A 72,089-nucleotide genomic window follows, 5' to 3' on the forward strand; every position below is an offset into this window, starting at 1 on the left:
CATGGTCAAGTTTAGATGCTCAAGTACTTATTCTCGAATTTTATAGATGAACATGTTAAACTGTGTAAAGTTTCTTCACGAAACAACATGCACCAAAGAATAGTAGACTTCAATTTGGAATAGGGATTGTGATGCATGACTGAGATATGCGCCATAAATTTAAAATGTGCAGACGCGTTGGAATTTTATTTCTAACACAGCAAAATTGGATCAAGCTAGACCATGTTGGTAAATATGGATGAGTTTATTTTTATGACATATTCTCACATTTCCACAGAGAATACTCTTCTCCTTCTGCCCACAAGGAGTTAAATAAAATAAAACAAAATAACATGTATTTCCAATTGTGGACCCATGCTTCCATCGGTGGAGAGATTATAGCATATTTGAGTTCCCAAGTATAGCTGGTAAAAAGTATCAGAGAAGGAAATATAAAGCTCAATTTTGTTAATTATCATTAGGTTTAAGAAATATGAAAGAAAACAACACTCACCTTCCCTCTTAGGTTTCGCTTTTTTGTTATGAATGAGATACCACTCCCAAGTTCTAGATCCCAAATTCATTGGAAGTTGAGAGGTTTTATATTGTGTATTAGTATCGTACACACGCAGCAGAATGTTGTTGCTTTTCTGTGTTTTATTTATTTATTTAAAAAAGATCCCCCACCCCTACCCCATCCCAAGAAAAGTGACTCATTAACACTCGTGAGTTCCTGGTAACCAAGGCTAGGGTTTTGCCATTTCCTGTTGACGCTCCTTTTTAGGATGTTTGACTCTAAATATTGCTCTCATAGATGATGTTAAGCCCAGCATTTGTTCTGGAAAATTAACTTTGAGCATGTGCTGATGGTGTACTTCAGGTATTGAAGCAAGAGGTTTTATCTTTGGTCCTCCCATTGCATTGGCTATTGGAGCAAAATTTGTCCCTATGAGGAAACCCAAGAAGTTACCTGGTAAGCTTTATCACTATTTTTCTGCTTTTCCATTTCATTGGGAGTTGTATTTTTCTTGCATGTGTTTGATTGTTGCTCGAGCATGTGGGAGCAGTGGAGGAAGAAAATGTAATCACATCTAGGAACATCGATACACGCTTATCTAGTATCAAAAGAAAAAAGAAAAAGAAACGGAGAACATTCGAGCAAGCTTAAAACAGGGTCTCATGCGATGTAGCTGAATTCCATGGAAAAAATTGAAACTTCATGGCTAAGATAAATATAAAGAGTAACAAGTGAATCCAGTATCCAGTTCAAAGTAAATCACTGTGCACTAGGTGCATTTTGTGCATGTTTATATACTCATTGTTAGTTTCCAACTGGGGAAATTCTTAGTTTACATCTTGCTTTTCCTGTCCAGTCCAGCGTTCGGTTTCTTAGGTAGTTCTATCATCATCGTCATGTTTTTAACTTAGTAATGTTAATTGTACTTGTGAGGAACAATAAGAGCACAAGATAAGCTTTGAACTGGGATGCAACTTAATAATGGTGAATACTCTGTCAGTTTCAAACTTTTAAGATCAGGCTGAGACTCTTGACTAGACTAATTGATTAGATCCATTTCCTGGTCAGTGAATAAAATCACTGGGTCTTATATGACTACTATGTGCTTGCTTGTATGAAGGTCAAAAGTGAGAACTGATCATTCCGTTGTTTATTGCCTCACCTCCATGATTCATGATGAAAATCAATGAGATAATTTGTGAATGTTAGTTCTTTTGGCATTGCACTGCACAAGGTTTCACTCTGCTGCTTTTCTGATTTTCTCAGGGGAGGTTATTTCAGAGGAGTATTCTTTGGAGTATGGAACAGACAAGATGGAGATGCATGTAGGTGCCGTGCAAGCCGGTGAACGTGCACTTGTGGTAGATGATCTTATTGCTACTGGAGGGACCCTAACTGCTGCGATGAGGCTTCTTGGTACTATACCTATATTCTGTTCTACTTATCTGAAAGATATCCTAGTTGGTTGAAAAGCCCATTTGCTGTTATCCAGTCTTCTATATTCTACTTAACCTGTCTTTCCTGACTTCAGACAAAAGATGAGTGAGATCATAAGCTATCAGTTAGATAACCACGGGAGAGAAACCTTTTATTTATTTTAGATTCTTGACCACGTCTTTTGATTCCAACTATTTGAAAACATGACTCAAATCTTTTGGAACTTTGTGGACAGGACCTTGTGTGAGTTGTAACATTGGAGTTTCAATTTCTTAAATTTGTTTATCTTGCTTGTTCTTCACAGAGCGTGTTGGAGTTGAGGTGGTCGAGTGTGCATGTGTCATTGAGTTGCCCGAATTGAAGGTATGCCAGCATTTCTATTGTTTGATGTAATCAGCTAATATTTCTTGGTTTTCACTCCATTGCTTGGTTTTCGGAGCACAATATTGTAAACAGTCTGATGGGCTTGTGAGTGTTTGTCCTCTATTAATCTTTGATCTCAGCTAAATCTTCTCTCCCAAATTATTTTCTTTCCTGTCTACTAAGAGGTGGTCGATATGGTTTTCTGCCCCAGCTTATGTTATTCCTGTTCCAATATGTTATACTATTGCCTTCTGATTCTCCCCCCATCGTTAAAAATCTTCTGTTTACGTTTGTTTTTCAGGGCCGGGACCGCTTAGGAGATAAGCCATTGTTTGTACTTGTGAACTCAACCTGATCTTCAATTAGGAAAGGATCTGGACAGAGCTTCATTAAGATTGAAATTGTATCGGAGTGACATTTTGTATTTGGTGAGGATATATCTCATTTTTATAAAAACCATTGCCAATTCTGGCGTTAGTGTGTGGATTGAAATAAGCGCTTCTTAGGTGCTTTCAGTTGAATTAGCTATTCTAACTGATATGTTCTCGATGAATTAAGACCAATATCTGTCGTTGTTATAGTTTTTGCTCCTCTTTTATTCTCTCTCTTTATCAAAATCAAACATTGTATTACTGTTCCGCGCTATCCATTTGCTGTGGCCCATATGTGTAGATATTGTGTCTGGCCGGTGGATCACCTGGTGCATTGTAGTGGGAACAATATGTCCAGATAAATGATATTTGGCCATTAGCATTACTACTTGTAGCGTGCTAAAAATCTGCATCGAAAAACAGCTAAGCCCTTGTCCTGGTGGCGGTGATTAACCTTTTTTTTATTGTACATCGAGGAGTGATAATGGTAATGGGGAAGGGGATTACAAGATGGAGATATTATCGCAATAAACATTGATCTTCCACATTCGGGCGCTGAGTCTTTTCGTTTCAGTGTGTTCAGTTATACTGAATGCTAATCGGTCTATGGCTCTTTGGCTAGGTTGGAGATTTCGTCTTCAATATTCTGCCCATACTTGTTTCTCTAATCAGTTCATATGCAATCTTTCTTCGGAAGCTTGTTAGCCTAGTAATTTGTTAATCTTTTTCTTTTTACTTAGTCTTATCAGTTCACCCTCTGTCATGGGTGTCACTGTCATATACTACTTATGCATAGTTATCAACTCATCTGAATGCCATGACTGACACGAAAGAGAGATTGCACAATTTGTATCAGAATTTTTCTGTTGTACTCTTCCAAAAGAAAAAGAAAACATGCATCCAAGTTGGAACCTTTTAATGTAGGAATTTTTCATCATGCTATTAAGCTACATTCAATTTTCGAACGTCAAACAAGTCTTCTCCTCCTTCAAAAGCATGGCTAAGCAGAGATTTCATGACACTGATTGCTATGCCGGGTACCAACATATGGAATGCATTTTTCGCTCTCAATATTTATACAATCAATGGAAGACACCCAAGACTATAGCATGTCATGAAAGTACACTGGACAGAATTGTGTTATAGACTCCTGTAGTTTTCTTTTATAATTTGGATAAAATGGATGAGGTACAAACAAAATGGATGATGTATCATGAGTGAAATGAAACGAATAAATTATTAAAGTTCAGATATATATGCCAAGCCAGACTTAAAGATAAGAATATTTCAATTCTGCTTGCCTAAGTCATATGCCAAACTTCATAACGATGCAGATTTTTCAATTTCAATCGTCTAAATCTATAGCTGATTCTAAACTGGCTAAAGTTACAAACAGATTATAAACTCGACTATGAATTAAATAGTGGTCCTCAAATTGGCCATCTGTGCAATTCTTCCTCTTTTTATTCCTATATGGGCCACTATCGTTTTATGACGCAAGTCCAGAAAAATAAGATGGGCCATGAAGAAGGGAAAAGATGAGTCCAAAACCTCTTCTTTTTTTTTTTTTGGGGGGGGGGGGGGGGGGGGGGGTGCGGGGGGGGGGTTGGCGAGGGGGAGGGGGGGCTTGCCAATATTTAGCTATATTTATTTATTTATCAATATGACCCAAATAAACAAAATCATTATACTGATTATGTATACATATGTATATTATACTTAAGTATAATATATATATATATATATATATATATATATATATATATATATATTTGTTGGCGATTTGTATACTCTATTTAAAAATAAAAAAACTATTTTGGAAACTAAATCCCCAAAGATATTGAATTGTATTTTTTTTTTCTTACGTCGTATCATTCTCTTCTGTTTTCTCGACAGCAGTATCATTACCATTAGGATTAAAAAACCTCAATAGTATAATATATATGTAGCTGCTCGAACTAATTCAAAGGAAACCTTTAATAGCTTATTATGGTGGCTTCTCTTCATCATAAATGGTTTTTTAGGTTTCTAAAATTGATAACTTCCTCATATACTATGTTGCAAGTAGGTTGATGACTTAAATGGGTTTATCCGCTATTTTTTTTTTCTCGCTCGCCAATATTCAAACATGTTTTGTACGTCTTGATTTCTTTATAATGACATCATTTATCCTTTCTACCTTCAATTGAGATTAAACAAGTGATTAGCTTATTACATCAATTTTGGCTAAAGGCGTTGAAAATATTGAATTTGTATGACCTAACTTCTGATATTTGAAGTTTGAACAAGCTACATTGCTTAGGGGTAGGGCTGTACAGGGCAAATCGATAAACCACACAAAATTGATAGTGATTTGGTTTGACTTGGTTTGGTGTTTGGAAAAAAAATCCGACCATTATAGGGTTGGTTTGGTTTTAACTAAAAAAAGTCAAACCGAACCCAAATCGACCCGATTATAGATATACTACTTTTAAATTATGTTATACATAAAAATATTTATTAAAATATAATTTAAAAATATTTTTTAAATTTTTTTCATAATTTTTGTTTTCTTTCTTACATTTAGATTTGGACTTGAGAAGCCCATCTAAATAATATTAAAAAAAGCTCATCTTATAAAGTTAAAATTTTAGTGTTTTGCCTCCATCTTATATGTTGATATTTTGTACTAGAACTTTTTTTAAGAAGCACTATTCTGTGCTTTTTATTAGATACTATGAAAAACCTGAGAAACCCGAAAAAACTCGAAAAACCCGAGAAAAATTGATATCGAAAAATCCGACTTTTATTGGTTTGGTTTGGTTTATAGATTTAATAACCCGACACAAATGATTTAGTTTGATTTGTAAAAAATTCGAACCAATCCGATCCATGTACACTTCTACTTAGATCTTTTTTTTTCTTTGTATCTGTTTATGACCATTTACATCTTTAGCTTTCCTTCTCACAACAGAAAACAAAACCCTAACTATTGTAACGACAAATCCTTTGACAAAAGTTTTTTTTTTTTTTTGAAAAAAAAAAAAGCCTTTGACATAGAAAAAGTACACCACAATAATTTTAAAAAATTATAAACTCATTGTTTTTTTATTTTTTAAAAGACCTTTGACAAAGAAAAAGTAAACCACAATAATTATAGAATAAATTGTGTCGACATAGCTAGTCTATTTGTTTAGTTATTTAATTTACTGAATAAGAATCAACACTGTGCCCTAATTAAAGAAACCTTTAATTTCATTGTCAAAATGTGCATAAGCTAGCCAAAGCATTGGACAGACACATATTAATTAAAGCTTTATAGCACATTAGTCAACTTAAAAGGACTTGTAAATTGTAATTCGAGACTAATTAGTCTGACTAATATAATAGGTCGGTTTAATTAAGATGTTGCTCCTAATTATGTAATTATATTGTCATGATTTGGTCAATAAGGTATTAAAATGAGATTTTTTAATTTTCTTTCGTAATTAAATCTTACTTTGATCATCGTCTCCGTTGTATGTACGAGATAATTTTGACTTTAGTGATGCTAATTAAAGACATAAAAACAATTTCAACATATAACACCTTTAAAATTAGGCTGTGTTTCTAGAAGAACAAAAAAAAGTTGATATTTTGATGACTTAATCTTGTGCATTAATAAAAGTGAGAATGGGGATATCAATTAACTATTTATATTTGTTTGAATTTTCTAAAGTCTCTTCAATATTGTTTAATCACTAGTTTATATTTGAGTTTTTTTTTCTAGAGGACATAAAGTTGAGGACAACATTTTAATGTCTCAGATAGACCATACTTATGTGCGATGTATTGCTTCCATAATTCTTATCAAGATTAAAACATTTTTTTCAAAATAAATTTCCATTAAAAGACAAACTTTATGTTAGTTTGATTAAAAAAAAGATAATGTTAGTTTAATATTTTGTTTCTCCCAACTTCCCCTGGGCGGCAGCCATGACAGTTGAAAGACCCCCCACCGCCACTCCAATAAAAAAGACAAGGAAAAAAGAAAAGGGGAAACCAACTAGGCGGAAAAAAAATGAAAAAAGAAAAAATTGATCCAAAACCATGTGGTTGTTTGGCTCACTGACTAAATTATTTCGAGATTATAATTTTGAGATTATATTGCTTAAACTATTTTATCTCACCTATTCCACCTAAGAGATAAGAAAAAAAAAACTCTCACATTTTAGTGGGACTGGATGCGATATTTCAAAATTAGGTTTGAGATGAATAATATTGTGTTAAATTAAGTACATCATATTAGGTAGTGGATTATTTTATTAATTATGGTAGAGAAGAAATATTCATCCATGGTAAAAATTCGAAAAATGGATTAGTTTTGATCAATAAATGCCACTTATGAAGTCATAGAATGGGGGTTATCCCGGTATAAATTAAAATTTGGGATTAAATTAGTTGAGTATTTGATTGTGGTTGGTATTAGCTAAAAAAATTTTAAAAAAACATCAAAATCATGTTAAAAGGCTTAAAAAGTCAAATAATCGTACTTATAATATCAAAATTGAAATAATCTTATTTTGAATGAAACGATCCTAGAGTTTTGCTTCATTTCACTTTCATGAGTAGATGATCAAAACTTTGCATGCACTTAACACTCACTATTTTACCATAATTTCATTGGTGTTTTTAATCATCATGTTATAACCATTTATTTTTCAATATACGTAAATTAAAAAAAAAACTTAATTAAACCGAAAATAAAGGGAAAAAAGGGTTCACAAACTTCTCTACTAATATAACGAGAATAAAAATTTCTTATGCGCGTAATGTATAAAGTCAAAAATTTAAACTATCCTAATCCATCATTAAAAATTATTTTGTGCCCTTATTTTGTCTTCTAGTTAATTATAAGCATCTATAAAAGTACGTATGTAGTACTAATATTGGAACTGTACTTCTAATTAACTCAATTTTATAACTAATAGAATTCTTGGGAGTTAAAAGGTATTTTATTAGGGTATAGTATAATTATGTAAATTATTAATTAGAAACTATGATATAGAAGCTTTGACCTCTGAGTTCAATAAGTCAGCCAGCAGAAATTACAAATTAAAATTTATACCATCCATGACCGACGTGGAATTTTAAAAATTGTTTCCATGCCACTACCAACCTTTATTGTTTTATATTATCTATCTAATTAATCATAGAACACTAATATTCCATAATTTCTATATATGGGTCTTCTAGTCAATTATGAAGGAGAAGTAATTATTTATTACAATAATCCTATCTTTACATTTTAAATAAGGCGATTAAGAATTTTTCTATTGTATTAAATGCTCCTAAGGACCACAAATGTCTCTCTTTATAATTATTAATTTACTAAATTAGAGAAGGCATAAAGAATGCCACCAAAAAATAAACATAAAAAAGATTTTTTTCTGAATATTTTTACCGCACCATAAGACACATATATGAAAAAGTTCTATTCATATTATTATTATATATATATATATATATATATATATATATATATACACACTCGAAGCGTATTTTATTCTAAAGAAATACAATATTAAACATATACTTAATTAATACTCCTAGATAGTAATTTATACTCTCTTCATCTCATATTAGTTGTCTACTTTTCTTTACACATACCTTAAGAAATCATAAATAAGGCCAATTTTACAAATTTACCCTTTTGGAAACTATTTTAGAATTTTACAAACTTATTTACACTTTCCAAAATAGTTAATGGTAAGAAACACACCTTAAATATCTCAAAATTATGAGTTTCATACATGAACTATAAGGTGTGTACGTGAGTTTCTTATCTGAACTATTACCAAATGTTTATTGAAATAAACATAAACTATCAGTTGTTCACTTTTTCTACCCATACAGTGATGATATTTCAGGTAAAAAAAAGTGAAATTCTAGTGTGTTTTTGATAAACATTTAATTTGGTGATATTTCAGGTAAGAAAGTGAAAAACTGATAGTTCTAGTATTTCAATAAATATTTGGTGATAGTTTAGTAGGAAACTTAAAAAATTGAAATGTTTTAGATGTGTTTTTGACCTTTCACTTTTTCAAAAAAATAATTAATAATAAAGATAAAATAGAATAATATAATTAATTTTATTTTGATTTTGTAAATTGACGGACGAAGTATTCGACATATAGTCAAACTCTGTATGTATACGGCCTCTTACTTGATAAGAGAAGCCAGTTAAAGATTAGAAATGTCCTTATCAAATTAATCATTGATGATCATTAGTCGTATCATTTAATTTGTTAAAAAGATAAAACCTCAATTAATAACTTAATAAGTGCAAGAAGCATGGCGCTTTTTTATTTTTTATTTTTATTTTGTCTTTTGCGTCCCACATGAACTCTATATTAAGTTCCTTGATTTATTTTTTTTCTTTCTATAGAGTAATTTTTTGGTTGTTGAATGAATTCTTTAAGAAAGTTCTGTCGATACTTTTTTTATGAGATTGTTGGCAGACTAAAATTTCAAAGTATCTGTTTTTTTTTTATTTCAGTTAATAATGATTTTTGACCAAATAATAATAATAATGTACACGTGTATTTTGTTAATTAGCAAGTGTCGCAAGTTGAACTTCCATTTTTTTGGTTATTATTAGTCATACGCATAATCATTGATATTTTGCTTGACCAAAAGGTAAAAATTCTTGTGGTGCTGAAGGTTATGGGATCAGTCAGTTATACGAAATTGTATGGACCTGATTCTGATGATAGGGGAACTAGTTGACAAAGGGAACATGTTGAATACAATTTGGTGGTTTCTAAGGGGGGGAAATGTTATTTCGTGCTTACTTTGAACTTAATTTTGATGATTTAACAAATCTTGGAATTTTATGAGAGATGTGATACGCAGGAGAGACTGAGAATTCTGTTACATGAAAAAGAACAGCCGTAAAAAGTACTTTGCAATCACTGTCACTACTACTGTAGTGGTTGATGCACGTCTATTTGTAGAGCAGCAAATGTATCATTCTCTCAAGAAATATTCTCTCGAAGAATAGCATGAGACCTGATAGATTTGTCTTCGCTCTTAGTTATTTTTAGGTTTGTGCTTATCATCTATAGATCTATTCCTAAGTAATAAAGGAACTAGATCATTCTTGAGTTTTCTGAGTTATAGCTAGAGCTTGAGTTCTTGAATTCTAGATTGACTAGTGCTAGTTGGTTTAGTGGACAATAGAGTTATTGCTTCAATTTGAGTAACAAAGTTGTTACAGTAAGGAGGAAGGGATTAAGAGTTTAATTCCTAGATTACTAGGTCGATAATCCGAATATTTTCTCCTTGATGATAATGGAGTTGGGTTGATATCATGTGTGACATGTCATGGTTTGCTCCTTCTTGAGCAAGGGAGTTTCCACATAAACACTTTGTGTTCTTTACTTTAAGTCTTTTACTTTCCGTACTGTTCTTGCTAAGCAAGGGACCTGGTCCATTGACTTGTGATGGACGCATACAAGCAATCAATTCTGAATCAATATTTTGATATATAGTTCCTTTAATTTGTTAATCGTGGCGTAGTACGAAGGAAAATGTGTTTTTTTTTAATAAAAAAATATTATATGGAAACTTTTTCTCTAAGAACATCATTATGTTTGGATTGTTATACTTTTCAATATTTAGTTGGGTATAAGATCACAAATATATTTTATATGTAATAGAAGAATATAAGATAGGACACGAAAATAACGTTTCTGTGATATTTTTGTGTAGTAGAGGCTGACCATGTCTTAAGGACTAGGTGTACTGAAAAAAGTAATGAAGAAAAGTTGGGATGTTTATAATCCAATCAATAATTTAAGAAAAAAAAGTTTTAAAATGATTGAGAGAGGTTGTGTGAGAACAGACTAATTAATCAAAATTTGGTATTGGAAAAATGTGAAAATTATATCAGCCGTTAGGATACTGACTGAGTTGGTGCAACAGATAGTATCTCGTATGGGAGTTTAGAAATTGATTCCCCTGTCAACACTTTCTCAGTCGAGCTCGTTATTCTGAACTTGTCTTAGTGCAGTTATTGTCACATGAGCTGATTTACCCCGATACACAACCGAAAACTAGAACATGTGAGAATTATTTAATCGTTAAACACGAAATTATCTTAAGTAATGGGTGATCACGTAATCTTAAAATACTAGAAAACCCTTTCTGAAACTTGCACATTACAAAAAAAATCTTACGCACTCATCTAGTTGTCGAAGATGTGAACTGACAACTTTGATAATCAACGAAATCATATTTAGAATTTAAAAGAAGTTATCTTTCAATTTATTTTTTTATTTCCATAGTTATTCAATCGGTGATTGCTCTAAGGGAATTAACAGCGGATACCAGATATTGAATGAATTGGTGGATGCATATACAATGATTCGAAAACTAGGAGAAAAGAATGTATCAATTTGTTTTAGAGAAAACGAGTGAACATGATTCTTTATTATTTGAATAGAAGAAAATTATTTTTAAAAAAATAAATTCATAAAGTAATACCCCTGTTTCAAAAAGAATGACCTATTTTGTTTTTTAGTCTATATCAAAAATAATGATATTTTTTCTTTTTTGGCAACACTTTAATTTTTACTTTCTATGACATGTTTAAGACCGCAAGATTAAATATCATTTTGGTACATTTGACATAACTTTAATTTAGGATCACAAGATTTTAAAGTCTTTTTTATTTTCTTTTATTTCGTGTCAAGGTAAACTAGGTCATTCTTTTTAAAACGGAATGAGTATTATAAAACCAATTGACCTCCAAATTTCTGATAATTATCTTATGTATATCCACTTAATTGTTGAATTAGTAATGTATGGGAATTTGTATTTAATAAAGAGATCATATCAAGACATTTACAAGTTGGCTATGAAGGCTTCGATGTCTTTTAATAATTTCTTTCAACCACGTACCAAACATTTCTACTATTATATATGACTTGTTATTGTAGAAATTTTCATCGGGATTATGCAAAATCTTTAATCTCTTTTTTTTAAAGAAATTTTGCAATTGCTATTTTTTGGATGCGCAAAAAATAAATCTTGCTCTTATCTAATAGCCGCAAACCACACATTAGAGATAAATCAGATTAGACAAGTCTCATTCAACAATCTCGACTAAAAAGGTATGCATGAGATTTCAAACCTGAGACCTCCCTTTAAAAAATTACATGCTCAACCGACTCGGCCACATTCTCGTGTTTAATCCTAATTTTGAAATAGAAAAAAAAAACAGGCAGATATATAGACGTACGCCTATTGTCTTTTCTCCACTTGATAATGTGATATACAAGTATACAAAATTAATTTTTATAGAAAGGGTTTCATTATTTTCTGCAACTGAAATACATGTTCACTTCAATGGGAAACGTGGCTTATATTAAAGGACAACAAGACCTTAAAATTTTTAAACAAGGCAAAAAAAAGATTGCTTCAATAATGCGAACGTATGATATTAGTATAGTTTTATTTTAACATAATTAAAATTTCCATAGAGGTGATCAAATTTAGATAAAACAAAATAATAATTATCTTTTAAAATTTATATTGACATAGTTATTGCATCCCTGCGTTGCTCTAAGGGGATTAACAACAGGATACCGGATGAATTGGTGGATGCATGTACAATGGTCCAGAAACTAGGACGATAGATTGTGTCAAATTTTTAGAGAAAACCAGTGAACATAACCTTTACCATTTGAATGGAAGAAAATAATCCTCCAATTTATTTATTTTTAATGTATATCTCTTATTAAATGACAAAAGATTTACAAGTTGGCTATGAAGGGCTTCGATGGCTTTTAATAATTTCTCTCAACCACGTACCAAACATTTCTACTATTATATACTCCTAAAATCTGCTGTTGCAGAAATTCCTCTTCGGGATTATGCAACATTTAATTTTCTTTTACTTATAAGAGAATTTGTAATTGGCTTTTCTTCGGATGCGCATAAAATAAATCTCACTTTAGTGTAATAGTCTGTAAATAATATAGAAAAGATAAACTGTACTAAACTAGCCCATGCAACAAACTCAATAATTGAGTATGCATGCATGGGATTTTGAACTTGAAATCCTTCATTTAAAAGAATACATGCTCAACCAACTCGACCACATTATCTTTTCTCCATTCGATAATGTGATATCCCGTGATCATTTCAATGGGAAACGTGGCTCAATATTAAAGGACAACAAGAACTTAAAATTGATGAACAAGGCAATAAAAGAGATTGCTTTAATAATGTGGTAGTTCTCATCTTCTTTCACGTACAACGGTAGCTGTATAGTTTTATTTTTGAGGTAAGTGTAAAAAACACATCTAAACTATATTTTTTTTTTGAATTTCATACCTAAACTATTGGAAGTGTGAGTTCAATACTTAAACTATGAAAGAGAGAGTGCAGTGCACACACCACGATGAAAGTGGAATAAAAGATAGATGTGTGTTTCTCAAACTAATTAGTGATAGATTAGGTATGAAACTCACACTTCTAATAGTTTAGGTATGAAACTCAAAAAGAGGAATAGTTCAGATGTGTTTTGACACTTATCTTTTATTTTTACATAATTAAAGTATGATTGAATTCAAATTTCAATCATGATACTCCCTCTGTTTCTTTTTTACTTGTCAAATATATCATTATTTATTTATGCATTTTAGCAAATCGAAAAAAAAAACTCAAATTATTTTATTATTATTAAGCAATTGTATTATTAATAGTTGAATTTAAACTTATAGACACATAAAAGTGTGTTGATGGACTAGTTCAAATAATGACTTCTTAGTTACAAATAATCTGACTCCGTAAGGATTATTCCGAGTTAGTAGGTTTGATATGATTGTGTCATCCTTAATCAAATGGTTAATACTGATTTGAGCCATAGAAATAAAGTTATATATTTCAATACAATACAAATTTAAATTTATCGACACACAGTAAATACATATTAGATAGTTATATAAAAAAATAGGGGAAAATTTAGCTTTCAACTTGAACTCTTGGTAGAGGAATAAGGATGAAATATATATATATATATATATATATATATATATATATATATATATATATATTATTATTATTAGTGAAAAAATACGTCGTGCACGGCCGGCCATCTGCCCCCATGGAAAAAACGAATTTCCACGAGAACAATATCTTAATATTTAAGAGTTGTTTGAATCTCTTAACTCTCAAACAAAAAAGTAGATTTTATTCCTCAATTTTGTGGTTGCTTTTCCTTTTCATTTGTAATATAATATTTATGTCTGTTAGTTTGTTAATTATGTCTGTTTATTTATCCTTTTTCATCCTTTGAGATCGTGCAATGGCCGGCTGCCTTCAAACTACCTTGAAAAGTTATAAGCAAAATCCTTGCGGAAACTTCCTTGAAGCAGTACTGGCCGACGTCCTAGTCGGTTCACGTGAATCCAATAGTGTTTGTTCATAGAGAAAATAACACAAGTTTCACTATTTTATGGTCTAATTACGTGCCATTATTTTAGTTTTCGAAATTAATAATGTATTACATTTATTTCGCCAGACACATGTATCTGACACACTCAAGATACAATTTACTTTGCCAAATACATGTATCTGACGCACTTAAGATACATGTATCTCGGATACATCCGGATTAAATTAGGTGTAATTATATTTATTCTAAATAAATTTTATTAAAGTGTGATTCACATTGATCTAGGATACAATGACTATCTCGTTCGTCTCTCTCCTATTTCTCTTTCTCCCTATGTATTTGTATTTCATAATATATCTAGTACCAAAAGATACATATTAACTCTCTCCTCTCCTACTCCCCTCTATCCCTATGTATCTATATTTTAGAATGTATCTAGTATCTTTGATACATGATCTAACTTGAAATCTGATATGAAATTATTAATTAGTAAGACAATATGTAATTATTTCAAATTATAGAATGGATTGATATTTATAGTAGAAATATTTGTATAATTAGATAGTTTTTTCTTGTTCAGACCCTACATTGTATTTCAAAAGTTCATAAAATAGTTAACTGTAAACTCAATTATTACAATGTATTAATTTGAAATTGTAATAGAAATTTATACTTTAAATCATGATTCCGCTTCTATTTAAGAAACATGATATTTAATTTTAATGAAAATGAAACGAAGACTATCAAATATAGTTTATAATATGTTATTTTGGTAAACATAAATAAAATATAAAGAGGGGGTCTTTTTCATGACGCGTATATGATGAAGGGCGAAAGGGACGGCGGAATCAAAGGTGTGAATTGGCAAAGGCTAAGTTCAGGTAATCTAAAATTATGAATCCTTTAACCTATATGATCTCACTCTTTTTTCTTATCTTAAAAACAAGATATCACAGCTAAGTTTTAGTTATATGATTTAGACTCTGCTTCCCCCCTATCCCAATTATTTATTATAGTTCACGTATACTTCGATTAATGTCATTATTATAAATATCGGGTAACTATTCATCAAAGTTTGAGTAGAGAGTAAGAACTATCTTATTTATTTATTTATTTTTATCTCCATGTGATTTAAACATAAAACTTCATGATTTTCAATGCACTTTATTGATCGTTAACTACATCATTAAGTGTGGGTGTAAGTATATAAATTTTATTTTTTTAAAAAAAAATTAATATTAAAATTCATATCAAAGTCCTGTCACGATTCTTAAAAAGAAATTCAATTCATTGGCGGATCAAGGAAGAGGGCAATAAGAACTAAACACATACTTATTAGAATCGGAGCTAAAATTTAAACTTTATTGTATTTAAATTCTAGCACTACAATATAATGTATTAATAATTGAATTCTGAATTTATTTTATATATATTTATTAAATTTCTTAATTAAGGAACATAAATTCAATTTTACTAAATCTATTAAATTGGGCCCAAACCCTATATGGGGCGCGAAACTAGATAGGGCAATCTCTTTGGCAGAAAATTATAATATATATATTAGGTTGAAGATTATTTTATATAGAGAGAGACTATAACAAATAAAGATTTTGCGGCAATTCTTTAGCAATAATAATAAATATAAAAATTTATAACCAACATTCTATATAAATAATGTTAAAGGCTTTAACAACTCCGAATGCAATATAATGTCATTAATTCAATTACCGCTAAAAGAAAAATTTATTGCCACTAAATATCTCTTTTGTATAGTGAAAGAGTACATGTTGAATCTCCTTAACTCCTTCGTGTATATACTTCTTCATATTTTTAAACCTCATAAATAAAAATTCTAATTTCGCAGATGAGTACCACTACACTTTAGGTTTGTTATGATTCTATGTATTTGGAACCTTGTCATATTATGGACAAATGTAAAGTACCTCTCTTTTTTTAAAAGGGAAAAAAGAGGGGAAATCAACTAATTAATTAATATTCTTAATAACAAGATATTGTATTTCAAGTACAACTAGGGGCAACAATGGTTAGGTTTGAGAACAAAAAAATCTTAAAAAAACAGAAAGACAAGAAACGAACTCTGCGGTTACTGTGTCGGATTTCGTTAGTAGTTTAAAGATTTCCAAAACTCATCTCCCACGTCCTCTTCATTCCTTGAAATTAATTAATCTCTCAACAGAACTCATTAAAATATTCAAAAAAAAAAAAAAAAACCTTACCACGTTCTCACTTGTTTTTTTTTTCAATCTAATTAATCTCTTCTCTTAAGATTAATTTTCATCAATCAGTGGAGGTTAGTAGAATAGTAGTCATACCTTAATGATTAGATTAAGACAGTTAATATTAATGACATTATAAGCTTAAGTCCAAGATTGCATTAATCTCATTGAAGGGTTAAGAGTATATTTTATTTCATTATTGCATGAACTTGGTCCCTCTTATTAGTTGTACTTTGCCTGTTGGTTGGTCCCACAATTGGAAAAACAATTTGTAAATTAATCATTTGGAATTATGGAAATCATTAAAGAAATCAAGTTAATCTTTTACTAAACATTCTTTCAATTCCTTTGTAATCTTTTCTAGTATAAATGTCCCTAACTTTTAGCTCATAATTCCCCAAGTGTTAGATCATCCTCAAAAAGCTTATTTTGTCAGTATATCATCAGTTGACAATATTTTCTACATTTTAAGTCAAAGAAATGGAGCATGTTGGAGCTTTTTTTGATGAAGAATGGGAATCATTGAGCAAATTATTCTCTAGTACTGAAACTGCAGATTTCATGCTTCAATTGCAAGGTGATAATGTCAACTTGTTCTCGATGGATGATCGCGATAATGCTGGCTCAAGCTATGGGACTGATAATCCACAATTAGCATTGTGTCAATTATCTGATGAAACTAACAATAACTTTCAATATTTTTCTCAAGAAAGTAGCATTACTAGCTGTGGAAGTGATCATCATGGCATGTTCTTTACTAACAACCCGAGCCACGAGCATCTGCAGCATTCTAACAACATTGATGATGTTAATAACCAGCTCCTTCAAGTAGCAATTAACAACAACAACAACTCTGATGAGTATCAGTCCATTGATTTCTTCGATATGGACAGTAAAAATCTTGAAAATTTGTCTATTATTAATCAAGATTTTCAAACTGACATGGCCTACAAAGAAGAGATGGTATGTGATCAATTGGACAATGCTGGAATCTCCCCTGTTTCAGACAAGGAAATGCAGTTGAAAAGGAAATTTGAGAAAGTAGCACCTGAAAATCCCAAGAAGAAATCGCGGGGTTCACAAGATGTGAGTTTAATTAGAACTTTAACAAGCGTAATTAATTGATTGAATAACATCTTCTTTTTATACATGAATTTACTAATGGGTTTCTACAATTTACTCAATGCAGGCACAGAAAAGTACTAAGAAAAAGGCGCAGCCAAAAAGGGGAAAAAAGAATCAGAAGACGACTCAAATTAACAATGAAGAAGGAGAAGAAGAGACTAATAATAATGCAGATAACCAAATTGGACAGAGCTCAAGTTGCTGCAGCTCTGAGGATGATTCTAATGCTTCTCAAGAACTAAATGGAGGCGCGATATCTTCAAACACCAAAGGAAAGTCAAGAGCCAGCAGAGGAGCTGCAACAGATCCACAAAGCCTTTATGCAAGGGTAAATAATCAACACCAGCATCGTCATTCGTTTATTGTTCAATAACTTGTTCATAGATTCAAAATGTCAAAAATATAAGATTTTCATTTGCAAAAATTGCAGAGAAGAAGAGAAAGAATCAATGAAAGATTGAGAATCTTGCAGAATCTTGTCCCTAATGGCACAAAGGTAACAATGCTTGAAATCATATTACTTCATCGTAAGGATTGGAAAAATAAATCCTCTAATTGAGTTTTTTTCCTATACATCAGGTTGACATTAGCACAATGCTTGAAGAAGCAGTTACTTATGTGAAGTTTTTGCAGCTTCAAATTAAGGTATTTAAAAATCGAAGCTTTCACATATTTCAGCCTTTTCTTTTATTAATTTGCTTTGGTTGAATATCGGAAGGAAAATAACGTAGTTTACTAAATATTTCTTCCATTTCTGCAGTTACTGAGCTCAGATGAACTTTGGATGTATGCACCACTTGCTTACCATGGAATGGACATTGGCATCTATCAAAAGATGCTGCCAAATTTGCAATGACTTTAGAAGCAACATGAATTGTTGCAATTTTTTTATCAAGTGTTTACATATAAATAACAGATCCCAACAGAAATCCCCTCCCCCAAATATGCTGACTATGTACAAAAAGAAAAAAAACATCTATCATTTCTTCTTGATCATGAGGAATAATTCTCATGTTTTATAAAGTAATATTTTAAAGTTCTCTGCTCACATTGTTCAAGGAAGAATTATGAATAGGTAAAATTTTATCCTTACCCTCTATTGACACTAGATCACAGTAATTTATCAGTGCGGCCTAGTGATCAATAATTGAAGTGAATGCAAGTCAATAGCTTCTTCGATCATTGAGTACACTGTTGACTTTTCATCACTGATCTTTTGGTCCTTATGAAAACTTTATCATACACAATGAACCTACGGAGTCTTCATAACTAGGGTGAGAACCAAGGTGAACTCAAATTAACACTGAGAAGCAGTCAAATCAAAGCTATCTACGTTTTCTTTATTTAATGGAATATAAAACTGTTAAAATAGCATTGGATGCTATAAAATAATTTCTTCCGATTAGGAAAAATTAATGTACAATTGATAACATGGAGTTCAATGTACGCGTAGCAAGAAAACCTCTTCACACAGAGACCTAGTACTTACTATTTCGAGTAATTTTCACTCCCTAAAAGTTCTTTTTTAACCAAAATATAAACTATGGTTTGGAACATACATGTATTCGAAACAAGTAAACTATTGATGGTTAATAAATGGATATTAAGGAAGCTTTTCGTAAATAAAAATCATTTATATTGATATCAGTATCCTCATAGTGAGCAATGCAAAACCAATAAAGAGGATAACAACTATTTATAACCAAAAAAAAAAAAGAGTTCCATAAGCACCTACTCCTTCAATCGTCAAGTAAACTATCTGACTTCCAACACTTACCATGACAATATCACCGAGCTTTTCGTGCTTATGGGGATCTTATCATACACAATGCACCTGTGTCTTCATATGAACTCTAGGACGAGAGTCAAGCTAAGGTAAACCCCGAGTAACTATGAGAAGCGGCTAAATCAAAACTATCTAAGTTTTTTCTTTGTTAAGTGCAATATAAAACTGATAAATTCTGTGGGATGCTAGAAAAATAATTTCGTCAACCTAGGCCAAACTAATGTCCAACGAAAACATGGAGTTGAATATAGTTTCCTACTTCTCTAGAAAGTAGGCAGAGACTAATTACTTAGTATTTTGTAACTAGTCAAATTTGAGTTGGAGATTGACGATTGATTGAACGTGCTTTGGCAGCTTATGATAGAGAATATCTTTAACATAACTATCAAATAAGTAAATTAAATACACAAAATATGTAGGTGCACATAATGCTATTCAAAATTTTCTCAAGTGGATAGCAAATCTGAAAGACTGCACTATTGCATATTAATAACCAACACTTATTTTTCAAATATGACAAGAGTTACTCAGAATAGAAGATTAAAAAGAGTTAAAAAAATAAATCATGGCTTGTTGTCTCTATAAAATTACTGAAAGACCAAAACTTTCAAGATGACAATATGAACTCTTGACTGAAGACTTGGAATTCTTGAGGTCAAAAATTATCTCTAGGAGTTGTTGTGTAGTGAATGCTCACAAAGTCACAAAAGACTTTTGTCTTCACTGCTCTCATTGAAGCTTTTGTTTCTCTTTAAACTATACAATACAACTAGGAAAAACTATACAATACAACTAGGAAAAAGTTAACTTTTTTTGCACCCAAGGTATGACTGAAGTGGTCCAGAACTATCAGGTATCACATTCAATTCTCAGCAGAGACAAAACCAATGCGATTTTCTTCCATCTGTCCCAACCTTCGTGGACAATGTGACTCGGTACATATGTGGCTAAGCTGACTCGAACAACAGGAACAATGATTAAGGTGTGCGCAAGCTGATGCGAACAACAGGAACAAAATTAACTAAGATGTGTGTAAGCTGACCCGAACAATATAACAAGAACAAAATTAACTATTGTAGTATAAAATTATACAATTGGTTCTATCAATTCGGTAATCAAATGATAATTATGAGAGATTAGCATAACAATATCATGAGGGCTCTTAAGAAGACCGACCTAATCCCAAATTTCGGACACTCATGAAGAAGATCTACTCAAAGGTTCAAATTTTAGGGCGAACTCGTACCTTTCTTGGATGCCTTAGCATTCTTCTCTACATAAGATCTCTAATGTTGATTTTTCAAGTATATACCATAAACTAATTAGGTTACAATAAATAGTCATATTTTATTTATATAAAAAATAATCAAAATCATAGAAAATATAAGTGACTATACACTAACTATACAATATAGATTATTTATACATGAGCTATATACTGAATATACATTATGATACACTCAAAAACTTAAGAGATAAAAAAAATCCCTCCAAACTTGGCAGCATAACTTACTTTAACTATACGGTCGTTTAAATACCCTCCTTAGCAATTTCAAGTGAATTAAATACCACCCTAAAGGGTGACGTGATAAAGAGAGTGACTGCACTCTCCTTAAAGCGAGTGAAGACATTTATTTTTAAAAAAAATTATAAAATCATACACATGGCATTTTTTTATAGGTCAATATATAATTAATATTTTATATATTATTTTTTTGATATATTAACTTTTATTAAAATATATACATTTTTTTATTGGCCACAATTTTTTTAAAATCTTTTTCTTTCTTTATCAATATAGCTTCTTCTCCATAGAAGCATCATTTTTTCCTCCATCTTCATCTTCAACATTACCATACCAATCATCGAAATAATCAATTACATGTTTGCTTTGAAAATTCAATTTCTCAAATTCGCCATTGATGAACATCTTGATGAGAAATTAAGATACATTAATGGTGATTTATTTTTAGAGGAAGAAAGTCTTCATTCTTATTTGCTTATCTTATTTTGAGGGAAAAGAAAGAAAGGATGAGGATAAGGAAAAAAAAAAGGGGGGGGGGGGGATGGGGGAGAAAAGAGAAAGAAAAAAGAAGAAGAACAATGAAGGACAAAAACGGTGAAGAAGAAAGAAGTGAGGGGCGGGGGCGGGGGAAATAAAGTGGTCATTTTTATATTTTGATTTTAAAAATATATATTTTTAATTAATTAGGATAAATTAATTTAAGATGTGTTAAAGAATAAATAAAATTAATGATGTGGTGCTGACATGACAGTGATGTGGTCCTTACATGGCGATAATGTAGCAGGTGAGAGTGGTTTTATGATCTCAGGATGATATTTAATTCATTTTAAAGTTATTAATGGGACATTTAATCATCCGTGTAGTTAAAGTACCAAAGTAAGTTATGTTGCCAAATTTGAGGGGGTTTTGATGTATTATCCCAAAACTTAATATAGCTTGACTATACATAAAATATACACTGATTATACATGCATATGCAACGAATGACCATTTTTTTGTTAATTAATCTGGCTGAATGGCTACTGGGTGTAATTTTCCCTTTTTCAAATTGATTTTCCACACTACTAGGGGTGTCAAATGGGCGGGTTGAGTTGAAATTAAGAATATTAAAATGGGTTGAAATAAAAATTGGATTGGGTCATGACCCGCCCAAATTTACTTTGGTTTCAATTGGGCTAAAATTCGGGTTGGGTCATGACCCGCCCAATTTGACCCGCTTAATTTCAATAATTTTAACATATTATTTTTTACCTTTTATAACCACAATTTGAAATTCAACTTAAGAAAATAAAAATAAAATTTACAACTGGATAGATTAATCTAAAAGATATAAAATAGATAATAATTCATACATTTAATATATGAACATGCATTACACCAATGCAAATAAAGAGCCTTCAAACGAGTTAAAATTTGAGATTAAGTTGAACTCAATTGAAGATTCTTTAAAAATGGGTTAAGGCTTGAATTGGTTGAGATTGAACCCAATACAAATTATTTTAAGCCCAACCCATAAAAGTTTAGACGGATTACCTATATTTTGGCTCATTTTAACACCCCTAGTCCACTGATAAATTCTTAATCTACAAAAGTATTTTTTTCGAAAAACATTTCTAATAAGAATATCCTCTCAAATAATAGATTTTAAAATTTTGTCCAAAACACATGATTAGTTTTATTATTTCAACATTTTAAACCTATATATTTTTAAGAATAATTACGCGACATACAAACATTTAATGGTTATTATGTACTTAAACTATAGTTTCGGTTAATTATCAAAAGAGGCTACAATTTAATTAATTTTGCTATTTGTATAATTCGATTTCTAATTATATAAATGCAGAATTTGTACATACTTACCCTAACTATTTGTATACGATTTGTTGATACAATTGATTTGTATAAGTTATGAAAAATTCATAATTGTATAAATTCAGAATTTGTATATAAGTATCCTATTTGTATATAATTTATTGATACATTTGATTTGTATAAGTTCTAAAAAAACCTTAAATGTATAAAGACAGAATTTGTATATACTTACCATGTTTGTACATTGGCAATTGAAATATACAAATGGAGTTCTGAAAAATTCCTAAATGTATAGATATAAAATTTGTATACTTACCTTGTTTGTATATTGGCAAGCGAAATATACAAACGAAGTTCTGAAAAATTCATAAATATATAAATATAGAATTTGTATGTACTTACCCTGTTTGTATATTGGCCAGCGAAATATACAAATAAAATTACCCATAGCAAATGAAACTATAGTTATGAAGCTTAATTAGGTAAATTGTAGTTAAAGTTCATAATTAAGATACTTATAGTAGTTATTCGTGAAATTTCCACCTATTTTTATTACTAATAGCATGTTCTTCTTTCATATTATATCCTTTGCAAAATAATATGAAAATTCTTGCATAATATATACAAATATTATTTGTAAGAAAATAATAAAAAGAAATAATTAAACATTACGTTAATTTATACAACTTTTATTAAATCTACTCAAATTTTAGCAAAATATTATACAAGCTTATAGTTTAATATGGAAATTAATTTTTCTAAAAGGCCAAATACATATACAACCCTTTCAACTTGTTCTTAAATTTCATTTTGACACTTCAATTTAATCTTGCTCCATTTTTAACCCTTTATTTCATTTCTCATGTACCATTTATATATAAAATGTTGACCGGACAGATTGGTGAGATTATTCACATTTTAAAGTGCATGAGAGATTATTTCAACAATAATATTTGGCCCTTTTACTATTAAATTAATAGCTTTCTCTCTTATCTATTTCGTCTATTTTCTCTCCATTCATATTTATTCATTCGTCTACTTTACTTGCCTATTTATCATATTTATTCATTCATCTACTTTACTTGTCCATTTATTTTCTTCATATGTTCTTCTTTCTTAATTATCTCTCTCTAAGCTAATTATATATCTTCTAAGTGAAGTAGTGTCTCAAATATATGAAAATTCTCATAATCGATTCACTTACTAGCAAGCAACAACGATTAAAGTTCCTTTCCAACGATGATAAAAAATAATCATAACTTTCAGATGTAGCACAAAATACAAAAAAAAAAAATAAGACCTCAAAATATGATTCTAGTCTTCAAATGATGAAGAATCTATTGATAATTGAGGGCTTCATCTCCTAGGGTAGGAATTTGGGAACGATTGTTGGGTTAAATTATAGGTTAGAGACTTAGGAGGTTTGTTTTGGAGAAACAATTATGGGAGTTCTTTTGGAAAAAGATAATTACAAGAGTTTCTTTTTTAGTCCTTATTAGAATTGAATTAACTCAAATGAAATGGAGAAGATAAAATACGTGGCTTTATTTAATTGACTTTTTTTTTGTCTAACATGCACGATACACTTATATTAGATAAATATATTGTGTTTAAATAGTATTCTACATCAAAAATAAAGTTAAAGAGATAAAATGAAATAAGAGTAAGTTGGAATATCAAAATTGTTGTACAAGTGGATGTCATGTCCACTTTTTCCTTCTGCTTTTCCCTCCATTTTTTTCTTCCACTCATTTTTGTCCCTCAACTTTAACCCTCTAATTGAGTTTTCTTTATTTGCAGTGGCTATAAATAGTCATTGTTATTATGCAATAAAAGATGAACACTCAACTCTTTCTTTCTCTTACCATGTTTTTCTATTTTCTTTTATTTTTAATTTGTTAAGTTAGTTTATTTCATAACACCTTATCAGCACGAGCCACCATCACTTTGAGCTGTTATAAAAAAGTAAGAAAATGGTAAGAATTTTATTTTCTTCAAATGTCGAATATCTCTAAACTTGAATTTGTTGCTCTTGATATATCTCGAAAATGCTACTCATCATGGGCACTAGATGCCGAAATACACCTAGAATTGATGGGTCTGACAAACACCATCTAAGATAACAATATGGCATCTAGTCAAGACCGTGTCCAAGCCATGATATTTCTCCGCCACCATCTTGACGAAAGGTTAAAATTACAGTACCTCACATTAAAAGACCCCCTTAAACTGTGGAAAGTCTAAAAAAAAGATATGACCACCTGAGGTTGGTCATCCTTCCACAGGCACGTCATGATTGGCTCAATCTGAGATTAATGAATTTTAAAAATATAACTGGATATAATTCTATCTTGTTTAGAATTATAGCACAATTAAATTTATGCGGAGAAGAAATCACTTAGCAAGACAATCTTGAAAAAATATACTCCACATTTTCATCCGCGAATATGCTCCTGCAACAGCAATATCATGAAAAGATTTTTAAAAAATATTCTGAATTACTTTCTCACATTTTTATTGCTGAATGCCACAATGAACTGTTAATGAAAAATCATGATGGTCGGCCCATTGGTTCTTTGTCACTCCCTGAAGTGAATCAGGCAAACTATAACCAATGAGAAAGAGGTCATGGCCCCAGTTGTGGTCGAAGAAGAAATTATAATCATGATGCTCGTTTGGCACCGAGAAATGATCAGCAATATAAAAGGAAGAGTGAAAAGCAATGAGCTACACCAAAGAAAAATTCAGAGAGTATATGTCATCAAAACGCCTGGTTCAGCTACATCATGCATCCTTGAAGAGAGCAGAAAATAATTCAGAAACAAACTTTATTTCTGAAGATAATATTGAGCCTATGCATCTGCATGTAGCTGATTTCTTCAATTTTCCATAAGAAAATATGAATATTGATAACCCTGATAATATTTAAATAATTTTATTTTTATTTGTCTGTACTAAATAATATATTTATATTTTCTAATTCATGTAAATAAATAAAATTTGTATAATGAGCCATGTTTTAATTATAATATTTATTTTATTTTATTTTGAAGAAAAAAATGAATATGCCTTAAATTTTATTTAGATTAACTATCAATCACGAGTATATTTGTGTAATTGATAGTGAAATAACTCATGTCATTTTTAAATACGAAAAATATTTTTCCTACTTTCTTAGAAGAAAAGCAAATGTTACTATAATTTCTGGTAAATCAAAAATTATTGAAGGCTCCGAAAGAGCTACTATATTTCTGACTAAGGGGACAAAGATTGTTATAGAAGATGCACTTTTCTCTTCTAAATCCAAAAAAAACTTATTAAATTTTAAAGATATTTGCAGAAATGGATATCATGTTGAGACACTAAATGAAATGAATATTGAATACCTTGGTATAACCAAGAGTGTCTCAGCCAAAAATATATTTTGGAAAAATTATCAACTTTGTCGTCTGGCCTATATTGTGCAAAAATTAGTGCAATTGAAGCACATTTGATCATAAACTAGAAGTTTACTGATCTAAATACATTTGTGTTATGATATAATCGAGTAGGTCATCCTAGATCAATAATGATAGAACGAATTTTTAAAAATTCAACTGGACATCCGTTAAAGAACCTGAAGATTCTTACGAATAATGAATTTTCATGTGCTGCTTGTTATCAAGGCAAATTAATTACCAGACCATCAACCCTGAAGGTTGACATCGAATTTCCTGATTTTTTAGAGCGTATACATGGGGATATATGTGAAACTATTCATCTACCTAGTAGATTATTTAAATATTTTATGGTCCTAATAAATGCATCATCAAGATAGTCTCATATGTGCCTCTTATCATCTCGCAACCTGGTGTTTGTGAAGTTATTAGCACAAATAATAAGATTAAGGGCACAATTTCCAGATTATCCAATTAAGGCTATTCGCCTTGATAATGCTGAAGAATTTATATCCCAAGTTTTTGATGATTATTGCTTATCAATTGGGATAAAAATTGAGCATCCTGTTGTTTTTGTTCATACTCAAAATAGCATTGCAGAGTCATTTATTAAGCGCCTATAATTGATAGCAAGACCTCTACTTATGAAAAAAATTATCGATTATTGTTTGGGGTCATGCTATCTTATATGCAGCAGCACTTATACATCTCAGATCGATAAATTATAATAAATACTCTCCATCACAATTAGTATTTGGTTATGAGATAAATATAGCCCATCTACAAATTTTTAATTGTGCGGTATATGTGTCTGTAGCACTACCACAACGTACAAAGATGGCCCCTCAACGAAGGTTGGGCATATATGTTGGGTTTAACTCACCCTCCATAATTTGCTACTTTGAACCGTTGACATGATACTTATTTACTGCTCGATTTGCAGATTGTCGGTTTGATGAAAAAACTTTTTCGCAATTACGGGGAGAGAAAAAGGAACCCGGAAGAGAAATTGCGTGAAAAGTTTCATCACTATCTCATTTTGATCCACGTACCCGCACATGTAAGCAAGAGGTCCAGAAGATTATCTACTTACAGAAAATAGCAAATCAAATGCCAGATGCATTTATTGATTTGAAACGGATAGCTAAGTCACATATCCCTACAATGAATGTGCCTATTCGGATTGATGTCCCAAAAGGATCATCTACTAGTATCATAACTTTTAAATACCAAACACGCCTGAAACGTGGTAGACCATTGGGTTCAAAGGATAAAAATCCTAAAAAGAGAAGTAGGGGTGTACATGGATCGAGTTGGTTCAGATTTTTTACAAACCAAATCAAACCATTTATGTCGGGTTATTAAATCTATAAACCAAACCAAACCAATAAAAATCGGGTTTTTCGATATCAATTTTTCTCGGGTTTTTGGATTTCTCGGATTTTTTATAGTATCTAATAAAACGCACAGAGCAGTGCTTCTTAAAATGAGTTCTAGTATAAAATATCAACATATAAGATGGAGGCAGAACACTGTTTGAAGTTTTAACTTTATAATATAACTTTATAAGATGATTTTTTTGTATATTATTTATATGGGCTTCTCAAGTCCAAATCTAAATGTAAGAAAGAAAACAAAAATTATGAAAATTTTTAAAAAAATATTTATAAATTACATTTTAATAAATATTTTTATGTATAACATAATTTAAAAGTAGTATATCTATAATCGGGTCGATTTCGATTCGGTTTGACTTTTTTTAGTTAAAACCAAACCAACCTTATAATGGTCAGATTTTTTTTGCAAACACTAAATCAAGTCAAACCAAACCACTAGTCGGTTTTTTCCGGTTTGGTTCAATTTGTCGGTTTGGTGAGGTTTATCGGTTTGCCCTATACAACCCTAAAGAGAAGCGTGATGAATAATAAAGATGATGCTACAAAAGAACCTCCTGAAAAAGATCAAGATTTGAGTAATCTTGATATTCCTGAAGAAATCAGTGAACCCGAGACTCAAGTGAATAAAGAACTTTCAATAAGTTCTACCGGTGATGAGATAAATTTAGATTGATCAAAAATCACAATTGATAATGTTTTTGTATATAATGTTGCACTTAATCTCATGTAAGATAGTGAAAGTCTTGAGCCTAAATCCGTCGAAGAATGTCGACATAAATGTGATTGGCCAAAATGGCAAAATGCAATTCAATCAGAATTTGACTCACTTGCTAAACATGAGGATTTTTGACCTGTAGTCCAAACCACTGAAGGTGTAAAATCAGTTGGCTATAAATGGATTTTTGTGCTAAAATGAAATAATAGAAATGAAATTGTAAGATACAAGGCACGCCTTGTTGCATAAGGATTTTCTCAAAGACCCGGGGTCAACTATGAAGAAACATATTCACCTGTTATGGATGAAATAATTTTTCGATATCTCATTAGCTTAGCTGTACATAAAAATTTTGAAATACATCTAATGGATGTAGTTACAGCTTACCTTTATGGTTCACTTGATAATGAAATTTACATGAAAATCCTAGAAGAATTAAAATTCCCTGAAGCATGTACTAAGTCTTGAGAAATGTACTCAATCAAATTTTAAAGATCATTATATGGTCCGAAATAATGAGGGCGTATGTGGTATAATCGCCTTAGTGAGTACTTGATAAATGAAGGTTATATAAATGATGTCATTTATCCATGTGTTTTTATTAAGAAAATGAAATCAGAGTTTGTTATACTCGCTGTTTATGTTGATGTCATAAATCTCATTGGAACCCTGAAGAGATCCAAAAGGCAATTGAATATCGAAAGAAAGAATTTAAGATGAAAGACCTTGGAAAGGCAATTTTTTCTGGGTCTGCAAATTGAACATTTAGTAGAAGGGGTCTTTATCCACTAATCTGTCTACATAGAGAAAATTTTAAAACGATTTTACATAGACAAAGCAAAATCATTAAGTAATCCAATGGTTGTTCGATCACTAGAAGTGAATAAAGATCCATTTCGACCTCCAGAAGAGAATGAAGAACTTCTTGGTCCTGAAGTACCATATATAAGTGCTATTGGTACACTTATGTATCTTGCTAATGCAATCAGGCCTGATATAACATTTTCTGTTAATTTGCTGGTAAGGTATAATTTATCCCCAATGCGAAGACATTGGAACGGTATCAAACATATTTTGCGATACCTAAAGGGTACCATTGATATGAGTTTGTTTTATACTAACAAAAGGCTATGTAGACCTTTTTAGTTATGCAGATGCAAGTTATTTATCAGACCCATATAATGCTCGATCTTAAACAGGTTATCTGTTTACATACGGAGGAACTGCTATATCATGATGATCTATAAAACAGTCCATTGTTGCTACTTCTTCAAATCATGCTGAAATAATAGCAATTTATGAAGCAAGTAGAGAATGTGTATGGTTAAGATCGATGATACAGTTCATCAAAGAAAGATGCGGCCTGAAAAATAATGTCAAAGTACCCATAATTATATTCGAAGACAATGCCGCGTGCATAACTCAACTGAAATGTGGTTTCATAAAAGGAGACAGAACGAAACATATTCACCAAAATTATTCTTCACACATGATCTCTAGAAGAACGGTGATAATGATGTGCAACAAGTCCGTTCAAGTGATAACCTAGTAGATTTATTCACAAAGGCATTACCAACATCAACTTTTGAGAAGCTAAGGTATAAGATTGGAATGCTTCGTCTCCAAAATATCAAATGAAGTTTTTCATCAGGGGAAGTAAAATACGCGCTGTACTCTTTTTCCCTTAACTAAAATTTTGTCCCACTGGGTTTTCCTAGTAAGGTTTTTAATGAGGCAGCAATCAAGACGTATTACCAGATGTGTGTACTCTTTTTCCTTCATTAGGCTTTTTCCCCACTGAATTTTTTCTAGTAAGGTTTTTACGAGGCACAACATCTATGGGTGTTCAAGATAACTATGTATATTATTTCTTGTAAAGTTTTTAATGAGACATATTACTCGTGGACATCCAAGGGGGAGTGTCGTACAAGTGGATGTCATGCCCACTTTTCCTTCCACTCATCTTTGTCCCCCAACTTTATCTTCCTAATTGCGTTTTCTTCATTTGTAGTGACTATAAATAACCATTGTAATTATGCAATAAAAGATGAACACTCAACTCTCTCTCTTTCTCTTACCATTTATTTTTTGTTTTCCTTTATTTTTAATTTGCTAAGTTAATTTATTTCATAACAAAAATAAAATTTAAAAGCAAATTAAGGGCTAGGTATTTGTTTGGCCTTTCTTAAACCCAAACCAAACGATCCCTAAGTTAAATCTCCTCAAATTTCAATCATATATTATACATGCATATGAACTGTAACTTGGTGGGTATAGACGGTAATTACTAATTACACATTTTAATTACATTTCCGAATATAAATATTCTACTTCTTTAATCACCAAGTTAAATACTGCCGAATGCCGTGACTGTGCACTTGTTCCCACCGTTTTCCCTCTTCTCCTCTTTCCCGTCACTCCGCCATGGCTACGACGGAGCACCCACTGAAGAAACGGAAGCTTTACGAACCATCTCCACCGCTGCCTCAGTCACCGCCTCCTCCTTTGCCGCCGCAACCGCCACCTCTGCCTCAACAGCAGCCGGCGCTAACTTTCCAGCAGAGCAACGCTGCTCCCGCTCTATCTCAGGATGAAATTCTCCGACGGAGAAGGAACCAAGAAGAGATTCGAAATGTTTATGAGTGTTTCAAACGCATTAAATTCTGCATCTCACAGAACGATGATCGTCTTTCTTCCGAACTCGAACAAGCATATCTTTCTCTCATTACTGCCTCAAGAGGTTTGTATAAAGCACGTTTTTTCCTTCTAAAATATCATGTGGTTCTTTTCATTCTAGATTGTGAAGTTGAGTATTTTCATCCTGAGATTTGAAAGAGTGGATTTTGAATGCTCTGTTTGTTCAGTTGCTTGTTAAAGAGTCGGAATAGGAATGAAGTTTATACAGCTCCTTTTTTCTCTTTGTTGTTATTCGAAGGATAAGAACTAGTAATTTTGTGAGATTGATCAATTACATGAATTTAAGTGTTTTTAGGCGTTTCTGTGATTTCCCCCTTGTATGTTTCATGAACCCTAGGTTCTAGAAATTGAAGCTTCCTTTGGAACTTTCTGGAATTTAAAAGATGGATTGACTCAGAGTGTTATTCAAGTGAGAAGGGCTGCTTCCACCAAATACGCAAATGTTATTCAGACGGAACTTGCTGGAATAAAAGATGGATGCCTTTTACTCTTTGAGTGGCAACACTCCTCTTTGCCGTCATCTTCTGTTTTTTTATCCCGCAAGAATCTCCTCCTCCACCTCCTTTGAGAATGGTAAAAATTTACAAAGCACAAAGATTCTCAAAGTGGTTGTGCCAAAAAGCACATACAATTGGCTTTGGGTTACCCTTTAGAGAGCGGCACTAATTTCTTTCGTTTATGAAAATCCTCTCTTGCCCCCGGAAAGCAAATAACAAATAGAGAATGAGGAGGAAAATTGCAGGATTGTGAATTCCTATACTTAGGGTAACATAGTTAATTCCTCAATTAATGAAAGATTAAATATATGAAACTAATACAGGTCGTCACTATTCGTGTTCTCTATCGTTCTTTCTAAGATTTCATATAACTGTGCCAATTGTTCTATGAGATCTATCACCTATGCTATTCTTGCTCAAATGATGTTAGTGTGCCAATTGTTCAAGGAAACCTGTTGCAGTTCCATTTTCTTTAAAGTGTCACCAATTGTTATGTGGAACCCACTCATAGTGACTGGTTGGCTTGTACGATAGATGTTGTGCTTATGCTTCTATTTCTACTAGTTTTTGGATAGGAACGTCGCAATATATTCTATACTCCCTTTATTTCCTATTAAGTGAATTTGTGAGGCAATACACACTTATTAAGGAAAGCATTCAAGGACATAATTTAAATCATATTTTTCCGCTATTGCCTTTTGTTTATTCCCAAGTAGCGCAAATTATCAACTAGAAAATATAAAACTTTATTAAAGGCAAGGGCAATTATGAAAAAAAATTGCAAACATTTATCTTGAACTTTGAACAATTCAATTATTTTAAACAATGAAAAAAGCCCTAGAAATTCACTTAATATGGAATAGGGGGAGTACTTATCAACACAATGTTTTTATACATATTCTAAAAGTATGTTGGATTATATATAAAATGGAAATTTAAGTATACAAATACTTCAAGTTCTCAAGAATACGAACATTGATCCTATTTCTTGGTGACAGTACTAATTCAAAAATATTGGATTTGAACATAGTTGAACAATCAAATTAAGGTGGTTAGATACTATCTATAATTACGTTACTTTATCTTACAAGGGACATATGTGTTATATGTCATAGAAGCACTTTTTGAGGGAATAATAGTGAGTGGTTAGAGAGGGCAATTAACATAGAGAAAGTACATGAGGCGATAGAGTGTTGTGCGGGTGACAAGGCTCTAGGTCTAGATGGTTTCACTTTGCCTTTCTTTCTGTATTGTTGGAGTATAATCAAACATGATAAATTGAATACTATTGATGAGTTTTTGGAGAGGGGTAATTTTGAAAGGAGCTTGAATGTTTTATTCATTATCATTATTCCTAAGAAGTAATGGACTTTTAGTATCGGGGACTACAAACCTATCAGTCTAGTGGGAAGCATCTACATGATCATTATCTAAGGTGTTCTCTAATGGACTTAAAGAGAGTTTTGGACGAGGTTGTTTCAGCTTCGTGAAATGCTTGTCAAAGGTAGACTGATTTTGGATGCATCTTTTGTGGCTAATGAAGTGGTAGATTTGAGGAAGAAACAAAGTGAGCTGTGTGTTTTGTGCAACTTAGGAGAAGGCTTATGATCATTTAAATTGATAGTTTCAAATTTCATTATGTTCATGTTGATGATGGGCTTTGGGGAGAAATGAAGAATGTGGGTTAGTTTGCATCTCTTCTGTGAGATACTTGATTTTGATGTATGACAATCAATGTAAATTCTTTGGTAGTTCGAGGCAAGTAGATCTTATATCACGTATGGTTTTTATTTGGAGATGGAATCTTTGAGTAGAATGATGAAAAATGTTGTATTAGGCAAACATATCAAGGGGTTGAAGGCTGTAGTTGGTGGTGTTGGCACTGTGTCGATTACCCAACTTTTATTTGCAGTTGATACTTTAGTGTTTTGTGTTGAAGATGGAATGCAATTGGACTACCTTGGACAAGTGTTAACTTGGTTTCAAGTGGTGTCATGACTTAAAATCAATCTCAAAAAATGCAATTGGACTACCTTGGACAAGTGTTAACTTGGTTTCAGGTGGTGTCATGACTTAAAATCAATCTCAGAAAATGCAAGATCTTACTGTCGATGCAGTGGATAACATTGACATGCTTGCTCAAGTTTTGCATGGCAGGGTAGGGGCTCTTCGTACTACCTACCTTGGATTACCTCTAGGTGCGTCAAACAAGCGTCGCAACATTTGGAACCCGCTCATTTAGAGGGTAAATAAAAGGTTAGCAGATTGGCAGGGAAGATACTTGTTCAAAGGAGGAAAAGAATTGCTTATTAAGAGCACTTTATCGAGTATCCCTACATACTACATGTCCTTGTTTAGTGCACCTACCATTGTTATAGGAAGTTGGAAAGGCTGCAAAGAGACTTTCTTTGGGATGCAACATATGGTGCAAAGAAGTTAAACTTAGTTTTGTGGGAGACAATGACATCTCCTAAATGGTAGGGAGAACTTGGGATTAAAGACTTGAAGGTTTTTAACAAAGTGTTTTTGGGTAGATAGTTGTGGAGATTTGGGGTGGAGGGAGAAACTATATGGAGAGAGTTGATGGCGGAATAAATATGGAGTTCTGGAGGAACATAAAAGGGGTGGGAAGCCTTTAAAGACAATATTGCTTGTAAGATTAAGAATGAAAGTAGAGTTAGATTTTGGAGACATAAGTGGTGTGGAGGTTTGGTGCTAAAGGATGGTTTTTTGGTTTTTTGGTTTTTTAATAAGGTTTCTTACCAAAGGGAATTATTTGTCCAGCAAGTTGGGGGGACACGAGGGGGTGGGACCTATTGGGATTTGAGGTTAAGGAGAAATCTCCAAGATCTGAAGGTGATTGAGCTTCAGAGATTACTCTCTTTACTTCACAACCAATGCGAGCCAGTCGACAAACCCAATGCTTTGAGGTGGGAGTTGGGAAAAACAAAGTGTTCTTCGTTAAGTCCTATAAGAATCTTCTGGCTAGGACAAATTATAGTTTTTCGAATGATTTGGTTTGCATACCTAAGGCGCCAAGGAAGGTGTGCTTTTTTCATGGTTACAAAAGGGGTGATTTTGACAACGGAGAATCTTATGAAACCAAAAGTTATTTGCATAAGTTGGTATTTACGATGTAAGGAGACAGGTGAAGATGTGGATCATATTTTACTACATTGCAAAATAACCTTGAGGTTATAGTGGGATATCTTTAGATGGTTTGACATTTCTTTGGCAGTGCCAAATTCAGTGAGGGAGTTGATGTTTAGCTAGAAGAGTGAAGCTAGAAGAAGAAGACACACGGCTTGGAATATCACTCCTCTTGCATTAATCTGGGCCATTTGGAAGGAGAGAAATAGGAGAACTTTTGAAAGGGTGGAGTTGAGCCTTGATTAATTGAGGAGGAGTTGATCCGTTATTTTCTTTTGGTGCATCCATGCAATTCCTGTTTGTATAGAAGATTGGTATCTTTTAAGGGAATTATAGTTTTATGTTTTTCCTCTTTTGATATATCTTTTTGTATACGATTTAATTGGCCTTGTTTTAGTATTAATGAAATCTTTTACTTGATGAAAAAAATATATACTTCTAGAATAATAAAAATTTCTCAAACATAGTTCGCCCAATTGCTAGCCAATCGCCACATAATGGCCTAATAGTTGAGAAAGTGAGATATTGTTATCTATTTTTTTCATCAAAATTGAACTTAAAAGTAAAAAGAGCAACCCCCTTTTAAAGAAATACCCTAATACTTGCAAAAACTCTTTTGAAGACTGTTTGCATGGGAACATCGGTACATGCATCAGTCCGTGGAAGAGTAAAACGAAAGAGGATATTCAAAAAAAGAAAACGGGATTGCAAAATGAAAACTAAACCGAAAAAAGAAAGAGCAAAAGAATCACACTAACAAAAGAAGCAAATAAAATTTGAGATATATATATTATACATTATATATATCAAGAAGGGGATGCAATCCTGACTGTCCATATAGGTAATTGATATTGCTAAATTTTGGGCAGTGAACTTGAAAGAATTGCTAAACAGTTCCTCAACTCAATACAAATACATGATCTAATTGCCCCTACACTCTACCTCATGACTCATAACTATAGTCTAACGCTTACAATTTGATTTTTTTTGGTTGATAAAATCCCTTACAATTTGAATTTTGTGTGTAAATATTCAAAGTGTCTTTTGGTATGTATTTCTAGAATTTAATATTGGATTAAATCATCACCATCATATTATTAAAAGTGGAAAGCTCCAAAGTGCAAAGTTGGATTACTATTTTATCCCTATACTGAGTTAAAATATTTTAAACATCTAATTAATTGAATATTAATAGTAATCATATCATATTATATATATAAATCAATGAAAGTGAAAAGTCACTATAGTTGGCGTGAATTCCCTGTATCTGCCAAGCATTTAGTATAATCTATTACTCCCTTTGTCCTATTTTATGTGACACCATTTGGTTTGGCACGATATTTAAGAAAAAAATAAAGACTTTCGAAATTTGTGGTCTAAAACAATTCTTAGATATGTTTGTGTCAAAATCATTTATTAAGGATAAAAAAGGAATTTTAAAGTTAAATTATTTCTAATTATAGTAAGGTGACTTTTTTTTAGGGACAGACTAAAAAAGAAAGGAGTGCCACATAAAATGGGATGGAGGGGGTACCTTTTTTGGACATCAACAATTAATGTCTATTCATTGCTTTGTAGATGAAAATTTGCTAAGAGTTATAGACTAAGGAAGAGTTATAATATCGGTGGAGGGTAAAGAAGAGTCCTATAGTATGTATAGAAGCCGCTTAATTCTATAAATGTATCTCTTTATTTTACCCAAATTCTCCATCCTAATTCCTTCTGTTGGGTTTCATCCGGTGCCTTGGTTTCTTGCAGCTTCAATTTATGTTCTTTCTTTTCCGGTGAAGAATCCATTCAATTTCCCTTAAATTCTTACATAAAGTTTTAAGATACAAATCTCCGGATTAATTAATCGTCTTTTTCCTATTTAAGATCAATCATTAATATATGTCTTCCGTTACAAAAGAGAGATTTTGGTGATTGCCTCGGAAAGAGAAGTCTAGATGGTGACGACATTAGTTTCCATTGCATCTCGCCTAATGTCTTTCAGATTTACACAAGTTTCTTGTATCTTTTTGCATTATCAATTACTATAATTTTTAATTACATCTTTGTTGATCTATTTTTATTCCGTCAGTAGACATGCAAATCAAGATGAGAGAAGTGAGACTGAGATGGTCTGGGCATGTGCAGAGGAGGGTGTCGACGCCCCAGTTAGGAGGTGTGCGCGGTTGGATTTGGGGGTTATGCGAAGGGGTAGGGGTAGACCGAAAAAGTATTGAAGAGAGGTGAGTAGACAAGATATGACACTACTCCATATCACCGAGGATATGACCTTAGATAGAAAGAAGTGGAGGTCGCGAATTAGGGTAGAAGGCTAGTAGGGCTAGAATGGTGTCTTGCCGTGTGTCCGTTTAGGGTGGTCGTAGGTCTAGGCGTGCCTTTATAGTTGTGTTGTTATTGCCTTTGATTATCACATTATTTTGCTATCGTTATTGTTCTTGTCTTGTAAAATTTGCATCGTTTTTCGTTTTTTGTGCCATTATGCTATATATATTGTTTTTCTCTCTTATTTGGGACTGTGACTTTTGAACCGAGGGTTTTTCGGAAACAACCTCTCTATCTCCATGAATTAGTAGTAAGGTCTGCGTACATCCTACCCTTCCCAGACCCCACTTGTGGGATTTCACTGGGTATATTGTTGTTGTTGTTGTAGACATGCAAATCAAAATGTAAAAAACAAATATTTATCACATATTCGTTTTTCTTTCGTATCTCCGACAGGTTGCCAGAACAAGATTGTATCTATGAGTGTGAGTCATATGGATTTTCACGGGTTGTTTCCTTTATATCTTTTTGTAAATTCTTATTAGCCACTCTTGGTAAATATTTGATATAATCGCTTGATTTTTCATTCCTTTTTCTTCTTCTATGAACATGTAGAAGTAAAATATTCTCTTCTTTTTCAGTTTTCACGTCTTTGCATTCTTCTTTTATACATTTGAGGATATTAGCATCAGATGTTTCAATTGTACCAAACCATCCAGATGTCTTTGTATTTTATTGATGAATAAGTGCATCTCTAAGCACTCTTTTCTTTAATTTCTTACTATATAATTTTGTGCAACTCATGGCACGCATATTCTAATTATATGTATTCCACTTTAAATTAAAAAGAGCAGCCCGGTGTACTAAGGCTCCCGCTATGCGCAGGGTCCGGGGAAGGGCCATGTATTCCACTTTAAATTGAGTGTACTAATTAACATGGTCCAGGAACTAGTAGTATAATAATGGGAAAAAATGCAAAAGAGTCGAGGCATCAATAAAGTAATTGTTATTCATAATAAAATATTTTTAGATTTTTGGATATTGAAGTTGAAGGAATATATGATGTTTATGGGCATAAAAGTCAGTCAACATTTTAAAGGCATTTTAGTCTTTTTACTTCTCAATTCAGGGCTTCCCACTTATAATATATAGTATGATGATATGATTTTTTGCCACTTCCTGTTAACTTTTGTTCAGTTATCTATAGTTATTCTTTTCATGCTTTCATGATCTTCTTAAATAATTGCATTATAATGAATTGTCATCAATATTCCTGGTAGAACATCATTGCACTGACGCAGCCTCTGTACTCCCAAAGGGAGTTGATTCTATTTGTTGAAAGTACCCTTGTGTGGTGCTGAAATATTGAGTGTTTTTATAAATTCTGAACTTCATTTTTCATCTATGACTCTGGGTTTGCAGGTTGCACAAGTGTACAACGTCTAGTGGCTGATTTTATTCCTCGATTTGCTTCGTATTGTCCCACTGCTCTTGAAGCTGCAGTGAAAGTTGTTATCAATATGCATAATTGGAAGTTAGCTTTGATTGGTAAAGGAGAAGATACAGACGGTGTTGCATTTGACACTGCTAAGGTGTGCATTTTTGGTCTAGCTGATATCTGTCGAAGTGCTGCTGCTGAGGCACCAACATCATCAGTTATTCGAGGAATTTGCACCACCGTTTTTCGTGATGCACTCACCTTCCTTATATCCTGTTTTGAAGGGAAGGATGTTTTCGAGATTGCTGACAAGGAATATTTTGGTATTCAGGATGCTCATTTGTTCTCTAAGTACCAACAAAAGATTTTAAACAAGGAACAACCGGTACTGCTCAAGCTATCTGAGTTCCGTGTACTTTGTTTCCTCAGAATTTTCTTTACTTGCCCCAAAAATTCAATTGCAACTTGTTTTGAGCTCATCGGCTCTACTGGATCGGAGGAATCTAAGCGGGAAGGATATTACTTACTTCATCAGTTAACTAACAGGCTTGATGATGCTGTTGGTTATCTTAGGAATGGAGGAAATAGTGCTGTGATATCATCAGCGAAGACCACAGAAACAAGTAGCAAAAGTAAGGATGTGGATGATGGCCTTGCAACATGTGGCAAACAAGGCTCGGACAATCGCTCTCTTGTTTCGAAGAACTGCTTATTAGGACTGGTATACTTCTCTATTTACAATTTTCCTTTGCACGGATTAACTAGTCAATTATTGTTCCTTTTCCCCCTTCATCTAAAAGCAATTTTCTGAGCTTCTGATTGCGGCAGCTTTATAGCACAAGTGTTCCCAATTGTTTCTTGAGCAAGACAGTGACATAATGTTTGATGCTTTGATCCATATTGAGATACCATCTGGGCTTAAATATTATTGTTTCCATTTCCATCAGTTGCATCATCACAGATAAGTCCACAATGGTGCTGTATGAGTTGATCGGGGAAACAAGAATACAGCTAGAGCTGTTATTCAGTTCCCTATACAATTATGCACTCCTTCCATCCCTAAACGTTATCAGTTCCACAACATTCCCTTTGCACATAATTGAAAGTTTGCAGTTTCTTCCTCTCTTACTGTTTGAATATGAAATGACTGAGCTCATTATTTGCCTATCTTACCTCTGTCCTCCTCCATTTTCATCTTTCTTTCCATATCCTCAAGCCTTTAAACTATTAAGCTACCTGCTTTACCTTTTTATGTTAAAGTGTAAACCATTATATTTTGCTCATATATGATGAGATTAATCTTTTTCTCCTTTATCCAATACTTCTGAACTTGCAATTACAGTGACCACTGACCAGCAAACTGGTGTCCTGAGTTTGTGGTTTTAAAATCTTCAATTTTTCCATCCAAATTAACCTTAAAAGAAGCTTAATTCTTTAGATTGTGCTTGTCTGGTTCAGTTTGAACCTAATCCTTTTCTTATGTATTAGTTGATACACGTCCTGTTTTCCTTTCTGATAGTATTTCAGTGCATCTGCTTGTCTGTTTCATGTTATTTTCTTTTCTTTTTCCTCTTAAAAGTATTTTCATTGCATGTTAATTGGTTGTTAGCAAGTGGTTTACTTGTGGAAAATCATACTATCAGAAACAGTGTAGATTCAGTATATTGTGTATATTCTCTTGTAGCAATTACCTTGTTTCCTAGTATGGCAGAGCTGATGATAGAAACCTCAACTCATGGCTTAGGTCTGAGACTTTCCATATGGTTTTGTAGATCATGGTTACCTTAAGTAATTTGTGTTCTTCCACATGAGGTTGTTCAATTCGAATTCGTTATGAGCTCCTCCTTTTCTTTGCTCAAGTCCATCAGAAATTTGGTTTAATCATACATTTCAAACATATAATCTGAATATTGGTTTTCTGTTCTCAAAAAAATTTATAGGCTTTGCCTAAATACAGTACAACCACAACATAGAGATCAACAACAACAACATACCTGTGTAGTATGTACTCTCACAAGTGGGGTCTGGGGAAGGTGGTCTGTATGCAACCTTACCCCTACCTTGTGAAGGTAGAGAGGTTGTTTCCAATAGACCCTCGGCTCAAGTAAACCACAATTTAGAGATCATTCCTTCATTTTCATCGAGTGCTCAACGTTAATTTATATAATTTTTTCCTTTTTAATTTTTGCATAAAGCATACAATAACATCGGAGCATTGTTTTAAGGTGAGCTCTACATTCAATATTTCTCATGAATTGTTGAGAAAACTTTGTTATAGTACAACAGAAATGGAGGAGGAGGATAAACCTCGAGGGCAGTTTTTTGTAATTTAATTGTTTAGCTAGTGGTGTAGCTTTCTTGTTTAAGTTATGTATCCCATATTTAAATCCTTGATTGCTACCCACTAGTAAAAAATAATGTGTGATGATCATATTAGATATTCGATCCTTCACTTTTGATGTCATCTTGAGGAAAATGTTTCTTTTTATGTTTGAACTGTCCCTAGAAATTCAATTTTGTTATGGAGATCACTCTGGAATTTCCCAGCGAGTTAAACACTTAGTTTCAATAAAGGATTTTCTTCTTCCAGCGGGGGAAATGCTACTCAGTATGATTAATTTATTTGGTTTTCAAGGCCTTTGATCAAGATGCGCCGTCTATTATGATTCATATCTTTGGTCTCTAAAGCTTCTGCTCAAGATGCACTATCTTTGGATTTCTTTATACAGGCTGTAGAGAAAGATCATTCTCTGAAGAGTTGGATTTGCTCAAGGTTTAAGAAATTAAGTGAATCAGCTTCCTCTCAAGTTGTTTCAGATATTTCTGCAGTTCTTGAAGGAATATTGCAGTCTTTCTTGGATGAAATGAAGGCAGAAAAACTTCATGATGATGGTGATGAGGATGGTTTGGATACTGCAAAGTATGCTAGTGAGTACTTGGGTCATGAGCTATCTGCTCAAAAAGTAACTCAAGTTTCTGTAAGCCCAGCAGTTCCTCTGGGATCAATTCACCGTTCCAGTATGAGTTCAAATACTAATAGTGGTGAGCGTAGGTCTGTAGTTTTCGATTCTAAAGAGTCTGGAGATTTAACGAATACTAGGCCTTCTGTGCATATGGAGGTCTATAACCAGCAGATTCTTTCACCTATTGCTAGAACACCATCGAACTTGAGAAGTAGTTCATCTGATGGAGGACACCATGTCATGATGGAGAATCACCGAATTGTTAATGTGGACCGTCCTCTACCAGCCTCAAGATCATCAACAGGAGGCATGAGTTGTTCCATGGAGTCACCTATGCAGCGTTTGCCACTGTCTCATTCTTCCACAAATCAAGTGATTTGGTACACTGATGGAGACTCAGCTGCAGCAGACATCTTTCCCGCTTCAAAACAGCTATGGTTGGGGTCTTTAGGCCCTGATGCATCTGAAGTTCTTGTCAGACATAAGTTTGAGATGTTTGGTCCAGTAAATCAATTTGCATTCTTTGCATTCAAAGGTTTTGCTTTGGTTGAGTACCAAAACATTATGGATGCGGTGAGAGCCAGGGAAATCATGCAGGGAAATTCTCTTTGGGGTGCTGGTCTTCGAATAAAATTCTTGGATAGAGGATTTGGTACTAAGGGGGCTATAAATGGTGTTGCTGTTGGTTCTAGTTGCTATATTTACATTGGAAGTGTTCAGAGCCACTGGATGAAGGATGATGTCGTGCATGAGCTGAGAAAATCACTTCAAAAAGGTCCTCGGATGGTTACTGATCTAGGCAGCGAAGGAGCATTGCTGATGGAGTTCAACACACCTGAGGACGCCACAATTGCGATGAATCATCTGAGGCACTGGCGTAAGGTAAGGAGTGACTGCGTTCAGCCCTTAGGTCCAACTAATGCTTCCATGCGTACTGAAGGTATAAGACCTAGCTCTACATCTGTTTATGTTGGTACGGGAAGCAATTTTTGTGCCAATAGTACTGTTGGGCCATCTCACTTCCAGAACGTGCTTGAGAACCATTCTGACAGTCATGTTCCAAGAATATCACATCTATCTTCGTTGCTTTCACAGTTGAGCACCAAATATAATGTCAAATATGATCCTGGCTATAATAGTCATCATGTACCAGGGAATTGTGAAACTGGATTCTTGGGAGGAGATTCAATGCAGACAAATACACTACGGATTAGCATTCCAAATGGTAGCTCCTTGTTTATCACAGAAGATGAGCTTTTGGCTATTTGTAATCTTGCCATTGACAACAAAGGTTCTATCATCAGGTTAATGAGAGAAAATATGCCTATGGGTTCTTGTTGGCTAGTTGAATGCAGCAGCATGGATTCTGCAAATACTCTCCTGAAGAACCTTCGTGATTGTCCTGGGTTATTCTTCCAGATAGAATTCAGGTATGTGATCGTATCCTCCCCCCCACCCCACACGCACACCAAAAAAAAAGGAAAGAATTCCGTATGTAATTTATTCAAGCTACTTGTCAGGTTTTAATTCACCCGGCACTGATATCCTTAAATTACTTATTTTTCTAGTCAGATGCTATTTGATAGTTTGTTATAGTTTTAAAGTGAATTTAATTTCTGTACTCCTCCTGTCTTTCCCACTCAGACAGGGAACAAGTTTCTTGTTTCTGGATGATCTTGTCCTGTTGAGTATTTAGTTATCAAAATCTGCCTTGTTAATTTTCCTTATATTTAAGATATGATTCACCACAGCTATCCTTCAAGAGTGTAGAATTTAAATAGGAAAATCATGTTTTGTAGGCCTAACTGTCTGTATCCTTTATACACCTGTGGTGAAAAGTGATACACTCTTATTTGGACAACCTAATACAGAAATCAAGTTTTTTGAATACTCAATTGGGACAATCCCTTGCTGATCAATAGTTTGAGTGTGACATTACTACATTAACCATTTCTGCTTGAAGATAACACTGTAAGATTTGGAGCATAACCTGGATATCATTGGTTATATATCTCGTTGATTCTATAGCTTTTGAAACCGTAGCATAAATTATATCTGCGCTGAAGCTTGTAGTGTTTAATTTTCCTCATGATGATGAATAGTAGCTATTAATTTGTAAAGTGGTAGCAAATTTTAAAAAAAGATTGTGAAGTGCTAACAAAATCAAAGTACATAAGAGAATTCTTACAATGTCGAACTAGTCTTTGGCTTCATCTTTATCTTTTTCATGTTGTATAGATTAGTCATTGGTGAGCTGATGGTTTAGACGACTGTGGTTGAGCCCCATGCATATCTTGTATGCATATTTTGATACAACTTCTTGTGCTATCAGTGAGATACTAATGATATATGCACATATACATACAGCATAATTAAATGAATAAAAGTACTGAAAAGTATGCTCTATCTAACAATTTAAGCTTTTAGATGAGATGGTCCACTCTTTATCGAAAGAATTTTCATGTGTTTGGCACGTAAAAAAAGAATTAGGCCCGCACTTGAGGGGCTGTTACGAAGCCTTAATTAAGTGAATAAAAGTTTGCTCTCTCTAACCTTGCCTCCCTTATCTTGTCCACCACGGAGGTTACTTCCACCTTGCCCCGAATATCCGTACTGTTAATCCTATCTTTCCTAGTATGTCCACACATCCATCTCAATATCCTCATTTCGCTACCATCATCTTCTGGATGTGCGCGTTCTTAACTGATCAACATTCTGTCTCATACAATATAGTTGATCTGACAACTTCTCTATAAAAGTTACCTTTAGGTCTTGGAGGCACATTCTTATCACACATGACATTGGATGTGAGCCTCCATTTCATTCACCCCACTCCAGTACTATGTGTAACATCATTGCCAATCTCCCCATTTCCTTGGATTTCCTATCTTGGGGATGACCTGTGTATCAATACTCACTTCCACATCTGCCTTGTGAGTTACCTCATTGAACTTGCACTCCAAGTACTCTAGTGCAAGTACTCTGTCATAGTCTTTCTCAACTTAAATCCTTTAGATTCCAGGGTTTGTTTCCAAACCTCCAGCCTATCATTAACTCCGCCGCTAGTCTCACCAATCAAAATGGGAAACAACTACAATATAATGTCTTATTCAATACTAAAGTGTTATTAAGATAAACCAAGGGTATTGATTTTTAACTGATGATTTTTGGAATCAATCCAACGATAGAACTCCTTTTGGCCTTTGCAGCAACCCTCCATTTAATTTATCTGAAGGAGCATCTACTTGTCACGACAACTGCTTACATACTTCTTCCATTTCGTGTGATAGCCCTTCTTGCTTCTTGCCTTAGCCACCTTTTTGCATTCGCTACCTCCTCAAATCTTTTTTCCTATCACTTGAATGTGATCAGCTACTCAGAGCTCTTTTTGGCTCTACAAGGGAAAAAATGGATGCTATGTTACAAGTTCAAATTTACCTCCTTACCTCTTCGCACTCTACCCTTTACAATCTCTCCCCTTACTCTGAATTGGGAATGGGTGGTGGAATGTCACTTTTATGGAGTAAATGGGAGATGCCATGACAGGAGAAGAGGGGTCGGACATTGGAGGATGATGTAAGAGATGAAGGCAATATTAAGCATCACATTTCGATTGAGGTTCATGTACATGAGAGATGTCAGCAGCAATTTCACATATTGAATATTGCACGAATAAAATGACGGAATTACTTTAAAATGTGGAAGAGTGCAACACCACTTCTCAAATTGTTTTTCTACATTCGAGGTTTGATTCATAAGTTCAATAGTCAGTGCAGACTTTATCTATACCTAATTTTTTTTAAAAAATAATAGTAACTTTTCAATTCGTAACACTCGCTTGTTCTCTCTCTTTTGGTTCCTGTATACCTAGAAAGCTTCACGCTATATTAATAGCTTTTAAATGTCTTACTCCATGAATCATGATCTGAGCTTAACTATTGAGCTTCTCCTCCACTTGTTCTAACAGTCACTCTGGCCAGCATCATATTCATGTTCCTGTAAAAAATGAAGGTAGTATTCTGGAGCTGACATCACCCAGACTAAATCCAGAGCAAGGCAGCATGTCTCATGCTGGATATGCATTTCAGTCAAACTGGACACATGTAGCAAGCAGAGGGATGCCCGAAGTTGGTTCTAGAAAAAATGATATGATGATTCCAGTTCCATCCCCGAGAGGTACTTCTCCGTTACTCTGTTGTGTTCTTTCCTATAGTAGTTTGATGCTCATTATCATTTGTTCTCCTGGTGATTTGTGCAGGTAATCATATATTCTCTGGTGCTGCTAATGACATGTGGATGCACAGGAAATCCGAAGCAGAGATACATTCTAGACCGGGAATCGTTGCCTGCAATCCTGCACCTCCTCAAGCGCCGCCTCTTAGACCACTACAGCCTCTTCAAGGACCTCCTACTGTGCCACCGCCTGTTCAAGCACTTCCTCCTGCTGCCCCACAGCCAATCCAAGGACCTCTTATTGCTCCACCACATCAAGCACAACCTCCGACTTTTGTGCGCCCAATGTATTTCCCCCCAAGTGGGTGGGATTCACGTGGTTTGAACCATAACTTGCCCCCAAATCCAATTCCACCCGGTGCAATGCCTACTAATCTTCATCATTGTTCAGCTGCACCGCCATTTGTACCTGCTTCTGTGACTCCACTGTCCCAAATACAAGGCACCTCCATGCCACCATTTGACCATATGTTTGCTGTGCCTGTTGTTCGACCACCAGTGACGTCTTTACCACCACAACCACCACCTCAGCTTGACCCATTACCCCCATTACCTCCACCTGTCTTGCAGCCTCCATTACCTTCATCCCCACCCCCACTACCTTACCCTGACCCACCTAATATTCCTCCTCCACCTAGTTCCCCGCCTCCTCTCCCGCCTGCACTATCTGAACCTTCAAATTCAGAAAGTTCTAAACAATATTTGCAGTGTCAGTGGCAGGGCTCCTTGAGTAAAAGTGGAGTTCATTACTGCACGATTTATACCCAAAGAGTAGAGTCAGATATTTGCAGGTATCCAAATGCCAGTGCTGAGCCCACAGAGTAAGGACTTCAGTTCCTTTGATGTTCTGACACTTGATTTTTAAATATTCTATTTTTTTAAAATTGGATACCTGTGCAGATGGCCTGTGAAGTTGGATATGACCAAACGCACTGATTTTCGGCATGTCAGATCAACATTTTGTAGTACACCACCCCACAAAGTGAGTCTTGAACATTATGAAGGAAAATTCTGCATATCATATTTAAATAGCATATATTAGCACCTTTTGATGATTGCTATTGTCATCTCTATCATATATTGTTAGGCTATACTGTTTGTATACGTGCCAGTTCTTGCTCATTTTTTTAGAGATTAAAATGATCCATGACTTACATTCTTTTTCAAATTAATGTGTAACAGAAGGAGATATGCTGGTTGCTACCTTCTTCTCCAGTGGACCATAAGGGCGTAAGTTGATCATGCTCTCCGTTCAGTTTTCATTACCAGTGAATGTAGTCATGATGTATGCAATAGATAGTAGATGGGAAAATGTCTGAGTATCTTCCAGATTTACTTGGTGTATATACCTTGTTTTGTGCGTGTGTTATCACCTAAAATAGGAACTAGATGTAGTTGCCAATGAAAATCATTTCAGAGGATTCAGATATAGGATTTTGTGTTCTTTTTTTCCCCAGCTGTTTGCTTAAATAATTAGTCCTGTGTCCAACTTTTCCCAATAGGTCTATCCATGACTTGCAATATTTGTTCAGATATGGAACTAAGGAGATTATTTCTCCATATATTTTTTACTTTTCAGTGTTATAATTTTTGCAATGACTGCTCACATATTGTAACTGGAGCTGCTGGTTTAGAGGACTTAAATGTCAAAGCTTGCTTTTTTGCAGTTTCAAGATTTTGTAGCATACTTGAAGCAGAGGGAATGTGCTGGTGTAATTAAAATCCCAGCCGTAAACTCAATGTGGGCAAGGCTTCTCTTCATCCTTCCACAGTCATCTGATAACTGCTCTATGCTCTCAGTTGCACCTAATCCTTCTCTTTGTCTACTTGGTCTGGTGGTGCCTAAAGAGACAAACTCTGAATGCGTGTGATGCTAGTCTATGTGGGCAATACCGCATTGGAAAAAGGGTGGCATGCTGCTAGCCCAATGCTGCTGCTCGCCAGGTTTTGTTCAGTTTTTGACTATGATGTATCATAAAGGCATTTGTCAAGAGCTTTGGTGAATGTGCATGGATCATAAAGAAATTCATGACGCACAGCCAGTGCCGATTGGTAGTTGCAGCAAGCTTCGAATCTGATATGTATTATTGGGCAATAGATCAACTCCTCATTCTACTGCATCAACTGTTATCTAGTGTGAGATAGTTACTGGGAAGTCAATGTTACATTATTTAACTTTGTTGGTAACTCAGAAGATCATATTATTGATATTGCAACAAGATGGTGTTGTCAACTCAATGCAAGTTATATTGTAGGAGTCTTTTGTACTTAGAATCCGCTCAGCCTTTTTGTTTCTTGTTCTTTCTTTCTTTTCTCCATTAGTGGTGGAGGGATATGTTCTCATGTACATGTAAGCATAGTAGAGTATGGTTGTATGTGAGGTTTGAGATTATTTTTTTCCGGCACCAATGTTAACTATTTAGTGTGGATGGATTGCTGTTAAGCAGTTCTTGCTCTCCATAAGACGATTTAGTTGTGTAAATGTGAGTACCGGTTAAATGGGGTTGCATAAGACACATGTTTCGTTATTACACTTTTGAGTTCAGACTAGATAAAATCAAATTGTATTAAGGTCTCAAGTTCGAAACTCTTTGCCAGCGAAAGCAAGGGGTTTGCCTTTTGGGTCAACCTCGTTGCATCGGATTTGCTTTGTGCGGGTTACCTCTCTTGTGTGGTTTGCGAGTTATTGAATAAGTGCGGGGGTTTACCTGTGTGCAGTGATTGTGGATTTTTCTTGTCATAAAAAAAATGTTATAATTTAATGAAGAAAATGGAAATCAGATCAAATTGTCCGTCCATGATCCAACATATAGAATGGATGCGTGGAGTCGAAAGACGGGGAATGGATGAGAGGAATGGGGGTACGATATAGAATTAAGGGGTCGTTTGGTGTAAGAGATTAACATAGATAGTCTTGGAATAAAAAAATAGTTCAGGAATAAAATTTTGGTGTCTTATTTGGTTGACATAATGATGGTATAAGTTATCTCATCTTATTCCAGAATAATTAATTTTGGGATAACTTTTTTCTAAGCAAGCGATCTGTAAGAGTTCTTCCTAGTCTATTAATTTGTATACTACACCAATGGTAAAATGCCCGTCCGTAATCCAAACAGATAAAGGGCATGTTTGCTATGGAGGAAAATGTATTTTGGTTGGTTAAATTTTTTGGAAAATGTATATATTGTTTTAAAAAAATAAAAAATTTTAAAAATAAGGAAAATAACTTGCTTAATGGAAGTATGGAAATAAGTGATATTTCACATTGACAGTGTCCTCGCCACCTTCCAACACACTTCATCTTCACCCACCACCTCCTACCCTCCACCTTCATTCTCATGGTATATATATATATATATATATATATATATATATATATATATATATATACACACACACACACAAATGTTCTTAGAATAAATTTTTGTTTGCATACCGAGCACAAGAAAAGAAGTAAGAAATCCACTTATTTTTTCTAAATTTTTCATGAAAAACATTTCCCATCATACCGAACATACCCAAAATATATTTTCTCCGATCTATATTAGTTGTCTATTTTGCTCTTTACACGCCCTTTAAGAAATCATAAATAAGAAGGAAGTTTCACTAATTTATTCCTAAGAAACTTTTTTGACATTTTATAAATTTGTCTACACTTTCAAAAAGGAGTAACATCCGTAGTGGACAAGATGAAGGGCGAGACTAACATGGTTCACACCAGAAGATGCACATATGCCACAATAAGAAGGCGTGAATGGTTTGACTATGGTAAATTTGAGAAGAGGTAGATGTAGACTGAAAAAGTATTGGAAAGAGGTTATTAGACAAGATATGATACACGTGAAGCTTTGCGAGAACATGACCTTAGATATGATGTTATGAAGGTAAAAAATTAGGGCAGAATGTTAGTATATATTAGAATATTGTCTAGGTTTCTATATAAATATTGTTATTATTACTATGCTACTATTTTATTTTATTTTAAAAAAATATCGACAAGGAGGAGTTGGTAAAATGGTAAGCACCCTTTACTTCCAACGCAAAGGTTATGAATTTGAGTCACCAATGAAGCAAAAAGGATGAGAACTCCTAGGGAGGGTTAAAAAAGGGATAATTTCAAATATATACACAATAAACTAATTAGTTTACAATAAATATAACCATATTTTATTTACATAAAAAATAGCCAAACATAGGAAATATATAGTAACTATACAATATAGTTATCCCTTAAAAAAGATTATTTTATTTTTCAATTTTTTTATTACATGTTATTTTCTTTGCTTTAGTTGTTGTATTGTTTGTTGTTGCTATTCTCTTTTCATCATTAGTATTTCATTATTTGTTTTTTTTACTAATTTTGATACGCTTTATTTGAGTTGAACGTCTATGAAGAAAAATTCCTACATTCACAATAGGTGTAAGGTTGCATAAACATACTCTCTCCGTTTACTTTTCACTTATTATTATGTTAAACATATGTTTTCACTTTTACATCACTTTTAGCTTATTAAGAGAATTTTTTTTCTTCATAATTTACGCTGAGTATTAGTAAAGTTTTCTCCAAATCCAATTGAAGACCTAAAATTACATATCAATTAGTATGAATGTTATTTATTATTTATTTAGGATGTGTCAAGTCGAAAAGTGAATAAGCAGAAGTGAAAAAAATGGAATTTTTTGAAGTAAGGGCCAGAGCAAGCCGAGCAATTTCCATATTTCGTCGCTCCAATCCAGTTCGACGACGCTGAAGGAGAAAAAGACTGATCGCCTCTGTAATTTTGGCCGTTCACTTTCCTCAGGCAAAGTCAATAGTAATACATAACACAATTTTCCGACTATCTAAAATTATTATAGCTGAAGATATGTCGAATCGCTATAGTAACCAAAACAGGAACGAAAAAACTCAGAAGAAGTTTGCTCCAAAGAAGGAAATGAACAATTCTCAAACCCTAGCTAATTCCTTCAGGCAATCAGTTTCTATGAAATCCGAAGGAAATTCCAACGCCGTTAACTCCAGCAGCGCCGGTTCTTCTGCGGGAGAGCTCAAGAGTAGGGTTAGGATTGGAGAAAGTGGCGCCTGGGTTTCCGCTGCTATTCCTAGTGGAAATTTCGTGGATTATTTGCCTCAGGATGAGGCTGTAGCAGCTGGGCTTGGAGCCGATGAAGGTGCATTGGATCCCGTGGAGTCGCAGCGTGTGGTTGATGTTTTGAACAGGGAGTTATGTAGGTTACTGAAGATGAATGCAAGAGATTTCTGGCGAGAAGGTAACTATTTTTCTATAGCTTTGTGAAATCTGGTTTTTCTTTATGTAAAATTTCTACTCTTTGTGGTTTTGATTGATGAGTTTCATTTGAATTATTAATTGTGATTCCTATGATTTGATTAAGGAATGAAGGTAGCCTTCTTATTTTTTATTATTGAAGAAAGATAAGTGATTTATGATGTTTGAAGCCTTATGCTTGTCTGCATTTGGAAAAGAGATGCAATAAGCAATATTTAGTGAAGCAAACTTTTCATACAGCATTTCTGAGCAGTACTAATCTGATCTGTATTAAATCTAGTGAGGCAATTTTTTTTTATACAGTATCAGAAGCAAGCAGTAAAAGCATGCTAAGTAAACAGATGCATTTAAAAGGTCAATAATAAGCTGATTATAAGTTGCACAAGCTGTTTATGTTGTGCTGGAAAATGTTGGGACTGCCCTAGAAACACCCTCTTTTTCCTTATTCCACATTCGCTGCTAAAGACTAGAAAGCTATATCCCACAATTAATGTGTAGGGACCAAAATGCCTGGCCAGGTGAAAGAGATATTCAATCGGTGCTTATAGAAAAAATAAAAGGAAGAAAAAAATCTTCAACTGCGCATAATCCTTGAATCAGCAGTGATGAGAAATATTTCATTTGTCTCGCATTACGATAAGTTTTATTTATTTTATTTGTTGTGGGTAACTAACTGATACATTTGATCTGCTTAAAACCAACACCCAAAAGGGGTGCTCCCTTAATCCCAATTTATGTGAAGGTATTTGAGTGGCAACTGTGCATAGGTTTGAATTCTTTGTTGGTTTGTATATAGTGTTGCTGTACATTTATACCAATCTCTCCTGATTTCTGTGTCTACCAGTGGCCAGCGACAGTTCCCTTCACTCTTTTCTTGAAAGCTTTCTGAAGTTCAGGAGTAGGTGGTATGATTTTCCATATCGAGGAGCCAGGGGTATAGTTGCTGGGGTCATTGTTGGAGAGTTTGAGCTCTGCCGGCGTATCTTTATGATCTTATATCGCATGTGAGTCACTTTACTTTCAAAGCATTTGATGCATCAAGTTGCATTCCCTATTCTGTGCCGTTTGATCTAAACAACTCTTATATGTAATTCAATTTCAGATCGTCAAATCGGGACCCTGGAGCTAAGACTGCTGATAGTCTTACTCAGAATGATCACGAAGGTGTGTGCCTGTCCCTGACTCGTTGCAGTTATTACTAATGACCTTTGTATACTTCAATTTAAATAATTGCTTGGTACTGTGGAGGTCAATTTAAGCCCTGATGTGTACTTTTGTAATGAACTCTGCAAATAAAATGTTTTATGCACTACCTTTCCTTATATTATGCCTAGTCTCATCACAATCATGATCAGGAAGATCATGAATTTCAGAAAATGGCAATACTACCTATGAAGTCTCAGGTAGAAACATTGTTTAGTTTCCATTACCTCGTGTAATAGTGGCTAACAAGTTTAATCAGCAAAGTTCCTTTGCAATATTATACATGAGAAAAATTAAACATGAATGATTTATCTGATTCTAGCTCCCTCTAGAGCAACATCCCAGATCCATTTTTATGGTTTAATAGGAATATTATCATCTCTAAGACCCCTAAAATGTCAATGTCCATTTCTAATCGTATAGCACAAGAGGATTAGATTTTGCAACTCCAAATCTTGCCTTTTCTGATTTGTCAACCGTTTTTGTATTTTAGAAATCAAAGTTAATCAAAACTTGCCATATTCACTAGTAATGGTTCTTGTCCCTGCAAGCCATTGAATAATATGCATTGTAAAAAGCCTGATGATGTATCTCTCTCTAATTATCTTTTGAAATTATATTCGAGTGCACAATGTTCAGTAATTGCACTTGTAGCCCTTTTGCAGGAGAAGAAGTTGCTTAATTTACCGAAGTTGTTAGACGTATGTGCCATATATGGTCATGAAAACGAAGATCTGACAAGAATATTGGTATTATTCACTGAACTGCCTTGTTGCTGAAATATTGATGATATGATTTATTGCTCTTTGGTTTCAGTTTTATCTTGCGTCATAAGACACAAATCCTGATGGTGAGCCAACATATCTGACGTATTATTCTGCTTCTTATGGTAGGGAGAAATAGTGTTTCAGTTCGGAACCTTTTCCCTTTCTTTGTATCCTTCTGCTATCTCCCTTTCGCCACTTAAATGTAGAAATATAAAGGATAAGAAATATAGATGGATCACCTGCAAATTGATAGAAGGACCAACTTTCAACTTCAGAAGTTTCATCAGCGAATTGGCCTTGAATTCCAATTTCAACATTTCAGGCACACTCTGTAAAATATAAACATCTGAGGAAATAAATTCCATAGTTGTTTTGTATAGTGGTTCGTAAAATTGAAGGGGTTGGAGAACTTGGAGGAAACTAACACACAAACAGAGTATCAAAATTGCCTCTTGAGCCATATCACATGGCAGTTTTATCTCTTGTCTAGCTAAGAGATAGCTTCACAAGAAGTCATATATGAAGAGAAAATCTAGAAACCGTCTATGTAAAATTTGGAACTCTCTGCTTAGATGCTTTTACAAGTAAAACTCCTATCTATGAGTTGTTTATCCTGATGTATAAAAATATAAAGAACTTTTGGTACTTTTTATTTTAACAATATTGGTCTGAGATGAGTTTAAATAGAGCAACTTGGTCAATGAGGATTCACATAACCAACTCCAACTTGTTTACAAGTGAGGCATAGTTGTTAGATGCTTTTACAAGTTTTATGTATGCAATCATACTTTGGATAATGATCTATTGAAGGATGGATTAAAAATATCTAGTTGGAATTCAAATTATGATATTTAGATAGACACTATTTGTAGGTCTTCTGCATATCCCTGAAATGTTTCTTGTGGATTAAGTGTCAAGACTATTTTTATTGGGCTCATGACTTGGCCTCCTGACCCAAGAAGAGATGTAGTAGAGAGTTTTAAGTACCGCCTACTAGAAAATTCAATTTTTGTGTGGGGTTCAATGTCAAGTGCACGACCCGCTGCATCACAGTGCCTATTCATTTAGGCCTCAAATCTGACAAATGCTCTCTAATGGTGCAGATGGCAGCAATTGGGGCCTCATTGGTCTCTTATCACCAAATTCTACTACTAGAATTAAGTGTGGCACATGAAAACTGTATTCAGAAGATCTAGATGAATTGTCTACTTTTGGTTTTTTTCTTTTTGGTGTAAAAGGGTTTGATTAATGACTCTGAATAAGTGATAGATCAGATAGGATCTAACATAGATTAGAATGTACATTTTTTAATACTTTGTTACCATTTCTCAGAAGAAAAAAAACTGTGGAATTTCTTGCTTAAGCATTTCGGTGAAACCAAGTTTAGAAACAGTTTTTTTTTTGCCTTGATAAGCCAGTGCTTCTTATTGCCATTTCTGCTCTGTGTCTGCTTTTCCTGATTCATCCAAGTTTCTTCTTCTTTATTATCAAGGATGCTAATGGATATTCAGATTCCCTGTTGCTGACTCCTGTCTGTATCTATGTTGTTCAGGTCATCAATGCCATAAAGTCACAGCCATGGATCCATGATGATCTTTCATCTGTTATTACACACTTTCTTAGCATTGTGCAGACTATGTATGAGAGGTGTAGCTCATCGTTAGAGGTATTCTTTCTTTAATGGACTTTACTCTTAATTTTCTCTTAACATTTGTGAGAAATATAGGAGAAAAATATTATTGAATTGTGTCTCTACATTATTACACAAAGACCCTATTTATAGACACTACAATACAATCCTTTACTAAGTAGGATACTATTTACTATTTCTATTCCTATTCCTATTCTAACTAGGATTGTATATACCTATTTCTATTCTTACACTCCCCCTCAAGCTAGTGCATACAAGTCATATGTACCTAGCTTGTTACAAATGTAATTAATACGAGGACCAATGAGGGATTTGGTGAGATGTCTGCAAGTTGATCACTCGACTTCACAAAATTGACAGTCAATCTCAATGTGCTTAGTCTTCTCATGAAATACTGGATTTGATGCATAATGTCGATAAAACAGAGAGTGATAAATTCCTGAATTGCAGTGTTGAACTTTCCAAACCAAGCTTGAGAAGATTGTTTCAAATCATAGAGTGACTTACACAATTGAAAAGGCTATCAGACTTCCCCTGAGCAACAAAATCAAGTGGTTGCTCCATATAGATTTCTTCCTCGAGATCGTCATGGAGAAAAACATTCTTAATGTTCAACTGATTAAAAAGCCAATCACGACAACCATAGATAGAGAAAGAATGTGTTATTTTAGCCACGAGAGAAAATATCACTCTAATCCAGCCCAAATATCTGAGTATATCTTTTTTTGGGCAAAAGTAATCGTAAACTGGCTGGAACATGCTCATGTGCCTGATTATTAGATTTGATGGTTGAAAGTGGTCATAATCTGAGAAATAAAATTATATGGGTAGGGTCGGAATGATGGCACGACCCTATTGAGAAAGAAACTTGTATGGATATAGTTGGATTGACGGCACAACCCTACTGAAAAAAGAATTATATGGGTAGGATCGGAATGATGGCACGACCCTACGCAAATCAAATTTGAGGAGTCACGGGAAAGATGCATGGAACTACGGAAATCAAATCTGAGGAGTCACCGAAAAGACACGGTTCTATGCAACTCAGGTATGAGAAAGTAGTTTTGAAAAATTCACAGTACTATGCAAATTAAATATGAGAAGTAGTCCAGAGAGATGCATGGTGCTACGCAAATCGAATATGAGAAAGTAATCACCGAAAAAATGGCACAGTGCTACACAAATTAGATAAAAGAAAGTAATCACCGAAAAGATGGCACGGTGCTACACAAACTAAATATGAAAAAATAGTCACCGAAACGATGGCATAGTAATACACAAATTAGATATAAGAAAGTAGTCACCGGAAAGATGGCACGGTGCCACACAAACAATGACGCATATGGGGTTGCACAAAACAACCCTAGAAGGTCACCGAAAAATGAAGCACGGTGACCTGTCTGACTGAGTTTTCTTTCCCTGAATATGGGGTTCATGTATGTATCATTGGCCCTACTTTTGTTAACATAACCAATGGTCAGACCGGCGGCATATATGGGTCATAGCTGTCCGCCGGCAACGGAAGCTTTTTTTTTTATTTTCAACCAAGATCGTAGAAGCTCTGATACCATGTGAGAAATATAGGAGAAAAATATTATTGAATTGTGTCTCTACATTATTACACAAAGACCCTATTTGTAGCCACTACAATATAATCCTTTACTAAGTAGGATACTATTTACTATTTCTATTCCTACTACTATTCGTATTCGTATTCCTATTCTAACTAGGATTGTATATACCTATTTCTATTCTCCCAACATTTTCTTTTAAAAAAATCTTTACATAGGGATTTTGGGTAAAGGGAAGGGTAAAGGGGGTAATTGGAATCGAACCCTCATCTATTGTGTTAGACAATTCATTAAATTACCGCTAGACCAAGTCTTGGTGGTAATCTTAATCCAATTAAAGTGTCAATGAATTATCCAACACTGATTTATGCTTTGTTTCTCTTATTTAAATTTGATATATTAGACATTCCTCGTTCTTCTTTGCTTTCTACGTTGCATGTTCGTGTACTTCCTTTACCAGAGAGGTTTCTAATTGTATATATCTCACATGCTTTTGTATAGAGTACAAACTTCTTTTGTTAACTAGAAACTTGCATCTCATTGTTTGTCCAAAAGGCGTACGTGTATAAATTCAAGGTTTCCCTCTTGTTGTTTTGAGCTATATCTCAGTGAAAGGTTGAAAGATTGCAGAACACATATACTTGGCATTTTTAGATCTCAGCAACCTGTCATCTTCATTGGTTTTAAAACGCCAAAAGCAACTAATGAATATATCATTTGATTTACTTTCTCAAGATAAAGAATATTTTCATTTTACTTTATGGGAAAAGTATATTCTTGAATAGGTAATATCTTTTGGGGTCTATGACGAGCTATTGGTTTGATTTTTTTTTAGAGTATGTTGAAGACATAATTTAGTATATAAAAGTGTGCTCTCCCCAAACTTTTAGATGAAATGCTCACACACTTCAACATGGTATCAGAGTAATAAGAGGTCTTGGTTCAAGTCTAATCGTCACCCATTATCAGAAATAATTTTCACATACTTGGTTGATGAAAAAGAATCAAGCTTGCGAGCGTGTGGAAGTCATGATTATTTAAATACTTGGTTCAAGTCTAATCGTCACCCATTATCAGAAAGAATTTTCACATACTTGGTTGATGAAAAAGAATCAAGCTTGCGAGCGTGTGGAAGTCATGATTATTTAAATAATGTGCTCTCTCTAAAAGTTTAAGCTTTTAGATGAGATGGTCACACATTTCAATAGAGTGCTTATGTGTTATCTTTAGATGTTTATGGAGTGGTGTACTTGTAGAGAAACGATAAATGCAGTTGTCTTTGCTTAGTATATGTGGTCCATTTACGACCATGGTTCTAGTTTGATGAACAGCTTGAGCCAATCTAGATGTAGGTTGATGTACATCCTCTTAAATGTGGGTTTTCATAAGGATGCTTGCAATTGCAAAAGAGTTCTTGCAAAGGGTTATCCAAAGTCATACAGGATTAACTTTTATATGGCTGCAGGTTTTATTTTCCTCCGGTCACTTTCAAGATCATGGGCACAGTCGACTTCAAACAGACTATCTAGAGGTGAGTTTATTTCCTGATGAGCAGTAAGATAGTTCACGCATGTGTATATATCTGTGTGTGGGTTTCTTTTGTTTGAACAAGGATACAATGGAGAGAATAGTATTTTAACTTTAGTACAAATGAGAACATTCCTTCACCTCCGCCAAATCTTGAGACAATTGCACCAAGTAGTTTGTTATGGTTTTTTGGGTGGGGGTGGGGGGGATTATCCATTGTATGCGTTTACCTTCAACTTTCTTGTCAGTAGTGTGCGTGGAATTGTTATTTTTTTATTGTACGCAGTGTTATATTTGCACCTGCAGGTGATGGATTTCTTAAATGATGCTGTGGTATCTATGGATGCGTTTGTCAATGCGTATAAGCAAGCATCCATCTACTTCTGCTGTCCTGTTGAAATGAGGTACTAACCCTTTGGTTGACTTCTGTTGCATCAATATGTGTAATGTGTAAATACTACCAATGAATTGCTGGGTTTATGCACTTAAAATCTCAATGTCTTGCTCTAGAATACAGAACTCCTTATTGCAGAGTGACTTTAACTTCTCTCCAGTTATCTGTCTCTGATAATTTGCAATTTATTTGTTATCTTTCATGCTTTCCATGCTTAAACCTTGTGAGTTGCACTTTATTATTGGCAATTTGGGTAATTTATGTTCTCATTACCTGCCTGTGGATTAATTGTTTTTGTGCTTATTTGTGGTAGGCACAACAAAGTTCATATTCATTAGCGTCTTTTGTCTATGCAGTCATGGGAATGAGGAGGTGCTTACTACCCTTGCAAGATTGCATAATTCATTGCTGCCCTCTTTGCGGCGGGGTTTCCACATAATTTTAACCTCCGGAGAGAAAGGTTTGATGGAGTCATCTAATGAAATGCGCTCAAATGTTTTTGTCAGTCTCAAAATGTTATCCACAAGGATAGTAAATTTTGGTTGGAAGCTACTGTACTTGTGCTATTTAAGTGATGACGCTTTTGTTGAAAGTTCTCCGCTTCCTGCTACCATGAAAATGTTCCCTACCAATGTGGAGGATCCTGCTATAAGAGCAGATATATTAGTGCAGTCAGTGAGGGATATCAGTGGAGATTACTCACAGGCTCTAGAGGGCCATAGCAAAGGCACATTTCTCCAAATCATTGACAAAAATCACAACATAATGAGCAGAATTGAGTTACTGCGGAATACAGGTAATAGCTGAAACTGATGTGTAGATTCAGCTATGGGTCATAGATTCCAAATTAGAGCATGCATGACAGAAAGAAAATGGAACATATGAAACTCTTTTTGGAGTGAATAACATTTTCTGTGATTGAAGATTTAGCAGAAAATGCCAGAAATCTGCTACATATCTACGTGTGTTCTCTCTTTATATGGCTTGTAAATATTTTAGTTGAGAAACTTAAGCCTCTATTCTTTCTTTAATCCTTTTGAGAAACTTGAACCCCACTTCTTTCTTCCTCCGCTTCTTACTCTTGTCTGAAGTCTCATGTCTCTGCTTATTCTTCATTTCACTCATGCATGTTCGTGGTTTAAAAATGAAATCTAAACTGATTTAGTCTCATGCAGGGTGGATATCCATGGATGATGATCAATTCAAGTTTCTGTCGGGGATCACGATACACCCAGTAGAAGATAATATTGGAAGGGCAGCCCATCCGGCAGCCTCCGAAAAAGACAACCGACCACAGGTTGATGAAGACACTGCCATTATGGAGTCAAAAATAAGTCAAATAAAAGACCTGTTCCCTGATTATGGAAAAGGTTTCTTAGCTGCTTGTCTTGAAGTATATAACCAGAATCCTGAAGAGGTCATTCAAAGGATTCTTGAGGGTGCCCTTCATGAGGAATTGCAGTCTTTGGACGTCTCCTTGGAGAAAATACCACCACCCAAATCTGGTGTTGCATCCATGGCCAGAAATGACAAAGGTAAAGGGAAACTAGTGGAATCTGCGCCAATGCCCCCTAGAAACATTGTGCCCGCATTATCGCCTTACCAAGCTGTAGGCTCTTCTAATTCATCTATATCTTCAACTGGAAGATTTATCAGGAAAACAACCAGTGAAGAGCCTGCTTCCTTGACACTTGACTCTAGAGATGCAAAGGATTTGGCAAAAACCCTTGCACTTTCGTCACAACTCGAGTACGAAGATGAGTATGACGACTCATTTGATGACCTAGGCCTAAGTATTGATGATTCAGCATTTGAGGAAACTGAGAACCTCCAAGACAAGTCAAACTTCAGCCGTGGGAGAAATTCTGAAGTTGATAATGATAGCTCAGCTTCCAACGCTTCTAAATGGGGATCACGAAAGATGCCACAGTTTTACGTCAAAGACGGCAAGAACTATAGTTACAAAGTTGAGGGTTCTATTGCAGTGGCTAATTACAATGAAGCTTCTTTAGTAAATCAATCTCAGAAGGAGTTGATACACGGGCTGGGACGAGGTGGCAATCTTCCTTTGGGTGCAGTTAAACGGCTGACCGAGTCAAAGGAGGAGAAAGACGATGAGCCGGAATCAAATGAAATGGGTGGAAGGGGGAGAGGTCGAGGGTTCTTCAGAGGAGGAAGAGGTGGGAGAAGAAGAGAGTCAAACGAGGAGAAAGACGTTGAGCCCAAATCAAATGAAATGGGTGGAAGGGGAGGAGGTCGAGGGTTCTTCAGAGGAGGGAGAGGTGGGAGAAGAGGGGGAGAGTCAAATGAGGAGAAAGAGGATGAGCCGGAATCAAATGAGATGGGTGGAAGCGGGGGAGGTCGAGGGTTCAGAGGAGGGAGAGGTGGGAGAAGAGGAGGGGGTAGATCAAGTCATTACAGAAAGGACCAAGCCATGAAAAAACACTTTTCAGGTTTGACGGGCCATTGATATGGAAGCTTTCTTTACATGTCTACAAATTGTTGATAAGCCACCAGAAAAAAAAGACATTACCTTTTAGTTAACTTACATGAGTTTTCAACCGACTGTATACGTGATTCCCTCGGGGAAGAAATTTCACTTGGATTTTGTTTTCATCGAATACACTATAGTATATACCATGGCTCAAAGTTTCTTTGAATTTTCCGAGGCAATAAGAATGCTTATATACACCAACAATGCAGGTATTTATGAGATAAGGATTTAATATAATTGGAAACAGTCTATTAGGAGGTAAGGTCTGCTTATGTTTTTTTCTTTTCAAAACCCCATTTTGTGGGGTTACATAAGATAAGAACATGTTCCAAGTCAGTCTGTTGCAATTCTGCATAAGATAGGAGCAACCGCAGTGGAGTACTAATTTATTTTGGTTTTGAGAATTCTGGAGGGCTAATATTGCATGATTCAAAACTCGATGGATAAGGAATCCTTTTGTTACCCTTCTTCCATTGTAGGAATCGTGTATTCGAAATTAATTTATAAATGGATTAGTACACTTTGTTGGTTCATATGACTTTATAATTTTTTTTAATGTATGACACTTTTAATTTTAATATATTCTCTTGAATAACTTTTAAATAAAATAGAAAAAGAATATCATTAAATTAATTGCTTAATTCGAATGTATGTGTTCGACATTAGGTTAAAATAAGCATTGGAGCATGATATTTTATTGTTAATTAAGATACTTAAATAAATTACAAGTTATTATTTGATTTTATATAAAAAAAATTATTATCGAGTGTTATTTCTATTAACATTTTTTATTGTTTTATTTGAAAATATTGATGATAATTTTTCTTTTCAAAAAACTAATTAAACACCTATAAATATACAAAAAGATTGTAATATTGAGGAAATCAGGGCGAATCAATAGGAATTGTTCCCCGGGTTGTTGCAGACGTTTCTATAAAGGTTTTGCAAAAATAATTGATCGAAAGTCATGTCATCAAAAAATTAATGGGCTAACACTTACGAAAAACAGAGAAAATCGCCTAATTTCTATTAAATGGTCCCTAAATGCTTAAAAAATCATGTGGATCAAGGCGAGGCTATATGAATTATTTTTTCCAGGCCATTACGGACGATTCTTTAAAGCGTTTGAAAAACGAAGAAAATGAACTAATTCTTGTTGAGTGGCTCTTGAATTCTAAAAAACCCGCGTAGATCAGAGCAAGGCTATAAGAATTGTTTCCCAGGTCATTACAGACTATTCTATAAAGTTTTTGCAAAACAATTGACCAAAAGTCATATCACCAAAAAATTCATGAGCTCACACACATGAAAAACAAAGAAAATCGCCTGATTCTTATTGAATGACCTCTAAATGTTAAAAAAAAAACTGTGTGGATCAAGGCAGGGCTATAGGAATTGTTTCCAGGTAAACACACGAATTTGTAAGGTTTTACAAAAAATTGATCGAAAGTCATCACCAAAAAATTCATGGGCTAACATACAACAAATAGAGAAAATCGCTTAATTCTTGTTGAGTGGCCCCTAATGCATAAATAAATAAATTGCATGGATCAGGGCGAGGTTATAGGAATTGTTCTCCATGTCATTACAGACGATTTTGTAAAAGTTCTACAATAAAAAATTGGCTGAAAGCCATATAAGTAAGAAATTCATGGGCTAACACACACATGGAAAACGAAGAAAATCACTTAATTCTTATTGAGTGACCCTACATGCTAATAAAAGTTGTGTCGATCAGGACGAAGCTATATGACTTGATCCATAAGTCATTACGGTCGACTCTTAAGGTTTAGCAAAAAAATTAACTGAAAGTCATATCAAAAAAATAAATCATGGGCTAACACACACAAGAAACAAAGAAAATTGCCTAATTTCTGTTGAGTGATCTCTAAATGCTAATTTTTTTTGCGCGAATCAAGACGAAGTTATAGGAATTGCCCCTAGTTCATTGCACATGGTTCAATAAAGGTTTTGTCAAAATTGATCGAAATTCGTATCACCAAAAAATTCATTGTCTAACACAAACAAAAAAAACGAAGAAAATCACCTAATTCCTGTTGAGTGACTCTTAAATGCTAAAAATTATACGTGGATCAGGGCGATGCTATAGGAATTATTTTCGAGTTCATTACGAAGGGTTCTGTAAAAGTTTTGTGAAAAAAATTGAACGAAAGTCATATCACCAAAATAATTCGTTGGTTACCACACATGAAATAGGAAATAATATCTTAATTTCTATTGAGAGTTTATATGTTAAAAAAAGTCGTGTGGATCAAGGCGAGACAATAAAAATTATTTCCCATGTCATTATGGATGGTTCTGCAAGTATTTTTGCAAAAAATAATGAACTGAAAGTCATATCACCGAAAAATTCATAGCTAACACACAAAATAAAGAAAATTGTCTAATTTCTATTAATAGGCCCCTAAATTCTTAAAAAACTACGTGGATCATGGTGAAACTATAGGAATTGTTCCCCAAGTCATTAAAGACAGTTTTGTAAAGATCTTTTAAAAAAATTGACCAAAAGTCATATCATCAAAAAATTCATTGGTTAACATACACGAAAATCGAAGAAACTCACCTAATTATTTTTGAGCAGCCCCTCAATGCTAAAAAAGTTGCATGCATCAGAGCGGGGCTATACAAATTATTCTCGAGGTCATTATTGACGATTCTATAAAAAAAATTGACCAAAAAGCATATCACCAAAATATTAATTAGCTAACATACACGAAAAATAAAAAATCCCCTAATTCTTGTTGAGTGCCCCCCTAAATGCTAAAAATGTCGTGTACATCAGGGAGAGACTATAAGAATTGTTCTCCAGGTCATTACTATCAGTTTAGTAAAAATTTTGCAAAAAAATTGATAGAGAGCCATTTCATTAAAAAAATTATGGACTAACATGCACGAAAAATAAAGAAAATTGTTTGATTCCTATTGAGTGACCCCTAAATGCTTAAAAAGAGTCGTGTGGATCAGGGAGAGGCTATAGGAATTGTTCTCCAAGTCATTACAGACGGTTTACTAATTTTTTTGCAAAATATTGATCGAAAGTCATATCATCAAAAAATTCATGAACTAATACACACGAAAAGAGGAGGAAAATGTCTAATTCTTATTGAGTGACCCTTAAATGCTAAAATAAAGTTCTGTGGATCAGGTAGTGGATATAAGAATTCTTTCTCAGGTCATTACTGACAGTTCTATAAAGATTGTGCAAAAAAATTGATCGAAAATCATATCATCAAAAAATTCATGGGCTAACACACATGAAAAAAGGAAAAAATTGTTTAATTTTTACTGAATGTCCCTAAATGCTAAAATAAAGTTGTGTGGATCAAGGAGAGGATATAAGAGTTGCTCCCCAGGTCATTACAGACGGTTATGTAAAGGTTTTGCAAAAATATTGACCGAAATTCTGATTACCAAAATTTAATGAACTAACATACATGAAAAATAGAAAAAAATTTGCCTAATTCCTCATGAATGGCTCCTAAATGCTAAAAATATCGTGTGGATTAGGTTGAGACTATAGGAATTATTCTCGAGTCATAACGGGCGGTTCTGTAGAGAGTTTACAAAATATTGAAAGAAATTCATATCACTAAAAAATTCATTGGATACCACATAAAAAACAGAGAAAATTGTATAATTTATATTGAGTGACCCACCCTAAATGGTAAAAAAAAAAGTCATGTGGATCAAGCGCGAAACTATAAGAATTGTTCTCAGGATCATTACGGACAGTTCTATAAAGGTTTTGCAAAAAATTAACTGAAAATCATATAATCAAAAAATTTACGGGCTAATTATTATTGAGTGGCTCCTAAATGGTTAAAAAGGTCGTGTGGATTAGGGCGAGACTATAAGAATTGTTCTCAGGTCATTATGGATGGTTTTGTAAAGATATTGCAATAAATTTGACTGAAAGTCATATTAACAAAAAATTAATGGACTAATACAAACGAAAAATAAAGAAAAACGCCAAATTTTTGTTAAGTGGCCCATAAATGCTAAAAAAGCCTTGTGGATTAGGATGAGCCTGTAGGAATTGTTCTGCATGTCATTACGAACGATACTATAAAGGTTTTGCAAAAAAAATGATTGAAAGCAATGTCATCAAAAATTTCATGAGCTAACACATACGAAAAACAAAGAAAATCTCTTAATACCTATTGAGTAGCCCCTAAATGCAAAAAAAAAATCGTGTGAATCAAGGTGAGGCTATAAAAAATATTTCCCAGATCTTTACGAAAGTTTTTGGAAAAGTTTTGCAAAAAAATTAACTGAAAGACATGTCACCAAAAATTCCATTGCTAACACATATGAAAAACGAAGAAAATCACTTATTTCCTTTATAGTGGCCCCTAAATCCTAAAAAAAGTCGCGTGGACCAGGGCGAGCCTATAGAAATTAATCCTTGGATCATTACAGACGGTTCTCTAAAGATCTTGCAAAAAATTGACTGAAAATCATATCACCAAAAAATTAATGGGCTAACACAAACAAAAAAAAATAGAGAAGATTGTATTCCTGTTGAGTGCTTCCTAAATGATTAAAAAAGATGCATGGATCAGAGCGAGGCTATAGGAATTATTTTCAGTTAATTACGGCCGATTTTGTAAAGGATTTACAAAAAAATGATTGAAATTCATATAATAAAAAAATTCATAGCTAACACACACGAAAATCGCCTTATTCAAGTTGATTGACCCCTAAATGCTTAAAAAAATCGCGTGAATCAGGCGGGGCTATAAGAATTTTTCTTCAGGTCATTACGAATGATTCTTTCAAGATTTTTCAAAAAAATTTGACTGAAGTCATATCACCATAAAATTCATGGGCTAACACACACGAAAAATAGAGAAAATTGTCTAATTCTGTTGAATGACCCATAAATGCTAAAAAAACGTCGTGTGGATTAGGACGAGCCTATAAAAATTGTTCCTCATATTATTACGGATGGTTCTATAAAGGTTGTTTAAAAAAATTAATCGAAAGTCATATCACCAAAAAATTAATGGGATAATATACACGAAAAATGGAGATTATCGCTTAATTTCTGTTGAGTTGTCCCTAAATGCTAAAAAAAGTTGTGTGGATTAGGACAAGGCTATAGAAATTGTTCCCTGGTCATTACAGACGGCTCTGTAACGGTTTTGCAAAAAAAATGACTGAATTCAAATAACTATAAATGGAGAAAATCGTCTAATTCTTGTTGTGGCCCCTAAATTCTAATATAAGCTGTGTTGATCAGGATGAGTCTATAAAAATTGTACCCTGAGTCATTACGGACGATTGTATAAAAGTTTGACAAAAAATTTGACCAAAAGTTATATTACCTAAAAATTAATGAATTAATACATATGAAAAATAAAGAAAAAATATGTATTGGCAGCGACTAAAATTGCCTCTCATAAAAAACATTTAGTGGCAATTTATATAAACTATTAGCAATAAGAAAACTTGCAACAAGTTATTTTGTGGCGACTTTAGCATTAGCAGCGACAAAAATTCCACAAAACAATCTATTGGTGGCAACTTATATAAGAATTAGCGGCGACTAAATAAGTCCTTTTGGGGCGACTAAATCGCCACAAATGAGAAATCTGTAGTGGCGACTTCTTTGTATATTACCGGCGATTACAGTCGCCACAAATAAACACATTTAGTGGCGACTTACAAGAATTTGCAGCGACATAAGTCGCCACAATAAAAGCATTTAATACCGACTTATTTATGTGCTGCGACTAAAGTCGCCACAAATAAGAGCATTTAGTGGCAACTCATATATGTATTAGCAGCGACAAAAACGCCACAAATTAGAACCTTTACTGGTTACTTCTATATGAATTGGCGGCATTTAAAGTCGCCACAAAGAAAGAACCTGTAGTGGCAACATATAGATATTAGCAGCGATAAATAACAACTTTTGGTGACGACTTATATATGAATTGGCAACGATTAAGTCGCCAGAAATAAAAATATTTAGTGATGATTTATATAGCTAATTAATTATCACAAAAATAAATAGAATTTACAATTTTAATTATGAGTAATACTCCCTCTATTTTTTTTACTTATCATATTTCGATTTGGTATACCTATCTAGAAAATAATAATTGACATGGATATTTTACCACATTATTTCTATTAATTGATGTTTAATATTAGAATTTGAAAAATGATATGAGAAATAAATAATTAATCCTAAAGGTAAACTATGAAAAAAAATATTGTTTTATCTTAATATATTAAAAGTGATAAGTAAAAATAAAAATCTATTTTTAAAATTATGAACAAATAAAAGTGAACACGAAGTGTATTAACTATTAATATCTTAGTTTATATATGACAGTGTAATTTGTTTTAAACAACAGTATACTAAGCATGGCTGCATATATTTTCATTAACAATGAACTTTCACATGTATCATTCCACAAGGAAAGTCATAAAAAGTAATACTAAACATCATTTGCTTAAAATATAAAACAAATCATTTTTCAATCCTTAATAAACAAGAAGTATACAATATTAAAAATAGCAAAATATCATGTGAAAATAACAAAATTATTCTCGTTTTTCATATTTGAAGTTGAATTTTAACCAAGAAAAAAATAATTATTAAAAATACAAATTATCTTGTAAATATCAAAATAAAATAAAATAAGATGAAAAATATTGGGCCTTTACCTTATCTAATTTAATAGGTTATATTTACCACAACCCCAAATATGCAAATCAACTCCCACAAAACCAAATAAAACCTCACTGCAACAGACCTTACGTAAAAAAAATCATCAATTGGGATATCAGAGGCAACAAGTCAAATGTAGCTGGCATTTCTTATGCACTAACTGACGAACTCCATCAGAGGCAACAAGTCAAATGTAGTTTTTATTACATAATAAGGGAATACTACCAAGTAGCAACCAAAATGATCAAATAACTATCTTTTTGTTCATTAAATCTGTGACTATGAATGAATAGTATGACACGAAGTAAAATTGTCCTTGGTTGTTTTCGCTGAGACTCTGTTGCTGCAAATGCTTGTTCAGAACTCATCACCACCTGTATAGTAGCCGACGTTCTTGTCCTGAAATAAATATATCTCAAATTTAGTTGAAGAAACCTACAGCCCACGAACTTGGATATACAAGATCCACTGAGTGTGACCAGCCAAATAAATTCTTCTTAATACTTGGGGTAAAAAAGTGGGCCGAGGAAGAGGAGAGGCGGGGAAGGTGAGGGAGTGTGTTCACAAAGGAAAATGACTTGCCTGGGACAACATTCTTTGCTTGTTTAGGAATTGAGTCCTGGCCTTGTTAAGGACTGAATTTGGCGACTTGTACATTCTCTGCAAAACAGAACATTATCCTAAATTAAATCCTTCCTCAAATTTAAACAGTAGGTCCATCACTCAATAAACAAGGAATATTGCTTTCTTTTTCCAAACTAAATCTGGATGAAATACATTTCTAGAGCAACAGTTACAAATTAAAGTACTTCGTAGAAGCTCAGGACACTACCTTATCAGTTCCAGAGACATGGTGCTGAGCAACTGGGAGTTTCTTATTTGGTGTGAAACCAAATACATCATGAAGAAACTCATTTTCCTGCATAATTTGGAGAGGAAACAGCTAATTACCACAGATTAAATTATTCCAATAGACCAAAAACTTGATCTTCTGATTAGAAAACAAACCTGCATATGCTTCACAAATCCTCCTCCAAGGAAGTGCTTAAGGAAGTTTAACTGTTAAAAGAATAATGATTTCAGCAAATATGCAGCCAGTTGTATTATAAAATTAAAAAGAAACAAGACGTACCTGTATCAGATGAGCCCAAGTACTTGTGCTAAACGATAGTCCACCAATCTTGGCTGAGGCCTCAGGGCTATACCCATCCTAATGTTAATTATAAGAAAATTACAAAATGCAGCAAAAAGAAAAGAAAGCATGCAAGAGGAGAAAGCTGAAGATGCAGGATACCAAATTACCTCTAGAAATTCCAATATATCTCTAAATGTGTTTCTTTGATTGTTAAGATCCTTCTTGGCTGACCCTTTACCTCCAGCCTCTGCCGAGAGGGTTCTTACTTGGTTCAGGACTTTTGCCTTTAATCCCTGTATATGTAATAATTCCCTAGATTTGTTAGCTTCGTCTGTGGAGCTGTCACTAGATCCTTTAGATTCACCAGAAAACTTTTCCAGACTCCCGATTTCAAAAACTAAAGCAAGTGTTTCGCCTGCTGCAATGCGCACAGATCGGTCTTCCTTGTCTAGAAGAGTTGAGAAGTAGGAGATTGACCTGCATCATGAATAAATAATTCAGCATCTAACACAATCACCACACACGAGCCTTACAACAGCTCATAATTCTCCCAAATCTAATTTTGCTTGGAAAGATGCCGCAGTAACAAGTTCTCCCGTTCTTCTTTCCTTGATCCTCTTTCTTTGTCATTCTTTTTGTTGTGGTGGTGGTGGGTAGGTGGGGAGTAAGTAGACGTTCAAATGGGAAACTTGGGAGAGTTACTCACCCTTGCCAACTTTTTGGGTCAAGTGTCCATCCATCCATGGTAGTAAGAAGGAAAGACCAAGAAGATACAACTACTGTTATCATTGCTGGTGAAGGTTTAGCAGTAGCCACCTGATCCATGAACCAGATACAATTATGAACAAGTTAAGAATTGTCTAAGCAAATAAGCTGATTTCATTGATAGGTATCAAGCATTTTGGAATTAACTCATCAGAAAACATCCCATGTACAGCAAAATAAGATACTAAATAATCTATTCCAGGAATGAAAAGATGATTGTGAATAACATACATTGGGACCCAGTTTTGGATTAATGACTAGCCACATACATCGCATAGACTTTTCTGTTTCCTCTGGTTCTTCGCCACCAACAAAGGTGATAATGGCCAAACACTCCAGTAGCTAAAACCACCAAAACCAAACAGCAGTCAGCTCCAAGCTAGCTAGCACTAACATTAAAAGAATTTTCACCAACTTTGAACATACCGAGGATATTTTAGAATTGTCAGACCGAGATTTAAGAGCAGCCTCTGAGATAAGTGTTTGTGATTCTTTCAGAATATCGTGTGCTTTGTCTCCGGGGCCAGCAGTTAAAGCAAGAAGTCCTATCACCCAACAAAAAAAATTGCAAAATTTCAAACTCAAACATTTGATAGATGGATCACATTAGAAGGACCACAATTAATCAACAGAACAAACGACTAACCAATAACATGAGATGCCAAAGCTATCTCCTTGGAGGAACCACGTTTAATGGAACTCAAACATAGTTGCAATAATGTGGCAAACCTGAAGGATATAACATAACTGTGAGAAGTGCACAACAAGCCATGTACCTAGAGTATCTTTTTGCTTTTACTTGGATAAATTAAAGTAATTTATTACGGTGGAAAACATGCACCTAGAGCATCTTAGAGGTCAAAACATGATAGGTAACAGGCCTGCTTCAAGAGAGTGCAATAAAATAATTCCTAGGACTGGAGTCAGAATGCAATGCTAGTCTGGCAGAAGTTTCCTATTAGAGATTTCATTCACTGGAGATTAGATAATAGTGTCATGGCAGCATACAAAATTTGCATAATAATATAATCCATTGCTTGTTATGTCGCATAAAATTAAACTCCTTACTAATATAAATATCAAAATGATGAACATATCACCATTACAATGATATTTTTTGTGACAGGAAAATCGTTCTGGCATAGGGCTTGGCATAGGGCTCGAACTTGTGACCTAAGAAACAAATCCCTCAACCTTTGCCAAATGAGCAAACCCTGGGGGCTTACTATTACAATGATATTAATAATGCCTATGCAACTAATTGAAGGTTTCAAGGTACATTCCACACCATAATTGAGTGAGCTGTAAAAATCTAACTAAGATATGGGACAAGGGGGACTAAATATATCTTTATAGCATTGCACAGATGATTATACAGAATTGTTGATTCTAGAGAAGTATTATTGAAATAGTTAACTGCCACAAAGGATAGGGAGGAACATCTTCATCAATGGAAGAATTCTTCTGAACGAAAGCAGACTGCCTGGTAACTAGATCAGTGAAAGCCCATAAACAGAAGAAGCGCGTCTATAGACTATACACCTATGACGTCTGGATAAACATGGTAGTCCGAATGAATTTATGCAATATATAAATGCTGTACCTGTGGCAGAAATTTTTTGAAGATGTTTAGCATTACTAGTTAAACTATACACCTTTGACATCTGGACAAACATGGTAGCTGAAATGACTATAATGCAATCCATAATGGCAGAAAATGTATACCAGTGCTAGCCAACCCCCTTCTCCCAAACCCCCAACGAAAGCCAGAATAGTACAATATAAACTAGCACAAACTGATGAGCCTTAGAGGCATGCACTTAAAGTATAACGAATTTCCTGTCTATTCAACGAGTAAGCATAATATAACTTCATAAAAGTAGGCAAATTTTCTAACTTCTTTTCAACAAAGTCATGTTGTATGTTGCTATTGAATGCTTCTATAATAGATGCCAAAGCCTTTTCTCTTGTTGAGCCCCTAAAGCCAACAAAAACAAGTAGAAACATTAGCCACATTCTTCATCAGAAACAAAAACTTCAAGTGGAGCTAATGATCAAAGATGGGAACTTCAAAATTGAAGTAATCACTTCTAGTATTCAAGTATATCAAACCTTTTCTCATAAAGGGCATCCACGCATTGATCAAGGACAGTCTCCTTACCAAATTGAACCTCCTCTAAACTAGACAACATCATATCCGACCGAGTAGTTGATGATGAACTCACGCTATCAGTGTCATCACTATCCAGCATCGCAGCATTCCTACGTTGTGAACTTCCTAAAAGAGAAACAATTCCACCAGCAAACACCCTTAATTCCCAATGTCATTTTAAGTTCCAATGCAACATCTAACTTCCCAAAATTCCCTACGAAGCAACACACTTTACCCAACCCCACCAAAAATTAGGGTTTCATTTTGTGCTTAACCCATCAAGATCTTATTGTTAGCAAAAATAAATTTTAACATTTAAGTAACATGAAGTTAATTGAACACAATTATCAAGAATACAATTCAATAACCTCTCTAAAAAAATCTCTAATTTTCCAATTCAATAAACTCTCTAATAAAAAATCCACAACAAACAAGTCAAAGAAGAGAAACCCAATTCAATTTCACGAGAAGCAAGCAAAATAGCAGAAACCCAATTCAAATAAACTCTCTAATTTATTTTTCAAAATAAACAAGTAAAGAACAGAAACCCAATTCAATTTCACGATAAACAAGCAAAATAGAAGAAACCCAATTCAATATACTCTCTAATTTATTTATTTCTCACAATAAACAAGTCAACGAACAGAAACCCAATTCAGTTTCACGATAAATAAGTAAAATAACAGAAACCCAATTCAAGAAAATTGATATATTTTCACAATAAACAAGTAAATAAACTAAGCGGAAACTTACTTCTACCCATGGTGACAGCTCCAGGTAACAAGGGTTAGAAGCAAATACAAGGTTGACTAAAAATCTGACGATGGAAAAGAAAGGAATCAAAAGGCAAAGCTGGCGTTGAACAGACAGAGCAATCAAACTTCTTGATTATATCGAAGAACAATGTATCCATAAAGAAATTCTTTCTGGAAAAAAAAAATTAAGAGAAGGAGAAGATCTAGAGAATCACCAAAAAAAACAGAAATTTGAGGAGAAAAAGGCTCTGCTATTTATAGATCTAATAACGAGAAATAATTGGAAAAAAAAAAATTCTCTTCACGCAAATG

General features: G+C 33.8%; 4 protein-coding genes across 5 annotated transcripts in view; 3 read left to right on the forward strand and 1 right to left on the reverse strand.

Annotated features, from left to right (window-relative positions):
* LOC129902098 (adenine phosphoribosyltransferase 1-like) overlaps nucleotides 1-2,876 on the forward strand; it is a 5,822-nt gene extending 2,946 nt beyond the window's left edge. The window contains exons 3-6 of the mRNA XM_055977140.1: nucleotides 860-952; nucleotides 1,763-1,912; nucleotides 2,238-2,296; nucleotides 2,598-2,876. Coding sequence (XP_055833115.1) covers nucleotides 860-952; nucleotides 1,763-1,912; nucleotides 2,238-2,296; nucleotides 2,598-2,651 — 356 coding nt within the window. The 3' untranslated portion in view covers nucleotides 2,652-2,876. The remainder of the gene's footprint in view (nucleotides 1-859; nucleotides 953-1,762; nucleotides 1,913-2,237; nucleotides 2,297-2,597) is intronic.
* Nucleotides 2,877-16,806: 13,930 nt separating this feature from the next.
* On the forward strand, nucleotides 16,807-18,482 carry LOC129904302 (transcription factor bHLH84-like). The gene is made up of 5 exons (XM_055979846.1): nucleotides 16,807-17,412; nucleotides 17,516-17,779; nucleotides 17,882-17,947; nucleotides 18,031-18,096; nucleotides 18,212-18,482. The coding sequence occupies exons 1-5, from the start codon at nucleotides 16,807-16,809 to the stop codon at nucleotides 18,305-18,307; spliced, it is 1,098 nt and encodes a 365-aa protein (XP_055835821.1). The 3' UTR covers nucleotides 18,308-18,482.
* Nucleotides 18,483-30,471: 11,989 nt separating this feature from the next.
* On the forward strand, nucleotides 30,472-60,422 carry LOC129902459 (uncharacterized). Its single transcript, XM_055977699.1, is given in 17 exon segments — nucleotides 30,472-30,866; nucleotides 38,164-38,900; nucleotides 40,909-42,572; nucleotides 45,110-45,318; nucleotides 45,401-46,196; nucleotides 46,276-46,357; nucleotides 46,558-46,605; nucleotides 47,043-47,283; nucleotides 50,239-50,643; nucleotides 51,505-51,664; nucleotides 51,763-51,824; nucleotides 52,518-52,612; nucleotides 54,183-54,296; nucleotides 57,318-57,383; nucleotides 57,686-57,783; nucleotides 58,130-58,569; nucleotides 58,949-60,422. Coding segments are annotated over 17 exon segments (6,828 nt in total). The 5' UTR covers nucleotides 30,472-30,550; the 3' UTR covers nucleotides 60,244-60,422.
* Nucleotides 60,423-67,097: 6,675 nt separating this feature from the next.
* Nucleotides 67,098-72,089, reverse strand: part of LOC129902189 (uncharacterized) — a 5,194-nt gene continuing 202 nt past the window's right edge. The window contains exons 1-13 of one of the 2 annotated variants that reach the window (XM_055977271.1): nucleotides 71,776-72,089; nucleotides 70,983-71,148; nucleotides 70,768-70,848; nucleotides 69,517-69,599; nucleotides 69,297-69,415; nucleotides 69,102-69,212; nucleotides 68,812-68,921; nucleotides 68,273-68,582; nucleotides 68,103-68,180; nucleotides 67,979-68,029; nucleotides 67,803-67,889; nucleotides 67,553-67,630; nucleotides 67,098-67,369 (exon numbers count right to left, since the gene is read on the reverse strand). The exon at nucleotides 71,776-72,089 is cut by the window's right edge and continues 202 nt beyond it. In XM_055977271.1, coding sequence (XP_055833246.1) covers nucleotides 67,328-67,369; nucleotides 67,553-67,630; nucleotides 67,803-67,889; nucleotides 67,979-68,029; nucleotides 68,103-68,180; nucleotides 68,273-68,582; nucleotides 68,812-68,921; nucleotides 69,102-69,212; nucleotides 69,297-69,415; nucleotides 69,517-69,599; nucleotides 70,768-70,848; nucleotides 70,983-71,148; nucleotides 71,776-71,785 — 1,326 coding nt within the window. In that variant the 5' untranslated portion in view covers nucleotides 71,786-72,089 and the 3' untranslated portion in view covers nucleotides 67,098-67,327. The remainder of the gene's footprint in view (nucleotides 67,370-67,552; nucleotides 67,631-67,802; nucleotides 67,890-67,978; nucleotides 68,030-68,102; nucleotides 68,181-68,272; nucleotides 68,583-68,811; nucleotides 68,922-69,101; nucleotides 69,213-69,296; nucleotides 69,416-69,516; nucleotides 69,600-70,767; nucleotides 70,849-70,982; nucleotides 71,149-71,775) is intronic. The other variant, XM_055977272.1, reaches the window with a different exon arrangement.

This window comes from Solanum dulcamara, chromosome 9, assembly GCF_947179165.1.
Source record: "Solanum dulcamara chromosome 9, daSolDulc1.2, whole genome shotgun sequence".
NCBI classification, from domain to species: Eukaryota; Viridiplantae; Streptophyta; class Magnoliopsida; order Solanales; family Solanaceae; genus Solanum; species Solanum dulcamara.

What these genes read in the sequence shown, in the direction of transcription:
- LOC129904302 (XM_055979846.1), top strand. Translation starts at nt 16,807, where the DNA reads ATGGAGCATGTTGGAGCTTTTTTTGATGAAGAATGGGAATCATTGAGC. An exon ending in TTGTCCCTAATGGCACAAAG is followed by an intron (nt 17,948 to 18,030) that starts GTAACAATGCTT and finishes CCTATACATCAG; the next exon opens with GTTGACATTAGCACAATGCT. An exon ending in TTTTGCAGCTTCAAATTAAG is followed by an intron (nt 18,097 to 18,211) that starts GTATTTAAAAAT and finishes CCATTTCTGCAG; the next exon opens with TTACTGAGCTCAGATGAACT.